The sequence below is a fragment of the Myotis lucifugus genome, unplaced genomic scaffold (assembly GCF_000147115.1).
Source record: "Myotis lucifugus unplaced genomic scaffold, Myoluc2.0 scaffold_102, whole genome shotgun sequence".
NCBI lineage: Eukaryota > Metazoa > Chordata > Mammalia > Chiroptera > Vespertilionidae > Myotis > Myotis lucifugus.
Window position 1 is genome coordinate 2802189 of NW_005871150.1, and position 53948 is coordinate 2856136.

Sequence of the window (53948 nt, forward strand, 5' to 3'; positions counted from 1 at the left end):
AGGCAGGGTCGATAGGGAAGTTGCGGTGCCACCCCCTGTCACTGCACAGAGCAGGGCCGATCAGGGGGTTGGGGCGCTGACACCTGTGAAGCACAGAGCAGGGCCCATCAGGGGGGGTGGGGCTCCATACCTTGTCTCACACAGAGCAGGGCCGATCAGGGGGTTGAGGAGCTCCCTGCTGTCACTCACAGAGTAGGGCCAATAGGGGAGTTGGGGCACTGCCCCCTGTCACACACAGAGCAGGGCGGATCAGGGGGTTGAGGAGCTCCCCCCTGTCACTCACAGAGTAGGGCCAATAGGGGAGTTGGGGCACCGCCCCATGTCACACACAGAGCAGGGCGGATCAGGGGGGTGGGGCACTTCCCCCTGTCATGCACAGAGCAGGGCCCATTAGGGGGGTTGGGGCTCCGTACCCTGTCACCCACAGAGCAGGGCCGATAGGGGAGTTGGGGCACTGCCCCCTGTCACACACAGAGCAGGGCGGATCAGGGGGTTGGGGCGCCGCCACTGTCACACTCAGGACAGGGCTGATGGGGAGGTTATGGCTCTACCCCGTCACACACAGAGCAGGGCCCATGGGGGGGGGGAGTTGGGGGCCCCGCACCCTGTCACACACAGAGCAGGGCCCTTGGGGGGGGGTTGGGGCGCCGCCCTCTATCACCCACAGAGCAGGGCGATCAGGGGGTTGGGGCGTTGACCCTGTCACACTCAGGGCAGGGCCGATGGGGAGGTTGTGGCCCCACCCCCTATCACACACAGAGTTGCAGGGCGATCGGGGGGTTGGGGAGCTCCCCCCTATCAGGCACAGAGCAGGGCTGATCAGGGGGTTGTGGCACCTTCCCCTGTCACAAACAGAGCAGGGTGGATAGGGAGGTTGCGGCCCCGGCCCCTGTCACACACAGAGCCGCAGGGCGATCAGGGGGTTTGGGCGCTGCCCCCTGTCACACTGATCCCAGTGCCGGGAGCCCTCGCGGCTCCGCTGATCCCGTTGCTGGGAGGCATATTACCCTTTTACTATGTAGGATAGAGGCCTGGTGCACGGGTGGGGGCCAGCTGGTTTGCCCTGAAGGGTGTCCTGGATCAGGGTGGGGGTCCTCACTGGGGTGCCTGGCCAGTCTGGCTGAGGGGCTGAGGGCCGTTTTCAGGCTGGCGGGTGACTGAAGCTCCCAACCGCTCCTTTTTTTCTTTGTTTTTATTCTGGGCCAGCTTTAGCTCTGAGGCTCGGCTCCAGTCTGAGGCCTCGGCTGCTGAAAGCGGGTTTCTGGCCTTTGTTTACCTTCTGTATTTGAAAAAAATGTTGCGGTCCTGCTGGCTGAAGCCTGGCTGACTAAAGCAGGTTTCTGGGGTTTGGTTTAGCTTCTATATTTGTTACAATGTTTCTTAGAGTTGCAGCTCAGAGGCCAGCAAGGCAGGTGGGGAAGCTTGGCTTCCTCCGTCACTGAAGCAAGCAAGCCTCCCTGTTCGCATCAGCTGCCTGGCTGCCGGCTGCCATCTTGGTTGGCAGTTAATTTGCATATCTCCCTGATTAGCCAATGGGAAGGGTAGCGGAGGTACGGCTAATTACCATGTTTCTCTTTTATTAGATAGGATAATAAAAGCCTTACATGTTGAGTGTCTCATCGTGCAGTTGGCCATTCAACCAATCAAAATTTAATATGCTAATGATATGCTACGGCCGCTCAACCACTTGCTATGACATGCACTGACCAACAGGGTCAGATACTCCAACCGGTACGTTAGCTTGCTGCTCGTGTCCGTCCAAATGGGACTGAGCAAGATGGGCCAGACATGCCCAGGAGCCCTCCTGGGGTCCCTTCCTGGCTGGCCAACATCCCGCATCTCTCCCTGGCCTCGATCATGCAGCGGTGGTGTCCCTTGGCCTGGCCTGTGCTGTCTTGCAATCTGGACAAGGGAACCACACCTCCCCCCCCAGGTGCACGAATTTCATGCACTGAGCCTCTAATAATTTAATATGTGTTAAAATTAAATGGGCAGTGGACTTAAAGACAGAATTCCTCAAATCAAACCCTGGCCCTGCCTTTAATACTTGAATAATCTCCAGCAATTTTTCAAAGTAAATATGATTATTTCAATTAAAAAATAATACATACTCAATGCAGAAAATATGGGAAAAAATAATTAATAACAACTGAAACAAGAAAGAGAAGCACATAACACAAAACAATAATCACAGCTAACATTCTGTAATGATATCTACAAGTTTTTTTAATGAAAAATTTTTTATACCTAGTGGTTATCATGCTAAAAATATTGTCTCTATCTTTATCTTATTAATAATCATCATAATGTAATTTCTCAATATATCATAAAATAATCATTTAAAATTATACCAGAGACTGGCTGTGCCATAATTTTTACAATAAATCCTCTACTGTTAAAATACATGCATATATACTTAGGTTTATTTTTAGTGCAATATTTCATTTTGAAACAATGAAAAAGGTACAAGACAAACCAAAATTTACTAGCAATATTTTTTAAAGCTTAAATCTGTAACAATTTTAAAAATAATTAGAAGGGCTCCATTTACCTATAAACTGCACGGACATACTCAGAATCATCAGTAGTCTGAGCATCAAGATTCTTGCCCATAGCTGTTTCTGCAAAATATGGGTGAGAAGCAACCATTCAATTCATGCACATACCTTGTGTTTATTTTCCAGTGGAAAACACTTCAAAAAAGACATAAATTCTTATATATTTTAGAATTGTTCCTTTCCCCTTTCACTCTTGCACCTTTTGTTTCTCCTACTCCCTATTCCTGCTCCTTCTTCCCTCCGACCTTCCTGGCAGGATCGCTCTGCTTGAAGCCCTGGCAGTGGGTAATGCTTTTCAGGAGCCTAATTTAGCAGAAGGACCACCCCAAAGAAGCCAATATCCTTTCTAACCCCTTCATTTGCCTTCCCAACGAAATGTTATTTTCTATTTGGGCCATTGTATGTTTACACCATAGTTCTAGAAACAAATCCATGAGATTTACCACAAATTATATCTAAGGCACAAAGAGTGATGTAAAAAAAGCAGTTAAATTTTTCTCCATCAACATGTTTTTCAAGCTTATTAACCAGTATGTTGGCTTGTTCATTCATGACATCTAAGAAGTCTTCCAGAATGGTAAAATGGAAAGTGGGTGTTAACATTTTTCTCCTGGAGCGCCATTTGTTTCCAGTACTAGAAATACAAGACATGGTTACAAAGAAGAGAAAAGCAACATCCAAAGCAAATAAAGCTTAGTCAAGACAACAAATTCTTCTTAATCTACAGATTCCCAAATGCTGTGGTCAAAATGTCAAGGGGAGATTCATATACAGTTACAGGATGGGCATATTTTAGATATCCTTCTATATTACTAATATTTAAAAGAGCACTCAACAAAATTGAAAATTTTTAAGAATTTTTCTAAATTTCTAAGTTCTGAGTTTCCAAAAATGAGAAATTTCCCCCCTTTATCCAACCTTAACCCTATGAAGATCAAGGAGCTCCATGAGTCTACTTTGATCTCTAACCTCTTCAAAGTCTCCAAAGATCCCACCGAAGTCCTGCTTTCTCTTTCTCAGTTGATGGGGTCCTGTTGCTGGATGACAGCTCAAGGACTGAGGTTACTGTGCTCAGCTTACTTCTCTGAGGATGACTGCCTGTTTCATTGAATTTTCAAGATTTCCCTGCTCAAAACTCCCCTGTGTCGTACTCCATTTCTACATTGGGACTTTCTAACTCTCCTTGGAACACTGGTGATCATCATTATTGAATACCATGGCTGGAGATTACTCTACACCCTGGGTTCCTGTCTCTCACAGGCCCATTACCACCCAACCTTTCAGCTTCTCCCTACTACCCGACAGCACATTCTTGCTACAGGAAAACTACCCCATGTCAATGCCTGACATAAGTTACGCACAAGACAGCTTTACCAATTTACACTGACTTACCTTGTAAGCAGTCCTAGGCCAAGCCATGGTTCTACAAACCTGTACAGATAAGATTTGTCAATTTGCTTTGAGCTACTCAAAATTACCTTAGAAAGAGAGAAAAGAAAAATGTGAAATACAGATATGAAAGCAACCTTAATTATGAGAATACTGGGCTAGACACAACTGCTTTCTAAAGTAACATTTCATAACAATTACTTCTTTGTGGTTCATTTTCATTACTATGACTCAAAGAAATGCAATTGGAGTTTGGAGCATAAAACTGTCTCTCACTCTTGGACACTAGCTAGAGTTGACTGAAAGGAAAATGTCCAAGATAATTCCCTGACTCCTGCCATGAATTAGGAGCCAAGTGGAGTTGTTTATTCTGAGGGTAGGAGTAAGGAAAGAGAGGTGGGTGAAGCAATGGATAAGCATATTTAGGAAGAAGGAAATCACAAGTTCATTATCAGGTATGTTGATTTGGAGGCATTCATGTTGACATAGTCTGAAAGCAGTTATGAAGCTCAGGATTAAGGCTTATACTAGGTACACATTTGAATGTCTCCAGGATATAAGGAGCATTGGGAACCATGGGTATAATTAGGTTGCCTGGAGTCAAAGTAAAGCAGAAGGGATGAGCTTATGCACACAATGCCTCTCAGGATCTTGCTGCAGTTCCCTACTTTGGACAGATCTCTATCTACATTCCTAAGCCCACTTATACTAGGCCAGCAATGGCTGAAATCCCACGTGTGGCCCTCTCGCTATCTCCTCAGGGCCAGTAGATTCAGCAGTATGGTACCAGAGACACTCTAAGAGTTTTACCACAATGAGTAAGAAAGATGTATCCAAACCCAACAACCCTAGGAAATTCTGCTGTTAATTTTTCTCCATGAAGAGAAGGTCTGTTTATTCCATTTTCACTTCCTGACCCAAATCCTTTGTCATCAAAGCATAAAATAATACCCCCAATGTCATGATAATAAGTAAAAGAAAGGTAAACAATTTTTAGGAGTGATTTCAATAGCGTGAATTAACAACATCTTCCCCATCAACATCAGATTAGTGTTCTCTTTTTAAAAATTAACTTGAAATAATAAAAGTATAATGGTTACTCTGAGCATTTTAAGGTAAACAAAAAATATTTTATTAGTCTTCTACTTTTGTAATCTTAAAAAGGTGCCTGGCAGATGATATGAGCTCACCATATAGAATAATCTATTTATAGTTCTGTTCAACTGAATACTTCCCAAAAAGGGAGGAAAAATACATTACCTGATACCAAATGTGTATAGACATATAGAAGCTGCTACTCTTCCCAGAACTCAGACTATATCTGGAAAGCATTAAATGGCACCTTCACAGCCTTAGAAATTTAATGGAATCCTCATTGTAATGAATTCAATTAAATATAAGGACATATATTTGCTGCTTATTCTAATGAGATTCTCACACCATCAAATATACAGTGAAGCATTAATCATAGTCACCATCGACTCACCTCTATACATTCGGCCTTATACATGGCTATTACTGGTACTGTGCCAAGCCAGATTTTTAGCATTGGCACATGTCTGTTGTTTTCGGTGTAGTAAATCACCTGCTGGAAAAACTCTAGGAGAAAATATTTAATTTTAAATAAGTTCTTTACTGTGTCTTTTTTGGGTTTTTTACTCTTTTTACTTTCGGCAACTAACTCAGTGTATCCCAGATCTTTCACGTCTTGAAGCTAACACACAGTGGTCCTTACTAAATATTTAATGAATGAATTATGAGGCTAATTTAATTATGAATGATATATATGCAACAACCTGGTTAACTGAGAAATGCCAAGCACTGTGGATGTTTGTGGTGACCTTATGACATGCCTTCCCCAAGAACACCGAGGTTGTTCAGTTTCTCCTGACCTGCTTCAGGCTAGTGTTCTATAGAAAGGGAAACCTGTCCCAACTCTCCAGCCCTGGTAGATAGATGCTTCCCTTTCACCCTCTCTAAAACAGTATTGCAGTTCCTCAACAAATTGAGATTAGAGCTATGATATGATCCAGCACTTCCTCTTCTGGGTATTTATCTGAAGAACATGAAAACACTAACTCAAAAAGATATATGCACACCAATGTTAATTACAGCATTACTTATAATAGCCAGGATATGGAAACAACCTCAGGTGTCCATCAATGGATGAATGGATAAAGAAGATGTGATAATATTGCATTGGCCTCTTCAGGACATATGCCCGGGTTGCAGGCCCAACACCCAGTGTGGTTCATGCAGAAGGCAGCCAATCAATGATTCTCTCTCATCACTGATATTTCTCTCTCTCTCCCCCTCCCTTGCACTCCGAAATCAATAAAGAATATAATTTTTTAAAAGATAAAACAGAGAAACCAAGATGGCGGCATAGGTAAACACCTGAAATTGCTGCCTCGCACAACCACTTCAAAAATACAACTAAAAGACAAAACGAACATCATCCAGAACCACAGGAAGGCTGGCTGAGTGGAAATTCTACAACTAGAAGGAAAGAGAAAAGCACACTGAGACTCAGAGGAGGTGCGGAAGTAAAGTGCAGAGGTATGGAGGCACACGTGGAAAGGGCTGGCAACTGAGGACACGGTTGTCTTTTTCAATCGGGAGGGAGTCTCAAGCTCAAGACTGCTCTGAACTCCAGTTCTGGTGAGTCTCTGGGGACCCAGACTCATACGGGGAGAAACTGGACTGTCTGGCATTGGTGCGAACTTGAGGGTGGCTTTCTCTCAGAGGTGCTTGCAGCGATTACCACGAGACACTGAGACTCGGAGCCTCTTAGGGTAGGACTGAGGATCAGCCATAGCTGCTTGCTCCATCCTGTTGATTCCCTGAGACCCTGCCCCACCCAAGCTGTGCACAGAGGTTTTTGCATATGAAAGGCCTGGCCCTTTGCAACCTGAAAATTACCTAACAAACTGCAGCTGGGTCAGACAGACCCAGAACTTCCAAAAGAAGGCCCAAGGCCCCAAAGCAGCTTGCATTGCTTCACAGCTTGGCCTCATCTGGGCACCTCCAAACCCCAAACAAAGAAGAGGAATCTGCAGATCTCTCCATAGCTCCTGCTGGGGAGCCTCAGGCAGAGGCTAAATTAGCACCTCCTTAAAGATCCAAGAGCCAGTGTACCCAGTGGTCAGAGTGGGACCATCCAGATTACAACTCCTCAGATCCATAAGGGACACACTCAGGGGGCAGACTCAGTGAGCACCAAAGCCCCACTGAAGCAAGCGGGGTGTCTCCAGCACAGAAGTTCTCCCACCATAGACACAGCTGATTCTCACAGCCAATTGGCCTGGAGGTCAATTTCTCCCAGTGATAGATGCATTCTTTTTCTTGCCTAAATGTTCTGACTGGCACCTATACTACTATGTTGAATAAAGAGGTGAGAGTGAGCATCCTTGTCTTCCTGATATAAGAGGGAAAGCTTTCAACATCACATATGGTGTTCTTGCCAAAACTGCATAACCTCAATGAAACTCTGATAAAACAACAGACAAATCCAAACTGAGAGTGATTCTACAAAATACATGTCTCAGAAAATGTGTCAAGGTCTTCTACTGTATGCCAGGCGAGATTTTGAATTGAGTCATGGATTCCATAGGAAGGAACATATCCATACTCTCAAGGAATTTATAGTCAGAGGAGATGGTCACTGTGGTACTAATCACAGTATCAGATTAGATGAAATGGGTGTTAAATTAGAAGTTTAAGTCTGAGGAGTTATTGATTTTCATTGAAACAACTGGAGAAATTCCAAGAAAGAGATGGCATTTGGGCAGAAAAAATGAGTTGGCTTTTTAAAGGAAGAAAGAGGAAGTTAGGGTAAACCAAGCAGCAGAAATAGTGAAACAGAGGCAGGGAGGTCTGAAAATTGCCTATAGGTTTAGCCAAAGCACAGTTTGGGGATGAAAATATTGATAGATGAGCTTGGAGTGTTGGACGGCTAAAGAAGTTGGATTTTCCTTTATAGTCTCTAGGCAATATCTGAAACTTCCTGATGAGTGCTAGAACCACAGAGTTATATTTTAGGACAATAACACTGAGGTGAGTGGGATCTGTGAAGAACTTGGTATTCCGAGGCCACAGGAAGCTTCTGGGGGTGGGAAAAAGACTGGGATTCCATGCAGCCAGTGTTAGCGGCCCTGGTCCTGCTTTATGGCTGGTCCTTATACTGGGTGTGGGGAAATGGTGACCAGTAATCCCAACAACACTGAAGTAGGGAGGAAAGTTTGGGAGTTAACACTTTCTGTATTGAAATCCTGGAGGCCCCATCTGGGGAATGCAGCCCAACATTCAGAAAGATCAAACATGACAAAACTCTGGGTCAGGTCAGGAAACACTAAATTGATGAGTGCAACCCAGAGGTGAGGGTTGGGTGGGGTGGGGGAATACGGTGACTAAAGGATTGGGGTACAGGGTCCAGCACTCAGAGAAAAGACCTGGCAATGGTTAGACAGAGCCCAAGTCAAACAACATGAGGTCAGGGAGGACTGGCTTTCTAATTAGGTTAGGAAATGAGGCACTCTTCTGAGATTGCTGGCAAAATCCAGGGAGGGAGGGATAAGGAGAGCTGACTAGCTGGGAGGTATGTGGTATCCAGGCTTCTTTTAGGCAAAGTGAATGCCCCCTTGACAGCAGCAGGACTAATGCCTACAGCACTGTGAGGCTACTAATATGGATGGCACCTGAGATTTTGACGGGTTGCTTTAACTTAGGAATTTGGGCCCCACGGACAGATTGACATGGCATAAAAAAACAACTATTAAACTTCTCAGCTCTTTTTTGAAAGGGCGAGGGCTATGCCCTCCATCTTGCCTGTATCCTCCATGTTGGGGCCAAGTGCGGCCTTCTTCCTGGAAGCCCAGGCCTCTGCTGGCCACGCCCGGGATTTTAAACTAACCAATGACAATCAAGGGAAGTGCGCGCCATAGAACAAGACCCGGCTTGCGCCTGGCCAATCGGCAAAGCACAGTCCTTTCTCCTCCCCTTACTCCAACCCCCCCTATATAACCGGACTCCAGGCGGGGTTCGCTCTCTCAGCCACTTGGTTTGCCGTTGTGTCGGTGAGTCTGGTGGACGGGAGCCGAGCTAGCTTGAAATACAGATTCTTATGCTTTTGCATCGATTGGCTGGCTCCCTGACGTGGTTTCTTGGGAATCTTGAAATCTGGGCATAACATTTTTCATGCCAATAAATGTTCAAATACTCACCTATCCCTGCTCCTTCTCCCATCCCTCAGCTTCCCCCACCCCTGGGCTTCAGGGCAAGCTGCTCAAAGTGCAGAGGGAGAGAGGCTAAAGCTAAGGGATGTCCATTGCATGTGATACTGAATAAACAGTAATAATTGTTTAAAGCATTTGCACATTTGGGCCTCTCAAAATCTAATAATAAGTCTTCTAAAATGGCTGATATTCATTTTGTCATACTTCTTTGCTGTTGAAGGTAATTAAATATCAGATCAACCGAAGGACTTGTATGCATGCATATAAGCATAACTAATGGACATAAGACACTGGGGGGTAAGGGAGGCCAGGGGATTGTCAAGGGCCGGGGGGGGGGGGAAGGACACATATGTAATACCCTTTGTAATACTTTTATCAATAAAAAAAATATGTCATTTGGGGCAAATCTTTTCAGTTCTGAGTATCTCAACTTATTCAGCCATGAAGATGAAGGGCTAAGATCTAACTCACCCTCCCTCATGGGGGATGCAAACATCAGGGACTTCTAGGAGCTTTCTAACTTAAAGTGACCCCTCTACCCCTATCATAACATAACATAAAATTATCTCTTCAAAAGATGATTTCAATAAAAAACAATAAACTCTTTAACAAATAAGATTTCTGAAACTTGCTGTATGACTCTTGGGGCAGGCCTTGGTGAATAACATCATAATTCATGTTGGTATGTAACCTCCTTAGAAGGGCCAAGGAGGAATGAAAGTTGTGGTCAAGTCTTGTGATTTCTGCAGGGAGAAGCTCTGGTCTCAAGTGCATTTCTTGCCCCTTATTTTGGAGAGAGAGAGAGGAGAGAGAGAGAGAGAGAGAGAGAGAGAGAGAGAGAGAGAAAGGCTGACTAAATTATAAGTTGTGTCTGCCTTTAGGACTTTAACAGTAAAGACAGAAGAAAAACCAGGCGGTGTTTTTGTTGTTGTTTTTCTTATTAAATATATTTTTATTGATTTCAGAGAGGAAGGGAGAGAGCTAGAAACATCAATGAGAGAGAATCATTGATGAACTGCCTCCTGCAGGCCACCCAGTGGGGATCCAGCCTGCAACCAAGCATATGCCCTTGACCTGAATCAAACCCACTAATCTTCAGTTCACAGGCCAAAGCTCTATCCACTGAGCCAAGCCAGCTAAGGTTACAGGCAGTGTTTTAATATAGCAGCAGCCGGGAGTTGTGAAAATGAGAAGAGAAAAGGCAGAAGGACGGGAGTTTAGAAACACTGCACTTATGTGTAATGACAACTGGAGGGAACTGGGAACCCATTATCCAGGGGGTGGTAGAGTCGCCCCTCACCCAGCAGCCTGCATCTCCAGTCCTGGTGCTCCAGGCGGGTAAGCGGGTGGTTCCCTGCAAGGGGCCCAACAGGTCTTGGTGGGGATGCGGCCAGCATAGGCGCGCAGTCCCTTACCTTCCCCTCCTTGTTTCAGGATCAGCGAGTGTCCCAGGAAGGGGTAGGCACCCGAAATGCTGGGGATGGGCCTCATTTGCAGCCAGTTATGCGCGTAGCTCGCCATCATCTGCAGGAATCTCATGGTGAGGGTGGCGCCCGCCAGGGAGATGGCGCTGAGCGCGCCCCAGAGCAGCAGCTTCTGCCCGACGTGCACCAGCCAGACGGCCACCATCGCGCCAGTGGTCGGCTCTGCAGGGGACTGAGACCCTGAACCTTGGGGCCCAGTGCTTGGTGCCAGGGCGTGGTCCAGCCCCTGCCTTTCAAGTGCGGGGGCCTGGGAGGAGTCTCTGGGGGCCGGAGGGAGGTCCAGGAGGGCGGGGGAAGAGGTGGCGCCAGGCCCAATCTCCTCTCCCTCCTCCTGCAACCTGTAGGCACCAGCCCAGGCGCCCAGAAGTGGGCCTTCCGGTGCAGGGACCGCCCTGCCCCCTTGGGACTGGGTTGGAGCCTCCGGGGCTCGGAGGAAAGCACCGCCGGGTTGTCGTGCAGACAAATGCCTAGTAACGCACAGGGGCCTCTGTTTGGTTCCAGCAGAAACGAAAGCCCGGAAGGCGGATTCTGAAGGCAGAGAGTGCTGAGAAGACACGGAGGCCCTTGAGTGGCGTGGGGAGGAGAATGGGTGCAATTAGGGGCAACTTCAGGATGGAGAGGCGCACTGGGGCTGGGGTGCGCTGACTTCCGTTACAGGAGTGAGCGGTACGTTTTAGAATGGAATTAAAGGGGCGCCGGGTTGGAGGTTCAGTTTGGGGGGTTAGTTTTTCCCTGGCTGGGCGCCTGGCCTCATGATGCTCCCTTGCGCAACCTGTAGTGTCTTCTGCTCTCCTGGGACTGGCTGCGCGCGGGAGGTGGGGTGCATCCTGGCTGAGCATCTGGGCCATTTCAGGACAGCTCCCTACTCTGACCTGGGACTCCAACCTGAGGGAACAGGTAAAGTTCGTCATCAGGTCACGGGAGAGCTGAATCATGTTCTTGTGATCCCAATGGTTTCCCAATTATCCTCGGGACCAAGAGAATATGGGGGCGGGTAGGAGAGGATGAAGGGCAAGGTCTCTGGAAGTGGGAGAGATAAGAGATGCTGGCAGAGCGGGGGTTGGATAAAGGAACAGTAATTATGAAGTAACTCTCAAAAGACAAATCACTGAGCCTATGGAAGGAAGGAAGGGAAAGGGAATGATGGTGAGAAGGATGCCCCAATTCTGCCCATGGCTGTGTTCACTGACTATGATTTTTCCTTTTTCAGGTAGCGGGACCCCAATCCTGACTCTGGTTCTCTTTTCTACAGGTGATCCTTCCCACAGAGGCGCTGGGCTAGGAGTGTCCCTCTCTAGGAGCAGGTCCATAGTGATCGGGAAGGTGCCAAGGAAGATGACCTATAGTGAGAAATGCCCTGGGTCCTACTTTGCTCAATTCCCTCCGTTTTACTGGCAGCTCTGGTCCAGGTGGCAGGGCCTCTTCTGGGCAGGGAAAAACATCCTTAAGACTTTTCTCCAACTGATTTTTTTTAAAGTCATCTATCTGTCCTGACATGGAAAAAGGTTCAAGAAATAGTAAGTGAAAGATAAACTTTTAAAGTTGCACAACAGAGTACATAATGTAATGCCATCTTTGGGGAGAAAAACTTTAGTTCTCTGCAGGTAGACTAATGTCTGGGAGGAAAAACACTGGTCTACCTTATGGGATGTCCACGGAGAAGAAGAATTTACATTCTTTATTTTATTCACTTTGATATTATTTCATCTGCTTAAGACTTTAAAATATACACTGAGTGGCCAGATTATTCTGACCACCCCATCAGTACTTCATTGACACTTCCAAAAATACTGAATATTGAAAACTTCCTAAGAAAATACTGTCAAGGTTTTATTATTATTACTAGAGGCCCATTGCATGAAGAGATTAGTGCAATAACCCTTCCTTCCCCTGGCTGCCGGCACCGGTTTTCCTCCGGTACCTGGGACCCAGGCCTTCACTCTGGCCATAGCGGAGAAGCCAAGCCTCTTCAGTCTTCCCTCAGCGCCTGCCTATGCAAATTAACCGGACATCTTTGTTGGGTTAATTTGCATACTCATTCTGATTGGCTGTTTGGTGTAGCGGAGTGAAAACCAATTTGCATGTTTCTCTTTTATTAGTGTAGATCAGAGGTCCTCAAACTTTTTAAACAGGGGGCCATTCACTGTCCCTCAGATCGTTGGAGGGCCAGACTATAGTTTAAAAAAAAGCTATGAACAAATTCCTATGCACACTGCAGCTGCAAAAACACCAGGTGGGCCGGATAAATGTTTTCGGCGGGCTGCATGTGGCCTGCGGGCCATAGTTTGAGGACCCCTGGTGTAGATTATTTGCATAAGTAATTCACTTCATAATAATCTGGCCACTCAGTGTATTTTCTTTAATATCTTTAAGTAGATCTCATCTCTCTAAAAGTCTATCACAGCTATGAAACTATGAGAGTTGTCTATATTTGACTCTCTGCTCATCTCTGTGGACAAAACAAGGAATATATAACCACGACCCTCAAGAAGTGGAGAAGGGGGAGGGCGGAGTGCTTCAGGCAGCAGCCAACATGAGCAGGAAGTGCTCCAAAGCAGAGAAGGGTATGATGGGTTCAAGAAAGTGTGCAGGGGACTCCTGCTTGGAGCACAGGGTGGCTCAGGGTGACCAGTACAAGACAATGTTAATGTCCACAAAGAGCATGGAGCCAGCTTGAATGGACCTTGACTCCCAGGCTTATAAATTGTATCTTTATTTTGAAGGCAATTTGTGGGTGAGAAAGAGCGCACTGAGGATTTTTTGAAAAGGGCCAATAAAACAAAGACTTGTCTCTTTGTTCCCTGAGTCATCGTTCTAATCCTATTTGTTCCCTGATAGGAGCCAATGCCCCGAAATTTCAGACTAAACTGGTCAGGTGGCCAAGCATGAGAGAAACCCATGGCGACACCCTTCTCTCCTGGCAACCAAGTTCACAGTGTTGTGCCTTTGAATGTCCACCTTGAAACATAATGAATCTCTGTGTAGGGAGCATGGCATTCCAAGGTGAAGACTTTCTACCTACACTTGTCACCGCTTAGTCAGCTTCATGGCACTCATCCCGCTGAGTAGGAAGTTGTCTCCTAACTTTGTCTCTTGAAAATTCTTTCTATATTAAAGAACAAACCACTTGGAAGATCTTTGCTACTCTCCCCTGCATGAAATACATGCCTTTGAAAGTTAAAGTCATAGGCCAGAATAGGTTATAAACCACAGCAAAGTTTTGTAAATGTTAACACCTTGCTTTCCTTAAAATTTCTGTCACTTGGAAGAATTCCTAGTATGGAAAAGATGTTTCATTTAGATTAAAAAAATAAATGCTGGCTAAATATAAAACTATATTTTTCACATGCTTATACATAGCAAATTATCAGGATAAAAGGACACTGCCATGAATTGTTGAATCACTAAGATCAGATAAAGTGCTCTTTACTTAAAAAGTACAGTTTTATGGACCAGCATCATCAGTTCTATGTGACTACCCCCTAGTTCATACAATAGAACATGAAATCATATTGTATGTACTCTTTTACATCTGTCTTCTTAAACTCAACATTATTCCTGTGAGAAGATTCTATATTGTGGTGTGTAGTATTTTTCATAACTGTGTATTATTCCATTGTTTGACTATACTTCAACTTATTAGCCATTTTGTGGCCAATGGTTGTTTCAGATGTCATATATACAGGGAATTTCAAAATAATGTATACACACTTTAACAGCTGATAGCCCAATTTTGAAAATGAAATGTATTTTAATAAACTCTGCCTTTACAATTATTGAAAGTGTGTGTATACACTGTACATTTTTGGAGACACCCTATATATACATACATATACATGTATATCTCATTAATTCTGTTTCTATGGAGAATACTAACTACTATAATCATCTTATTAAATGGATTCCTATTATTTGATGTTTTTGAGGCTATTATAAATAGTATTTTTATATTTTATTATCTAACTACTAGAGGCCCGTTGCACAAAAATTTGTGCACTCGCGGGGGAGAGGGGGTCCCTCAGCCTGACCTGTGCCCTCTCGCAGTCTGGGACCCCTCAGGATATAATGACCTGCTGGCTTAGGCCTGCTCCTGGGTGGCAGAGGGCAGGCCCAATCCCTAGGTGCAGCCCCTGGTCGGGCTCAGAGCAGGGCCGATTGGGGAGTTGGGGCGCTGCCCCCTGTCATGCACAGAGCAGGGCGGATCGGGAGATTGCGATGCCACCCCTAGTCACGCTCAGGGTACGGCTGACTGGGGGGTTGGGGCACCGCCCCCTGTCACACTCAAGGCAGGGTCGATAGGGAAGTTGTGGCATCACCCCCTGTCACGCACAGAGCAGGGCCGATCAGGGGGTTGTGGCGTCACCCCCTGTCACGCACAGAGCGGGGCCGATCAGGGGGTTGAGGAGCTCCCCCCTGTCAGTCACAGAGCAGGGCCGATAGGGGAGTTGGGGCACCGCCCCCTGTCACACACAGAGCAGGGCGGATCAGGGGGTTGGGGAGCTCCCCCCTATCAGGCACAGAGCAGGGCTGATCAGGGGGTTGGGGCACCTTCCCCTGTCACGAACAGAGCAGGGCAGATAGGGAGGTTGTGGCCCCGCCCCCTGTCACACACAGAGCCGCAGGGCGATCAGGGGGTTTGGCGCTGCCCCCTGTCATACTGATCCCAGTGCTCGGAGGCCTCGCGGCTCCGCTGATCCCGGTGCTGGGAGGCATATTACCCTTTTACGATATAGAATAGAGGCCTGGTGCACGGGTGGGGGCCGGCTGGTTTGCCCTGAAGGGTGTCCTGGATCAGGGTGGGGGTCCCCACTGGGGTGCCTGGCCAGTCTGGCTGAGGGGCTGAGGGCCGTTTTCAGGCTGGCAGGTGACTGAAGCTCCCAACAGCTCCTTTTTTTCTTTTTTCTTTTTTTATTCTGGGCCAGCTTTAGCTCTGAGGCCTCGGGTGCTGAAAGCAGTTTTCTGGCCTTTGTTTACCTTCTGTATTTGATACAATGTTGCGGTCCGGCTGGCTGAAGCCCTGCTGGCTAACGCAGGTTTCTGGGGTTTTGTTTAGCTTCTATATTGGCAACATAGTTGCTTAGAGTTGCAGCTGAGAGGCCGGCAAGTCAGGCGGGGAACGTTGGAGTCCGCAGTCACTGGAGCAAGCAAGCCTCCCTGTTCACTTCAGTGCATGGCTGCCGGCCACCATCTTGGCTGGCAGTTAATTTGCATATCGCCCTAATTAGCCAATGGGAAGGGTAGCGGATATATGGCTAATTACCATGTTTATCTTTTATTAGATAGGATTGTTAGGATGTAGAAATGCAAATGTATTTTATGTTGATTTGTATTCAATGAGCTTTCTAAAATCACATACTAATATTTAAGTATATCTGTAGACTATTTTGGATTTTCTACCTACACAATGATGTTTTTTGTGAAGAATGAATTTTTTCTTTTTTTCTCAATTTTTAAGACCCTCTATATTTTAATCTGGCCCTATCAAGCTGGCTAGGACATCCTGTATAGTGAGGAATAACTTTGGTGGCTAGCAGAAACTTTTTGCATTGCTTCTGGTCTCAGAGGGTATAGTTGAATATTTTACCTTCAAGTGTGAAGTTTGCTGTAGGGTTTTGTCCTCTAAATACCCATAAGCCAATGATAGTTGTTCCCTTCTATTCCTAGATTACTAGGAAATTTTATTATGAATGAATATTTTCAATGACTTTGCTTCTGTTTATTGAGAAAAGCATATGTTTGTTTTCTTTGACATCATTTGTTCATTGATTATTTTTCACATGGTAGACCAAACTTGAATGCCCTACATAGATATAATTTGGATGGTATTTATTACCCATTTCATACCTGCCTGATTCGATTTGCCACTAACTTGCTTAGGAGTGTGTCATCTGTGTTCAGAGATGAGATTGGCCTATAACATTCCTCTTTTTTTTTTTGTAGTACCCTTATCAGTTTTTATATAAAGGTGATGCTAGCCTTATAAAATAACTTCCTATTATCTTGAAAAAATTTTATATGGGAGTTATTGATGCTATATTTTCCTTAAATATTTGGAAGAATTAACCCTGGAAGTCATCAGGACTTGGACTTCTCTTTGAGAGAAGGATTTTAATTATAGATTTCAGTCTATAATGGATATAAACCTTTCCAGGTTTCTCATTTCTTCTTTGTCCGGTGATAAGTAATATTCTTCAAGGAGTTTAAACATTTCATCTAAATTATCGTATCAAATTAGTCATAGTATACAGGTTAAATTCTAACATCTATAAGATCGATAGTGATATGCCCATTTTTATTCTTTGAAAAACTTTTCCCTCTATTTGACTTCAAGGATTCTACATCCTCTTGATTTTGATTCTCCCTCACCAGTCATTTTTTCTGTCTGTTTCACTGCTTTCTTTCCACATCCTATACCTCTAGATGTTAAAGGGGGTCAGGACTCTTTCCCTGCATCTTTGTACTCACTCTCTTGGTTATCTCATCCATGTCAGTACCTAAATACCATCTCTCTGTTGAATTATACTTCCAGTCTATACCTTTTCTCTAAATCCCAGGCGTAGATACCCAAATACCTTAACATCTCCACTTAGAAATCCAATAGGCATCTCAAACATAACATGTCCCAGCCAAAGCCTTGAAGTCAATATTGATTCTTTCTTTAGTTACAATTCATATCTAATTCCACAGCAAATCCAGCTGACTTGACTTTCAAAACACATCCAAAGTCCATTGACTTCTGAGCAGCTACATCACTGTTATATGACTGAAACATTGTCTCGGGTCAGATTGCATTGCTCTGTCCTGAAAACTTTCCAGTTGCTCCTATTTCAGATAACTTTCCATTTCCAAGGTCAAAAAGGATCTTAATCACTCCACTCCTATCATCTACTGTTATTCACCCCCTGGCTAATTCCATTCTATGCCCAAAGGCCTCTTTGCTAGTCTTCAAACCCCTAGGTATGATCCTATTTTAGGCCTGTGTGTGTTTTTCCTATGTCTAGAATTCTCTTTTTCATATTTACATGGCTTATCTCATATTCTTTGCATCTTTGCTCAAATATTACCCCTACACTAAAGCCTTCCCTTTCTGAAATTGAAGCCCTATTTTAGGTTTCTTCAGATAGCACTTATTGCTATCTGATCTTGTATTATATTTTTGTTGCTTTTGTTATTGAAAACAATGACAACAAAAATATAGTATCCAAATGATTTATGATTAAGAAGAAAAACTGCCTCCTCCACTAGACTCGAAGTTCTATTAGGGCAAAGACTTCATCTTGTTCAGTCCAATGCTTAGCACAGAATCTTAATAAAAAGAAGGTGATTGATAAACATTTGATGAAATAATAAATCCATGATGATGACCACACAGAATTGTTATCTTCTGAAACAAATTTTAAATTGGAACTTTTTATAAACATATATTTTATTGATTTTTTAACAGAGAGGACGGGAGAAGGATAGAGAGTTAGAAACACCGATGAGAGAGAAATATCGATCAGCTGCCTCCTGCACACCCCACACCGGGGATGTGCCCGCAATCAAGGTACATGCCCTTGACCGGAATTGAACCTGGGACCCCTCAGTCCGCAGGCCGACGCTCTATCCACTAAGCCAAACCAGTTAGGGCTTAAATTGGAACTTCTATCAAAGAGGTAAAACCCTGAAAAACATAGATGGATATATATTTTGAATTCACGAAAGAATGTTTGCTATCTGGTTAGAAATATAAATGAGTGAATAACCTATGTATATGCAGAGGAGAGAGGTATTCACACAAATTACATAAAAATTGGGAACCTAAACAAGCTTTTATAAATGCAATAAATTTTTGAAAACTCTTTCAATACTTTATATTTTATTAAAAATTAAAGAATTAAAAATCTTGGACAATGATCTGTGGTCATAAGTAAACAATGACAATAAAAATATCATAACCAGCCGAAACCGGTTTGGCTCAGTGGATAGAGCGTCGGCCTGCGGACTGAAGAGTCCCAGGTTCGATTCCGGTCAAGGGCATGTACCTGGGTTGCGGGCACACCCCCCGGTGGGGGATGTGCAGGAGGCAGCTGATCGATGTTTCTGACTCTCTATCTCTCTCCCTTCCTCTCTGTAAAAAATCAATAAAATATATATTAAAAAAATATATCATAACCAAACGACTTACGATATTATAAAAATGGACCTCTTAATTGGTATAGCAATTACATTCTAGTTCAGAATAACAATATGGGTATTTCCTCTTATGTTATATTTTAAAAATCAAATTTGTTATGGTATTTTACATGTTTTTATATTATTTTTCAATTCCTTCATTCCTTCTTTGATTTTGGATAAATTAACAGACATTTAATTAATGTAGTCTCTAATCTTTATTTAAAAACTAGAGGTCTGGTGCACAAATTTGTGCACAGGAGGGATCCCTCGACCTGGTCAGTTATCGAGGCCTATCAGGGACCTGCTGGAGGGATGTTCTGGGAGGTTGGCTGGCCAGCTCCCTGATCCGGGCATATGTGAGGGCCAGTCAGCAGTAGGGAGGAGCCGTGGGAGGTTGTCCGGCTGGCCCCACATCTGATTGGGGTGAGGGGGCCAATCAGGGGTGGGGCTGGCAGGGGGAGATGCCGAGGGGGGTTGAGGGAAGCTGATCAGGTCCTGGATCAGGCTGGTTGGCCACTGCAGTGCATGTCATAGCAACTGGTCGTTCCAGTCGTTCCGCTGTTCCTGTCACTAGGCTTTTATATATGTAGATTGACCTCAGGAGTAATTCAGTTAGCCTTTTTCAATTTTTAACAAAAATTTTAAGATGATTCATTTATCAATGATTACTATGAAAACACTGTCCTAACTTTGACCTAACCAGTTCAAGAAGCACCATCCTTGGTATAAGGATTACTTACTAGCCTCTGAATTTCAATTAACCTGTAAATAAAACATTATCTTTAATACAGATGTGAAAACATGTGTGGAGAGGTTTTTTTAAAGTCAAGGACAGAGTCAAGTCTTTTTGTTATGTCTAAAATGGTACTTTATCTTCCAATTGAAAATATTTAGAAGATATGAAGCAAGATCATTGTGCTTGGTTCCATATTTTAAAGTACTTTTAATCAATATATGCAAATAATAGAATTTTTTAATTGTTGCACAACTCCAAAGCCAAATAAAATAAAGCTACCATTAAACCTTTTCAGTGGTTCTCTATGAAAAAATAATTCCTTTTGTATACCTAATGTTAGTGTACAATGCATATCAATCCTGTTTAAGAAGTCTGAGCTGATTAGGGAAAGACTTGGGTGGCTTTGGGAAACTGATATAAGATAGTGTGAATGGTTTTGAAGGCGCCAGGTAGCTAGAAATAATTACCACAGTTGGCAGTAATTAGGGACCAAAGAACACCTAACTCCAGACCACTTACATGTCTAGAAGTTCCTCACGTCTGATAACTGTAGAATTAGGACTGATACTCTATATTGAAAGCTTTTATAGCTAATATTTAGGGATAGTTAGAAAATTCTTTGTGTAGGTTACTGAGCATTGAGAATATGACCTAGAATTATGGAGCTGTGGCCAATCAGAAGGGCCATAGACACAGTGATCATTCTCATGTCAACTCCCTAACATGTTCCATGACTATAGAAATTGAAGTAGAGAATGTAAAGGAGAACGTACCAATTGGAGGCAAGACTCTGGACAACACTAATTCAAGTGCCAACACTCTTCTTAATTTCCAGGCGTTTATAAGTGGGCAATGATGCTCTCTTCTTAGAGCCAGAAATATGTCTGAAAATAACCTATTATACATTTATAGGAATAGATAGATAGATATAAGCTTCATTTTGGATTAATAAAAATTAAATCATTAAAATATAATTCTCTGATAGAAAAGAAGAATTACACAAGTTGAGATCTGAAAAGATCAAAACAAGTCTAAAAATTTAAATCATGATAAAGGAAAACAACGGGGCAGAGAGGAAAAGAGAAATGACCACATAGCCTTGCCTCCAACTGATTAAGCCTCATTTACATTCTCTATTCCTCTTTCCATATTAATGTCAGATAGGGTTACGCTCAGAGGAAAAATAAAGTGGAGCAAGAGGACAGAGAGCAGAGGGAGCTGCTGCTTTAGACAGAGGGATCGGGAAGGCTCCATGCCCCAAGATGACTTCTGGGAAGAGGAAGATGCTGCTGTGAAGCCTTCTGTCCAATGGAGGAACACTTCAGTTGTGAACAATAACGATGAAACCATATGAAAAATATTTTAATTATGTGTACCTTCATAATTAAAATCAATTACTTGATTTTAAAAATCAATAAACTGGGGATACTTCTGAAAAGACCACCTGAACTTGAACATGAAAACTAGTATAGCAAAATGGCCTTGGGAGACTTCACCACTGACGTCCCTCAAAGAGGTTCATGACTAAACGACTTTTTAAAAATATATTTTATTGATTTTTTACAGAGAGGAAGGGAGAGGGATAGAGAGTTAGAAACATCGATGAGAGAGAAACATCGATCAGCTGCCTCCTGCACACTCCCCACTGGGTATGTGCCTGCAACTAAGGTATATGCCCTGGACCAGAATCGAACCTGGGACCTTTCAGTCCGGAGGCCAACGATCTATCCACTGAGCCAAACTGGTCAGGATTAATCTACTTTTTAAAAGGGTATGAGAAACTCAGCACACTGACCAGAACAGCCCCAATCTTCGACTGGCACATGGTACCCAAGATGACTCTGCTATTTTCTCAAGAAGGAAATAATACCTATTCGTGATTAGGATTTTGATGGAATTAATCATGGAATGAGACACAAAAAGTATGTCAAGACACAAAGTTACAAAATGGCATATTACTATATATATTAAATAGTGTATGAGTACATACACTAATTTTGTGTGTGTGTATAGTTGATAAAAGAATGGATTATAAACACAGATTCCTCTGAGCAAAGCCAAAAGGTTCCATGTTGGAATGCTTCCAATGACGAAGACTGATAAGCTTGACTTGTATTGTGTTTACAATGCAAAGTTCACAATTCAGTTGTTTATTTGACTGCATTTCTCTCAGACAGTCCAATATCACAGACTGCTGTGCCAACAGACACATAATATAATACTTGTTCTTCTGTTTTTCAAGTGACAAGTGGTCGCAGAGGCGCTGGGTGGCCCAGCAAAGGCTGCAATTCTGGGGAAGCAACATCAAGATGCCACTTGGAATCTCTTTCTTAAAGTCAGAGTTGTCCTCTGAAAAGACTTGGTTGGATACTGCGAACCTGAAACACCAACCAAAAGTAATTCTCATTAAAATGTTAAAAATTCCAGCTCTTAAAAGCGTTGCTTTGTATAGTCCATGCCGATGATATTTTTTTAAAAACAAAAAAAGTATTTAATGTCACTTTCACACACACCAGGAAACAGTCACGTGCAAAAACTGCCATCTGGGGTTGAGAAGAAGGAAAGGGGTTCATCCCCACCAAGACTCGGTGCTGGCCATGTGTCCTTCCAGGCAGGTGGGGTGCAGGGACCTTCTCCCCAGAGGTGGGTCCCGAGGCCCAGGCAGTTGAGTAGGGAGCTCTGTCAGCCCCATGGGGGTAGAAGCGAGGTCACCCGCCTTCCCGCTATTGGGGACACCCCATCAGCTCCTCCTCTCTTTTTTTCCAGCCACAAAAACAATATGTTGGTAAGTTAATAGCTCCAGATGCTTTTTGACTTGGAAGCAAAGGTAAGAAAGAGACCACATGCTTGCTTGTCAGAGAAAAAATAAACTAAATCCTTAGAATTAGAGAAACATCTCTCTTGATGCACCCTCATTCCCTTCTACAGAAATGAAAAGGGACTCTGACCATCAGTAATAATTGTTGACACAAGTTTCTGAGAAGAGCCTACACTGACGAGTATTTGGTGGAACATCAAGAGCGTGGAGTTAAAGCAAATTCAGAGCCCAGTTCCATCTCCTAACCTCACTCCTGCGTGTCCAACAAACTAGCTGACATCTCCACTCAGCATGCTGTAGTCAACGTCTCCAAAACAATTCATCAAAACTCCTCGAGTTCCCTCTTTCAGCATCACCCACGGAATCATAGGTATCAGCCTTCACTCCTTTCTCTCTCACATACCACAGGGTGTTCCTCCCAATTTGGTGGCTCATGCCTCCTCCAGGAAGGTTCTCTGCCCCTTTGCCCACCTGCATATCCAGCCAGGTGGCCCTGCTGGCCACTCCCACAGCCCTTTCCATCTCCCCACTAGCCTGAATGTCCATTCAGGCTCAGACCAAAATATCCTTGGTGTTTGAATCTCTGCCTTTAGCGCAGAACCTGCCACAGAGTGAGCAGTTAGTACATTGTAATTTATTAATAAACAAACTTGGGTGTCTAATTCTGCTTGACCATCTATGATTCTGTTAAAAGCAATACTTGATAATGGAGCATGGCTGTCTCTTAGAGAAAGAACTATTGTCACTGATGATGATAGCGAATAGCGCCAGGGAATGTATAAGAAAAAAAAATGGAAAGGTACAGCAGCCTGGAGCTATTAAGCATTGGAGAAAAATCTCAAAGGGCTAAAGGATCTTTGACATCACTCTGCTACAGAACTATAGAAGGGTGAGGCAAGCACTGACAAACCTGTGTTGTTCCAATGCTTAAATTTTGCTAAATTTATTTTAAAATTAAAATATATGAAGTGTTTCCCTGAAAATAGCAATTATCCTTTATATGTCCAATGATCTGTAATACAAATGGTCATAATTTATATTATGAATATTTACAGCAAACAATATCTTTCTGGCATCTACGTAGGTCCTTTCCATACATTTTTCCAATAATTATTTTATCAGCCATCAGGTTATAAAAAAAAAGAAACTGAGGCCCAGAGAGAGATTGAGACAACCCAAAGATTGCTCGGCTGGTAGGGGGCAGAGCCAGAATGGAAACCAAGCATTTGAGCCCAGCGGGCGTGGCTCAGGAGGTCACGGTTTGATTACCAGTCAGAACATATTCCCAGGTTGTGGGCTCAATCCCCAGTGTGGGGCATGATCAGTGATTCTCTCATCATCGATGTTTCTCTCTCTCTCTCTCTCTCCTTCTCCCTTTTTCTATGAAATCAATAAAAAGGTCTTAAAAAAAGAAAAAGAAACCTTGACTCCAGGGTGGCACACCTCAAGACAATGCCATGTGGCCTCCCTGAATAAAAATGTTGGTCATAACGGAAGCACGTGTGTGACACAGGACAAGCACTACTTGGTTCCCTTAGGAGCCGCTGTCCACATATTTAGACTCCAGTAACGTTCTTTTCAAAATGTCATCTTGCCTATGATGATTTGACCATGTGCTTTATTTTTCATTACCCTTGACTGTGTTTGAATGATTTCACAAATTCAATATTATCCTGTCATACATATAAGCAGTAGCAATGGTGTGTTTGTGATCAGGGGCAGTTAGACATGAAAAAGTATTTTGCAACAATAAAAGTTCATTTTGATCAATCTTTTGTCTTTGGAAAAAAATATTGGTCATAGTTTGAAAATTAAAACATCATTGGCTTGAATTCTGATGAGAAAGTTTATTCTTCGAAGATCACACTCATCTGTAAAACTCTACATAAATAATTAGAATGTATGTATTAATTTTATTAAGCATTTTTATCATTAGATCTTCAAAGAGAATCTAAGATTAGGGTTTCATTTAGGAGAAAAGCATGAACCTCCACAGCTGAAGGAGACACTAATCTCCCTTAGGCCTAACAAGGCAGCTTTTCCCCTCTTTTTTTTTGAGGGTGAGATCTTAAGTTGATTAAAAAGCATTTGAGCATTTTCCTCTTTACAACTACAGCTTGCCTTTGCAGTTTCGCTCTTTATAGAGGTTTCTGAGGTCTGGTTGTAGACCACAAACCCTTGGTATTTCCTCTGACGGGGTCCACAACAGTCCCATCCAGGGAGCAATCTTCAACTTCTTTTCCAAAACTTACAATTTCACACATTACATCATTTTATTTATCCATGGAGAACACTGACCTGTCAGCAAACCTTGACCTGCCCAGGTGTGACCAGCAAACTCCATCAGAGTCAATGAACCTTTTCGAGGGGTGTCTGACTGTTAGAAGAAAAATAAAGGATGAGTTTTAGGATGAGTTAGAAGGATGAGTTAGAAGGATGAGTTTTATTGTTTCAGATACTTTTTTCCTTGTTTGACATTTAGTCAAAAGTATATATTTTTTACATTCAATATTATTTTGTATAGATTTCAGGTGTACAGCATAGTGGTCAGATAATCATATACTCTACAAAGTGTTTCCCTGATATTTCCAGTCCCCACCTGGCACCATCAACAGATGGTACAATATTATTGACTAGATTCCCTATGCAGTACTTACAACCCCATGACTATTCTGTAACTACCAATCTGTGCTTCTCAATCCCCCCTCCACTCTAGCAACCATCAATCTGTTCTCTGTACCTATGGGCCTGTTTCTATTTTGCTTATTTATTTTGTTCTTTAGATTCCACATGTAAGTGAAATTATATGGTATTTGTCCATCTCTGACTTATTTCCATGCTGAGACAAATGGTAAAATTTCATTCTTTTTTATGACGAATATTCCATTGTATGTATGTATGGGTACGTGGCACAAATTCTTTATCCACTTGTCTATTGATGGGCACTTGGGTTGGATATTTTTTTAAATATGTTTTTATTGTTTTTAGAGAGACAGGAAGGGAGAGGGAGAGAAGCATTGATCAGCTGCCTCCTGCACATCCCTTTCTGGGGATTGAGCCCAGTTATGTGTCCTGACCAGGAATTGAACTAGTGACCTTTTGGTACATGGGACAAGACTCAATCAACTGAGCCACTCTGGCCAGGGCATGGGGTGGATATTTTTAAAAACCAAAGTATAGTTAACACAATGCAGTATACAGATCATGCATATGGAAGTGTACACTCGAAACCTGTATGATCCTATTAGCCAATGTCACCCAAACATTTTAATTAAAACAAAAATAAAAGCAAAGTATAGTTAACAGAGAACCTACCCGGAACGTATGGGTTGTGCTGGGCCTTGAAAACTGTTCCACAGTCAGAGATCTTTCTCGAAGAGGTGATCGTTCTACACTATCGGGTATTGCACTTAAAACATGGTTTTGTGCATGCCTTCCTCTGTACTAAATGGGAGATAATATGTTATTGTTTAAATAAAATTCAAACCTTAAAAAAAAACAAAAAATAATCTATATATGCTTCACTCCTTTAGTCATTCATTTATTCACTTACTTGAAAACTTATTTATATGTTGGTAAACATAAGATCTAGTAAGCATAAATATAAAAATATTTTAATTATGGAATTGTGTTATTTAACCTAATAAAATAGCAATGTCCTAATTGGTAAATATGGGGTAAAAACCTTTACTACATGCAATTCTTAGTATTAAACTATAATACAAATGTAGTTCTGCAGTTGTGAAGCATCTGACTTTTTTTCAGGTGATATTTACCTTCTTTTGTGATTTCACGCCCATCCTCAATATTCTAAGATTAAATATTAAAGCTTTGCCGCTCTGACCTCCTGGGAATGGGTCCATGGCTATGCTCAGGGAGGCACAGGGAATGCAAGAGAAAACATTGCCTCAGCGTTTGTTCTCTCCCTAAGCTTTATGTTGCCACAACCTGGTGCTTCTGTGTTCTATAAAATAGACACAAGCCACTTGTGTCATAGCAAAGCATGTGGTCATTATAAAATGTTTGTGCCTGTTATCAGCAGCACAGCTTCACCAGACCTTTTCCATTTGCAGGGCTGAGTTGAGCTTGGCTGAAGAAGGGATTGCTTCTACACTGCAGTAAACATAGTAAAGTTAGCAGGAAAAATGAGAGCTGATAAAAATGGCAGGGGTATGTGATTGAGCTCCTCATTTATGCCAGTCGTTATTTAACATCTTTACATTCATTGAATCTGTATACAAGTAACAATTTTTTGAGGTAGCAATTATTATTGCCCTTTGATAGATGACAAAATTGAGGCTCAGAGAGATTCATTTATACCAAATCACACAGAGACTGGGTGGCAGGACTTCAACACAGTCTGCCTGTCTCCTGACCTCACCTTCATGCTATTTTCTGCACATCATCCTGGCCATCAGGTATGTCCTGGACACCTAATCTCCCTCATTTAGCATAAGCCATGTTTTTATTTCACAAAATAGTGAACAAACCCTGCCAGCCCCTGTAAATTCTCACAAGCCACTTATTTTCAGGAAGCAGATTATGGAGACATTTTGTGTTAATGATTTCACTGCAAAGTACCAAGATTATATGTTGTTTGTTTGAACGGTGCACTTTAATATAATGGAATGTGTCTTACAGAGACAGGCCGAGATCCAGGAACTGCCACCTTCTGCTCAGCAGGCTCGGGGCCTATGGGGGGTAACCTGCTCCGTGCGGTGTGGACTGGTGGGGAGGACATGTGGTCCATGCCAGTTTGCCTGTGAACACAACAACACGTAACTGAGCATCTAGGAGTCAAGACAGAGGACACACCTTACACAGCTCCTGATGTGAGCTCTTCATCACAGTCCGCCTTCCAAGAGAAATGAGCTGAGTTCAGGAAGACAAATGTGGGGAGGGGCCTGGCACCAGCTAGCTCTGTCACCTTCTCCTGAGCAATCGCCATCAGCCTGTATTCACTGAGTGACCAGCTATTCTGCCACAGGGCAGAACAGAGAGGTAATGGAACATCTAGTTCTGACCCTTATGGAATTTACAAGTTATTGAAAACACATAAATAATTAGAGTACAATGCAATGCAATTTATATAACAACATGTTATGGCACATGGTTCTGAATAGAAGCACTGTAGAAATTTAGGGAATAGAGTGATCAATAAAAGAACAAAATTAAGCCCACCTGGCAGGGCTCGGTGGTTGAGCGTCCACCTATGAACCAGGAGGTCACAGTTCGATTCCCAGTCAGAGCATATGCCCAGGTTGCGGGCTGGATCCCCAGTGGGGGGCACGCAGGAGGCAGCCCATCAATGATTATCTCTCATCATTGATGTTTCTCTCTCTCTCCCTTTCCCTTCCTCTTTGAAATCAATAAAAAAATATTTTTTAAAAGAAGAACAAAATTAATTATAAATGTGCAGGGGCTAGATTCAGAAAACCACCAAACTTTATGAATCATCATAAAAATGGGGAGGTAAATATGTTCTTTAATGGGCAACCTAAATATCGTAAAAATGTCAGTTATTCCTACATTTTCAACAAATTTAATGCTATGAAGTCCAATGTGAAGCTTTTAAAAAAATTTGACAATATTGTATAGTTATTTGTCAGTATAGGAGAGTAAATTTTCATAAAAAACAAAAGAGTAATGATGATAGGATGCTTCCCATATCAGATATTAAAATGAAAAATAAAATTGCCTGGCTCATGCACAAGACTACAGATGGCTATTCTAGAAACAGATTACAATTCCTTTATTCATGATAATAAAGTTGTGAAAATTAAAATAGGACCATTTTTGACCTATCAAGTTTTAAAATACACATACTACCCAAAGTTTTGCAGCTGAATGAAAAAGTTAGTCTCCTGTATTATCAGTGAACCTATCAATTGGTAGAACCATTCTGGGACAAACTTTGAAAAAATGTTCAAGGGCCTTAAAAATATCCACAACATTTGACCTGGTGTCTTTAGCTCTAGAACTACATCACCAGGAAGCAATTTGAAGACATCCTTATTTAGATTTACATAAAATGACACTTCCTGCACATTACAATAATGAACATATAGACCAAAAAAACCCCTCAATAATAAAGAAATAATAAATTACACATACCCACATGATTATATTCTAGTCATTAAAATTATGATTTTGAAAATATCTAACAATATGGAAAATATAAATAATATTAAGTAAGAAAATTATGTAAAAAGTACTACATTCTACCATAGTAAGATAATGTTAGTATTAGAAAAAAAGACAAACATTTGTTTTTGACAGGACAAAAATAATCTTACTCTTTTAATGTGTAAATCACAGATATAAAAAAGGTACATAAGTTGCACAGTATATTTTTGGAATATTAAGATTCCATAGGTTTGGAATAGTTGGAAATAGAGTATAAAAGGGCCTTGAGCATGGCAATATGGAAAACACATGTCTACAGAAAGGGAGGGGCTGAAGTAAAAGGGAATGTACAGTTGGAAGTGTCCAAACTCACTTTAATAGGAAATAGGAAAGGTTTTGATGGTGGAGCCCAGTCAGGCTGGGAGGAAGAGGAGTGAACCAGTCACGTGCTCTTGGTTCGGGTGTGGGTGAGGAATGGGTCCCAGGCAGCCACAGTGATAACGCAGGAGGGAGAAGGGTCCTGAAAGAATTAACAGGACAGACCCACCTAGAACTGGGAATTTCAGCTCCAAACTGTGCAACACACACTGACCTGTGAAAAAGCTGGAAGTGGCGCTATGAACCCATCTTGAAAGAGTCCAATTACTGGCTAAGCACTGGCCAGTGCTTCCACCATCCACCTCCCGCAGGGGGACCTTTATTTTTTATTTTTTAAAAATATGTTTTTATTGATTTGTAGAGATAGAGGAAGGGAGGGAGAGAGCAAAACATCGATGCATCAACAACGATCTGCTGCCTCCTGCAGGCCTCCCCGCTGGGGATCAGCCTGAAATAAGAGCATGTGCCCTGACTGGGAATCAAACCTGCGACCTCTTGGTATATGGGTCGATGCTCAACCACTGAGTCACACTGGCCAGGTGCAGGGGGACCTTTAATAACTCCCTCCCTTGCTGCAGAAAGCCTGTGGCATGACGGTCCAGGTAGTGCCCCCAAAGCGAGACAACACAATGGGGGTGCCAATAAGTTATAAATGCAGCTAAGAACTGCTGTAAATACTGGTGAAACAAAATTCATGCCAAATATTCAAATGTTAAATATGCAATTCATGTCAATATTCAAATGCATAAACAACTTAGAAAAGTGTCCACATAAGTTTGACAGAGGATGCTTTGTCTAGAATAATCCAGGAGCCCTAAGTGACAAGGGCCTCTGTCCTCTGTGACTTTTGTTTACCATGAGAGAAGCAGGACGTACAGTCTAGTTCCCGTAAGCACCTCCTCACTGTCCACATTGGGGGTTTTCATTCTCTGTGAGTCCAAAGTGAGAGAAGGCAGCCTCGTGTGTACCGGTGTCTTCTTTGCAGGAGTCTGTAGTCGGCAGGAGTCTGAGATTCGTCCCAGACGGTGGCGGGCCGCAGAAAGGCTACTAGCCCCCACACTCAGTGATTTGTCCTCTTGTTCATTCCTGGGGAAGGGAAATCAAGTTAATTACTGGGATGCAAGCTCTGTGAGAATAGGGAACATTTGCCCATGACCAGACACCGTCAAGAACAGTGCCTGGCTCCTAGGCGATACTCCTATTTGTTGAAAGGATAAACAGATTATTATTTCCAAATCCGTTTCAATTTCAATGAAGAATTCATCAATAGAGAGAAAAGATCTAAGTTTCTTATTGTTTATGATCAAACATTATAGCCCACAAAATTAAGAATTCACTGCTGCATTCCCTTTTTCTTTTTTAAAATATATTTTTATTGATTTCAGAGAGGAAGGGAGATGGAGAGAGAGAGAGAAACATCAATGATGAGAGAGAATCATTGATCAACTGCCTCCTGCACGTTCCCTACTGGGAATCGAGCCCACAACCCGGGCAATGTGCCTTGACTGGGAATCAAACTGTCACCTTTGGTTCATAGGTCAACAATCAATCACTGAACCATGCTGTCTGGGCCCCTTTTTCTTATCTGCCCCAATCTAACAGTAATCCTTCTGTGGTCGATATTTGAATAGCGTGTTTTTATCCTCAAACACTGGCCGTGACCTGCCCTGAGTGTGATTCTCATTCTCTCACGCCCTCCACAGTCCGGGTGTTCACGTGTGCGCAGCACAGGGAGGAGGCTGGGTGGTTATTTCTCATACGTACTGCATCCTGTATGCAAAATAGGTCGGTCTCTGCTGAAGTGGTTTTGCTTGAATTGTCATCACACCATTCAAATCACTATAAAAATTGTTGGAGAAGCGATGGATCTGAGGAAAGTAAAAACAATAAAAATTAAAAAGCATCCATAGCCATTGCCACCATGACTGCCTGCTGGAATCCACCGGAAGCAACGGCACATTCAGACTGGCTAATGGGAGGAACATTCAATAAAGGAGCTAGAGTTTATACAGAGGTGGGGAGCAAAATTAACAAGGAACAGCTTAATTCCCCAAGGCTTATTACAGTAGGGACACATGCCCACACTTGGGCCTGGAGCAACAAGGGTTGCTGCCTGGAGAAATGCCACCAATACACTGTGACCTGGTGGCCGGGAGAAAAGCAACACCACACCTCATGTTCTCTAATCTCTGAGCGCCCACAGGGGACAGCTGCTGGGCAAGACAGCCAGGGAACGCAGCCTCTAGGGCACCCCAGGGGGAGGCAGGTGCAGAGAGCACCAGGAGAAGCAGAGCAAAGGTGTCCCAGCTCCTGACCGGTCAGCTTGCTCTGGACCTCTCCTCCCTTGTCTTTCACAGCTTCCCCCTCTGCTTCCTGGCAACAGCATGGTACCTGGAAAACTCCAACCACCAGATCCAAAGGCTTAAATTTTTTTTAAATTTTATTAAATCTTTATTGTTCAGATTATTACATTTGTTCCTCTTTTTTTCCCCATAACTCCCCTCCTCCCAGTTCCCGCCCCACCCTCCGCCCTCACTCCCCACCCACTGTCCTCATCCATAGGTGCACGATTTTTGTCCAGTCTCTTCCCGCATCTCCCATTCCCCTTTCCCCCCCAAGAATAGTCAGTCCATTCCCTTTCTATGTCCCTGATTCATTGTAATCACCAGTTCATTCTGTACATCAGATTATTTATTCACTTGATTCTTAGATTCACTTGTTGATAGATGCATGTTTGTTGTTCACAATTTGTATCTTTACCTTTTTCTTCTTCCTCTTCTTAAAGGATACCTTTCAGCATTTCGTATAATACTGGTTTAGTGGTGATGAAGTCCTTTAGCTTTTCCTTATCTGTGAAGCTCTTTATCTGACCTTCAATTCTGAATGATAGCTTTGCTGGATAAAGTACTCTTGGTTGTAGGTTCTTGGTATTCAGTACTTTGAATATTTCTTGCCATTCCCTTCTGGCCTGCAAAGTTTCTGTTGAGAAATCAGCTGACAGTCGTATGGGTATTCCCTTGTAGGTAATTGAGTCTCTTTCTCTTGCTGCTTTTAAGATTCTCTCTTTGTCTTTTGCTCTTGGCATTTTAATGATGATGTGTCTTGGTGTGGTCCTCTTTGGATTCCTTTTGTTTGGGGTTCTCTGCGCTTCTTGGACCTGTAAGTCCATTTCTTTCACCAGGTGGGGGAAGTTTTCTGCCATTATTTCTTCAAATAGGTTTTCAATATCTTGCTGTCTCTCATCTTCTGGCACCCCTATTATTCTGATATTAGTGCGCTTGAAGGTGTCCCAGAGGCTCCTTACACTATCTTCGTATTTTCGGATTCTTTTTTCATTTTGCTTTACCGGTTGGGTGTTTTTTGCTTCTTCGCATTTCAAATCTTTGACTTGATTCTTGCGCTCCTCTGGTCTGCTATTGGGTATAATATTCTTTATTTCAGTCCGTGTATGCTTAATTTCTAGTTTCTTTATCGTAGCATCGAGGGTCTCATTAGTTTTCGTGAGGCTCTCAACAAGTTTATTGCAAGCCCTCAAAATTGCGTTTTTTAGCTCCATATCCTCCATTTCTGTCATGTTTTTTTGTCTCCGCATATTTTATGCTTTCTTGGTGCACCCCCTTGTGGTCTTTGTGCGCAGTCTTGTTCTAGTTAAGCCTTGATTGTTGTAGTTAATACTAGAGGGATTTGCCCACCAGGCTGACTGGCTGTGAGAATCACCTGTGTCTGCCCGGGAAAACTTCTGTCCTCTGTGGAGGTGCTAGTCTAGCCTTTGCCTGAGGCGATCTGGCAAATGGCTCTGCGCAGGGCTTGGGCGGGGCGGGTCGCATGGGATCAGCAGGGCGGGCGGAGGGAGCAGTTATGGCTGCTCTCAGTCCCGTTCCCAGAGGCTCTGCTTCACAGAACCCCGGCAGCCGCAGCAAACTTCGGAGAGAAAGCTACCCTTAGTTTCCAACTGATGCCGGACAATCCCGCTTCTCCCGTCTGAGTCTGAGTCCCTAGAGACTCGCCCGGATCTTGAGCCCAAAGTCTGAGACTCACTCCCGACAGAAAACAACAACCGCGCCCTCAGCCACCAGCCCGCTTTTCGCGCGCACCTCCGCACCTTTAAATTTTCCACACTGCGCCTCCTCTGAGCCTCTGGACGCTGCTGTCTTTCCTTCTAGTTGAAGAGTCTCTCCTCAGCAAAGGCTTAAATTTAAATTCCAGTTCTAACTGCTTCCTGGTTGGTGATCATGGGAAGATTACTGTGGAGCAGTGGTTCCCAAACTTATTTGGCCTACCGCCCCCTTTCCAGAAAAAATATTACTCAGCGCCCCCTGGAAATTAATTTTTTTTAAATTTTAATAGCAATTAAACAGAAAGATATATGTATTAATGTTTCTACCTTTTTCGTAAAATATAGTAAAGAAAGGTTTAAATTAGAAACATTGAAGTTTGAAATTATGAAATTATTTATTGAACTCAGAATAGAAAGGTAATACAAAAAAAGTTAAAACAAATGCACCTGTGGCCATCACTGCCCCCCTGGATCGCTGCAGCGCCCACCAGGGGGCGGTAGCGCCCACTTTGGGAATCACTGCTGTGGAGTTTTAATTTCCTGATCTCTAAATTGGGAATAATGACACTTACTTCATAGAATTATTATGGGAATGAAATTAGACAACATTGGTAAAAGCATGAATTAAGGGTTCAATCATCAATTCTTTATTCCAATTCCTTAATATGTCCAACTAGGATTCAAAATATTATTTAGACCTAGAGGAACCGGGTATCTGAGACTAGAATTCTATTCTGGGTCAAGAATAGAACTAGCAACTACAATCACATTTTCCTCATGTTGGATAAATGTACAAAGAAATGTTAGAGGAATAAATGAAGACCTATTGCAATTACCACTAGAATACTTTGACTATTTCAAAATAACTTCTCTTAGTATTTATTGGCACTTTTGCCTGTGTTGTCCATGTATTTTCTTTCAGCATTTATCCAAAAAAGAACATCAAAATAGATGTAGAAAACATTTCTTAATACTACTAAAAACCACCAAATATCTGTAAATAATTGCTTAGATATCGTCAGGCAAAATAAATAAACTTGAGAAATGGGAACATTTGCGCAATGTTCCTATTTCTCAAGTTTATTTCTTCTGCCTAATGTTTAACGGTTCCATGTTGTTATCAACTGTTCATTTCTATGTAATCCATGCTGCATATTTTACTATGCAAAGTGGGAGATGATGTTGAACCTGTCAGAGCAGTTTCAAGAGACCAAAACTTACAACAAACTCAGAGCAACTCCAACAACAAAAGCAAATAGGACTTATTGTAAAGCCTGCACACTGGAGAATAAAGCAATCCTGTTAGGTATTCCTGTTTAAACCACTACTCACCGAACTGCATGCCCTGTTCAGGCCTGTGTCCTTTCAATCTCACAAAGGCATTCTGTAGACTTGCTCCTGTGCTAGGGCATATTTTTGCCTCTGCCTTGAGTACCCTCCCCTTTCTTTTCAGCTTACCAAATCTTGCCTATTGTTTAAGATTCAGTTAAGGCCTTACTCTACTTCAAGCATGTCAAACTCAAAGGCTAACATGGGCCAAATAAACAAGGTTTAAGTTTATGTGGGCTGCAAAAAAAAAAAAAAGCTTCCATTTTCATGGAAACGTAGGCTTATGTTGATAAAGACATGCTGAATACCAAGGGCTGAAATAAATGAGTAATCATTAACATAAAATAATAGAACATTTATTAAAATTTAATATTTTTTCTTGAACATTAACTTACCAGACACTGAATAACTGCACAAATTAATAAGTGTAACGCAAATAAACCTATTTTTCTTGTTCTCCGAAAGCAAAATATTTCCTGTTGCGCACACCAAACAAGTCAGTACAAGACTAAAGATGTGGCAATTGGCTGCTATAATATTCGCTGCTAGTATTAGTGGAGAGAAATGGTGAGCCTGCTCATAAGGAGAGTAAGGGAAATGAATGCACAATTATAGTAATCAGTCATTAGCGAACGTTGTAGTTCATTATTAATAATTACGTATAACAGAATATTGTAAAAATTAAATTATGAAATTTTTAGTAAAATGTTTCTTAGATACCATTATATTGTCTGGGCTGCAAAAATATTCGTTGCAGGCAGCATGCGGCCCATGGGCCATGAGTTTGACATACTTGCTCTACTTTGTGAAGGGTATGCTGTTTTTCCTTTGAACCCTACATCATTTATGAGCTAAAGGACATGTAATTATTATGATATAATGAAATGTAAATAACATAATATGATATGATATAATACATATAATTAGCATCGGATTACAATAATAAAACTAACACTTATTGAGTGCCTACTCTATGCCACACAATGTCTTGTCTCCTTTAATTCTCATAGATAACAAAACCAGTTTTGAAAGAAAGGGGCTGATTCAAGATCACAAAGCTAATAAATCATGATGTCAGGCTCCAAACTTGTAGTCTATACCCAAAGCTCAACCTCTCATTCTACTCTACTACCTACTAGATTGCCTCATCTTGTATGTGTGCATGTGTGTGTGGCATGGCTGCACTCCCACCAACTAAATTACATGTAGCTTGAGACCAGGAACTCTCTCAAACCCCTTTTCCCTGCTCTCCTCTACACAAGATGGGCTGTGCGACACATAAAATCCCACTTCCTTAGTACTACCGAAGGTCTCCCATGAATAAGCTTTGCTTTCCACTAGGTCTTTGAGTAAGAATGCAATTCAACAAAAATTTACTAAGATAGTTAGTTGCTAGGTTCTGTGTTAGTGTTTGTCATATATTGACATGATATTGCCCTCACCACAATCCCTTGGACAACATATTACTATCCTCATTCTACAGATTAGGAACCCTAAAGTTTAGAAAAAGTTCAATCAAAACGTCCAATATAATTCCCCCTAGAGGTCTCTTGATTCCCAAATGCTCTGGTCTTGCCACAATGCCTCTGCAGGTCCCAGTATCCCATCCTCTAACCCGAAGTCCAATCACTGTTCTCTAAACATGCCCCATCTTACATTCCTCCATGCCTTTGATGGGCCTGAAATGACCCATGCAGACTTCCTACTCCTTTATTCTCCTAAAATACATTGCTTTTGCACATCATCCGCAGAATGTATTGCATCTGACTTGTTTTATACTGTTTGTTTTACTAGGTCAGGGACTATGCTTTCTTCATCTACATATCTCTTCAAAACACCTAATACAGTTCACTTCACACAAACTCAATAAATGTTGGATGAACCCATGTATACTCACTGACTGATTCTTTTATCACTTTGGTGGGAGGAGATGAGAACATTTGTAACCTGCAAATTGGCTAGAAATATTGGGGCAAACATTTTTTCTCCTCAAAAATATGGAAACAGTGCTACAGCTCAAAGCTGATGGAAAGTTTCAAATCGGAGTGTCCCCACTCTATTAAAGAATGTGATGATTCTATTAAACTCCATGAAATAAGTATTTTAAAAATTAGTCTTATTAACAAACAGACCCGAATATCTTGATAATAAAGTTTAATAGAATAGTAACCTTTTTTAAAAAATATATATATTTTATTGATTTTTTTACAGAGAGGAAGGGAGAGGGATAGAGAGCTAGAAACATCGATGAGAGAGAAACATTGATCAGCTGCCTCCTACACACCTCCCACTGGGGATGTGCCCGCAACCAAGGTACATGCCCTTGACCGGAATCGAACCTGGGACCCTTCAGTCCACAGGCCGACGCTCTATCCACGGAGCCAAACCGGTTAGGGCAGAATAGTAATCTTGACAAACTAAAGCCAAAGGTATAAAAACTGAAGGAAAGAGAGAGAGATTAGGGAGAAAACATTACCTGGTGGGTATTATGATGAAAAGCCAGGGAGATGCTTTGAGTTTCAGAACTTCTGGACGGGGGAACACTCATTAGATCAGTGTTAATACGGGAAATGAGTCCTGCGGAGATTTAGCCTCAGCAACTTTCAGTTTTTCTTTCTGTTTTCTTCTTCCTGTGTCAATAGAAAATACAATATTATTAATAACGTTATCTAATATAGGTACTTAAAAGTCACTGTTTAAAGAAAATATTTGTTCTTGAGTTACCATGAGTTTGCTATGGCCTTGGACCTTGCTAGAGAGAGCAGACACCCCATGGAGCAATTGGCTGACATGATACTTCTCCACATGTACATAATGAATGCCTATCATTTCAGTATTAGGCAGAAAAGTAGAGATTATATACGGAAACAAGAAAAATTCTCGGAATTTTATATCAGAATTAATCCCTTTGGTTAGAAAAATAATATTATTTAAATTAGCATGATTATTACTCCATTGTATAAATTGATCACATAGCACCGTCCACCACTAACATTTCTATGACTAGAGGCCCAGTGCATGAAATTCGTGCATGCGGGAGGGTCCCTCAGCCCAGCCTGCACCCTCCTGCAATCCAGGACCCCTCGGGGGATGTCCAACTGCTGGTTTAGGCCTGATCCCTGTGGAATCCCTGGCACCTAACCGCTCACCTGCCTGCCTGCCTGATCACCCCTACGCACTTTGCCTGCCTGCCTCATCTGCCCTAACCACTCTGCCTGCCTGCTTGATCACCCCTAACCCCTCTGCCTCCCTGATCGCCCCTAACTGCTCACCTGCCTGCCTGATGCCCCCTAACCACTCGTCTGCCTGCCTGATCACCCCTAACCACTCTGCCTGCCTGCTTGATCATCCCTAACCACTCTGCCTGCCTGCCTGATCACCCCTAACTGCTCTGCCTGCCTGCCTGATCTCCCCTAACTGCTTGCCTGCCTGCCTGATTGCCCCCAACCGCCTCTGCCTCAGCCCCCGCCAGCGTGGCTTAGTCTGGAAGGACATCTGAAAAGATATCCGGAAGTTCGTTCAACTGTCCAGTCTAATTAGCATATTACACTTTTATTAATACAGATTTGCTTCTGCTCAGTTTCACGTAATTTAGAAAACATTTTATAAAGCTAAATGCAATCATTATTAAATGATCTATGTTTACATTTTACTTTACATATAACATCATCTATACAAATAATAGAGGAATATGCAAATTGCCTGGGACACCATCACAGTAACAGTAACAACCGAACAATAGGCTGCGTGGGGCAACAAGGCTGGCAGGGGGTTTAGTGAGGAAAGACCAAACGACTGAACAGCAGGCTGCATGGGGTGACCAGGCCGGTGGTGGGGGGCAGTTGGGGGTGACCAGGCTGGCAGGGGGGACAGTTAGGGGTGATCAGGCAGGCAGGCAGGTGAGCAGTTAGGAGCCAGAGGTCCTGGATTGTGAGAGGGATGTCCGATCCTGGATCAGGCCTAAACCGGCAGTCAGACATCTCCTGAGGGGTCCCAGATTGGAGAGGGTGCAAGCTGGGCTGAGGGGACCTGCCCCATGCATGAATTTTGTGCACCAGGCCCCTAGTAAACAATAAAAAGCCAATATTCTATTATTAGAGATGAGTTAGGTAAGGTTTTTGTTTGATTTTTTTACCATAATACATTTTTAAAAATATGACTTCTAGCTTCTTTCTTGTGTATTTCTGTGGGTTTTTCCCCCAGAGTACATGTATATCATTTTTACAACTCAAAAAGGATAATGACCTTTTTGAAGAGATTAAAGATCACTTGTGAATGAAGGCAGAAAATGCCTGTCCCTCTAACCCCAATCATGCCCTACGTACGGCCAGGCTGGGGTGGGCACAGCGCTGACAAAGAAGGCCTCTTTTTCTTTCTTTTTTTTTCTTTAATATATTTTTATTGATTTCAAAGAGGAAAAGAGAGGGAGAGAGAGATAGAAACATCAATAATGGGAGAGAATCATTGATCGGCTGCCTCCTGCACGCCCCCTACTGGGGATCGAGCATGTAACACAGGCATGTGCCCTTGACCAGAATTGACCCTTCAGTTGGCAGGCTGACGCTCTATCCACTGAGCCAAACCATCTAGGGCAAGGGTCTTTTTTTTCTTTTCATTAGGTCAAGTTCACCAAATAAGTACCTGTGAGTGTAACTTCCCAGTTTTTTCTAATCAGCTCTTCCAGTATTTCTACCACATTTGTCCAGATGTGATCGAACACTTCTGCGGCCACAGCGTCTTTGATACAGTCATGAGGGGAAATGGGAGGAAGTCCATGCTTGCGCCACATCCCACAGTGGTGAGCTGATTTCTGTTCAAGGTGTTCATTGTCACTAAGGACAAAATCCATTCTAATTAATAAAAGAATCAAGGGTTAAAAGTAAATAATGCTACCTATCTACCTAACATGCACTCATAGATGTATATTAAACACATAGTAGAGGCCTGGTGCATGAAAATTCATGCACTGGAGGGGGGTCCCTCAGCCATGCCTGCCTGCTCACAGTCCAGGAGCCCTCAGGGGTGGGAGGCAACCCAGCCATCAGGGGAAGGCGACACCCCCATCACACCTCTGTTGCTGCCACTGCCGGCAGCGCAAGCCTTAGCCAGCCCTGGTTGCCTGAGCCTCGGGGGGCCCTGGGTGGCTGGGCAGCCGACATCCGAGGCTTGCCTGCGCCTCGGGCTGGCCCTGGGTGGCTGGGGGGCTGAGGGTGGGTCCAGCCGCACCGTGTGCCTGCCACTCCCCGGGCTGGGCTGAAAGGACTGTGGGACTCCGGCAGGGCTGAGGGGATTGGGCGCCGCCATCTTGTGGCTATGGGCGCCGCCACCTTTGTGACGGAGTGATGGTCAATTTGCATATTATGTCTTTATTAGATAGGATAAATAAACATCACATTCTTTTTTTAAATAGTGCATTATTTTTTAATGTATCAATTTTCCATTACAAGGCAAATTTTTAGTATATTATATGTGTAGCTTTTGTTTAAGAACCAAATATGCATTTAGTGCTGAAATTGGACCGTCCCCTTTGCCCTCTATACAGCCAGGTATAGGATACCAGGAGCTCCTGGGCACCAAGTCATGTTCACCATTATGCTAAACACAACTCTTGTTTTCTATCTGTACCATATTGTCATAAACAGCCTGGCTGGCATGGCTCAGTGGTTGAGCATCTACTTGTGAACCTGGAGGTCACGGTTCAATTCCTGGTCAGGGCACATGCCCGGGTTGCGGGCTCGATCCCCAGTGTGGGGCATGCAGGAGGCAGTCAATCAATGATTCTTTCCCATCATTACTGTTTCTATCTCTCTCTCCCTCTCCCTTCCTCTCTGAAATCAATAAAAATATATTTTTAAAATGACAAGAAAGGGAAGCAGTCTTTTAGCGTAGACATTTCCTGCCAGGAACTGGAAAGCTTTTGAGAGCACAATACTATCCAAAGAATGGAAAATCTTTTGGAAAGTGAAATATACACAAAGCACTAAATGAGCATGTAATCAAACTTATATACCAAATAAATTAATATTACTAAACCATTAAGTCAGTGCCAAATAAAATTCTACTCACTCTTCTTTTCTGTCGAAAGCGAAATATTCTTCGATTTTTCCATCCACATCGTAGACCTCTTCCTGCAGGGATGAACATGCCGCTATGTCAGCTACTTCTGTGCAGTCGGGACCTAGCAGGGCCGGGGCTGCAAGTGCTGCTGGGATTATTTGCGAGCCGGAGATGCACAACCTACGGGGAAAGCAGATTCTCCATGGGAGCTTGTAGAACGCCAAGAATACAATGTGTGCATGGTTATGGTAGGTCCTTAAATTATCCAGAAAGTACAGAGTCCCAAATTTGAAAGTCACTAAATATTACATTTAACAAAAGTCATGTCCTTAGAAGCAACATTTTTAACACGGGCATCATTAAACATTGTAAGGGCTTCTGGGAAGCCTACATTACTCTATGAATTTGCATCCTCTTTGCTACAATGAAAGGATGTCATGGCACCGTCCCAAGTACATGTGACTGGCATGGAGGCATTCACTGAAATCTGTTAGTGAGCACAAGAAAATGGCTGGAGCTGTAGTTCTTCTGCTGCTACTGCCTTGGGGCTTAGGATCCAGTAGTTTTGATTTTGTATCTAGCTCACCTTTCAGAGATTCTTTGAAACAAAGGTTGAAAAGTTAACTCCCTTGCCCAGCCAATGTGGCTCAGTGGTTGAGTGCCGACCTATGAACTAAGAAATCACAGTTCGATTCCCAGTCAGGGCACATGCCCAAGTTGTGGGCTCAGTCTCTAATGCGGGGTGTGCAGGAAGCAGCTGATCAATGGCTCTCTCATCATTGATGTTTCTATCTCTCTCTCCCTCTCCATTCCTCTCTGAAATCAATAAAAATATTTTTTACTCCCTTGATATCAGTATTATACACACACACACATTGTCGTCTTTGTCGTCATCATCATCATCATCATCAATTTAGAATCAGAAGCATCTTATAAAAATAATGCTTTGTACCTTCCCTTCAATGAAATCTAAACTTGCAAAGTGGTGGAGCCGAGGCTCACGGCTGAGACAGACATGAAAAAGTATAACTAAAATGCCATTAAAACTACCTTTTGGAAGCAGTTTGTAGGAACTTACTGCCTGATGTTGCTGCTGCGTTGACAGGCATCCGGGGAGGATTCGTGACCTGCAGAGCGAGGCTCGCTGCCCTGGAAGTGGCGGACCCCTTCATCGGTTGGCAGGATGACCTGTCTTCCTAATACTCTGCAAGATTTAAAAAAATAGAAAACTATTCATATTTTTATTGGATAAGGTAAAGTGTTTTGCAGTTTTAAAAGTCATATAAAATACTATTTTGAAGGAACGTGTACGAAGCAATAAGGAACATACTGGCACATGGGAAGTATCCTGGCATCACCGAAAACCACAGGCTTTAAGGGAGAGGCCAGACTCTTCTTGCCACTGACAGACTTGAGGCCAAGTTCTCAGGCGTCTAAGCCACTCACTCAATATGTTTGATTGTGTAGGCAAGATAGAATGATAACAGTCACCTGGAGATAAAGTCTATCAGATCCTTACATCTAGGGCACTGGTTTTCAACAGTTTTTGTCTCCTGGCACATGTAAACTAATTACTAAAATTCCCCGGCACATCAAAAAAATACATATATTTTTTGCCACATGAATTTTTAAAACATGTCATACCTGCCTGTTTAGCCAGGGCACTGACTTTTTCCCCCTTAGATTGTCAAATAAAAAAATGACAATAGCCAGCACAACAATAGCCATTGGTTGTGAATGATTCAAAATTACTTATTTTTATTGTCATATCAGCAAAAAATATATTTTTGGTGTGCTGCAGAATTTTAGTAATTAGTTTACATGTGCCATGAGATGGAAAAGATTGAAAACACTGATGGAGTGTAATGCAAGCACACAGAAATTCTCTATAAATGTTAACTAAGATCTACGTAATGAATAGGAATCTATAAATATGTATACTTGGCTTATGTTCCTTGCAATAGTTTCTTCTTCTATCCTCCCTCCTTCATTTTTTATCTTAACTATGTGAGTTAACAGTGACAGGAGCAGGTCTCAGTTCCTGACATATTGGCAGGCTCCCCAGGCCTAGAAAAGTCAGCGCCCACAAGTAATAGCTAAGGGACCTATTGCATTCTCTGAGGCGGGAGGCTTATAGAGGACTAAAAAGAAAAGATAAAAACCTACCTAGTCAAGAATTTTTTAAAGGTACCTAGTGGATGTCACCAGAAGATCTGCTGATACCTGTATGAATATCCTCATTTACCTCCCTGGGCACAATACAGAGGACCTTCGGAGAACCTATATGGATTGCCCCCTAAGTAGTTTGGCTGAGTAATTGAAAGAAGAAAAAACTTCCCTTTATATCCAATCTATAGTCTCCATCTTTGATATAAAACAACAAGTGATCCCTCCTACATAAGGAATCTTGGTGCAATGGTAAGGTTCATCTTTCTAATCATTCAGCAAATAATTACTTTGTCCCTCTTCCACCCCCAAGCTGTGTCCTACTTTCAGTACTGAGGACACACACGTGTTGCTCACATACTAGTGAACACGGAGGTAAAGGGTGACCTACCATTCTCGTATTTGTTCTGAGGATGAGCTAACTGCTTCTCAGAAATTAAAATGCACTTGAGTATAGGGATGTCTCAGTAGTTCCTCAGCTGCCATCCCAAAAGATGCAACATCTCAGTAAAGGGCACGTGTTCTAGATACATATTTTGACCAGGCAAGTGTTTCAGTCAAAATGTACTCATTGTGTTAAACAAGTCTGGAGTGGGCGGTTCCAAAACCCATTGTGGTGAATTACTATGAATTACCCCCCTACCTCAGATGGATGGATCGTCTCGCCCACTCGCTGCATTCAGCCATGAGGTTCTGGGTCTGTGGGCTCACTTTCCCTTCGAATAACATTTCCTCGACCTCCCAGAATAACTGCTGTACTTTCTGTGCACTGGCTTTGTCAAACTCCTAAAACAGAAATGCACATTTAGTTGCATGACTAAAAGTTGTAGACATAACGGCTTCGTAATCCATGATGCTAACATATTTAAAGCACCCATTATGACAAGGTAGAAATAAGTGGATTTTGTGGTCAGACACACCAGTGTTGCAATTTTCAGTCTTCTGATAAATTGCATCCCACTCTGACGCACAGTTTCTGTAACTACTACATGAGTTATGAGACATATTTGAGATTTTACATAGATATAGTGATAGATATAGGTATACATAATGACACAGATCTTAATATAGATCTTAATATAGATACTTACATATATATATATATACTAGAGGCCCAGTGCACAGATTTGTACACAAGCGGGGTCCCTCAGCCTGGCCTGTGCCCTGTCACAATCCGGGACCCCTCAGGGGATTTTGGACTGCCTGTGGGGATGGGGCCTAAACCAGCAGTCTGACATCCCCTGAGGGATGTAGTAGTGCGGAAGCGGCATGCAGCCAGGGAGGAGCCCGAGCCCACTGCTCCCACTCATCCTGGCCCTGCTGCATCTGCTGCCACCTCCGCTAGGTAGCGCTGCTGCAGAGGCGGGAGAGGCTCAAGCCACTGCAGCTGCGCTCACCAGCCATGAGCCCAGCATCTGGTGCCCATCAGCTGAGCAGCGCTCCCGCTGTGGGAGTGCACTGACCACCAGGGGGCAGCTCCTGCATTGAGCATCTGCCTTCTGGGGGTCATTGTGCATCATAGCAACCAGTCAAACGGTTGACTGGTGAAACGGTTGACTGGTCACTTAGGGTTTTATATATATATAGACGCACACACATACACATACACACACACGTGTATAAATATGCAGACATATGTCTCTCATATGGTTGGGTGAGACCGCATCTAAGCACATCTGCAAAGTTCAAACTATTTCTTTCTCTGATGATACCACTGAAAAGGAAAATGGCTTTTATAGAAAGGGCCATTCACATTCTTTCCATCAATGAAAAAAATCCTGAGGCACGATTATTAGGGTGAGGCCAGAGTATTAATTTTTCCTGCTTGACCTAAAGAGGTTCTTGGACTGTGGCTACAGTGAAATGTGGATAAGAACACTTTTCAGGCTTTCTACGTGTTCTCGATGGTTGGGAGGCAACAGTCCTACAGCCCTCAGGTCCAAGGAGGAGAATGTGAACATTACCAGAATTAGGAGAACCAACACTGACCAGGCAGCCTCCAGAGTAAACGCCTGGTTATCTTTTCTTCCAGGGATGTGTGAACCTGAAATCTAATCCACAGCTCAGGGCAACGAAGTGCATATTCAGTCTGACATACCTGATCCAAATGGTTTACTCAGCTTGATTTTCATAGAATGCTAGTCAATATTTTCTGTGTTACTTCTTCCCTCCAATTGATAATAAACTAGATTCCCAGGTTGCAAGGGAGTTGAATTCTCTTTTAAAATGCAAATAAGGAGAAAATCAATATTAACATATGTCTCTTAGGAGGAAATTGCTTGGGTACAGCCTGCGAGAGGGCTTACTTTCCATTTTCTCTTCATTGCATTTGGCTGCTTTTGCAAATATTCTCTATCAAAAAGTAAATAAAAGTGTTTAAAAGCAACTGTACGTTCTGGAGTAATGTGCATTCTACAAATGAAAGCCATAAGAGTCTCTCTGGATAATTACATGAAAATCCAGAATTTGGACAGTGTGAAGCCATGACTCACAGCCTTCTTCCCACCTGTACACTCATGAGCAGAGTGCGAGTGGGGGTGGCAGGGAGTGGGCGTGAGGTGGGGGCTGCTTATCAGAAGTGAGAGCACATCTCTGAAGAGGTCCTGAGTGACTCAGAGCTGACTCCCTCCCAGCGTCCCCTCCCACACTTTGCAAATCGCTGCTGTAAGATGGTAGGAGGAAGAGGGGCAAGTGGAGAACTGCTTTTAAAGAGAGCAAAGAAAAACAGAAAACAAGAAAGTGCAGGAGACAGAACACCCACGGGCTACAGCGGAGGCTCCCAGGCACAAGGGCTTCACAAAAGGCCTCGACCGGGATGCTCAGGGGCACTTCAGGGGCTACGGGGGCAGGAGGCTGTGCAATCGGCAGAGCACCCAACAGAGCTGTGACTAAAAGCTTGCCTGGCTCAAACCCCACTCCCGAAAATGACAAAGATAAGGTCAAAGTTAACAGTTTCCACAACACTTAGAAGGTGAAAGTAAAACATCTGCTTAGAAATCCTCTAACCAGGGCGATTTTTTAGTTTTTACTTCACCCAAGTTTTCCTCTTGAGTTCCTACTGTCAGCGTCTGTCCTGAATTTCCCGCCATAGATTTCATATAAGAAACTAAATGTAACACACCGAGAGGGAGGGGAAGGAAGTAGAAAAAAACAAAACTATTAATAGCTGAGACTTTGAGATATGGAAATATAAGTGATTTTTGTTTTTCCTTATTTGTTTTGTATTTTTAAGATTTTACATGTGACATAGAAATGATTTTATATGTATGGTGATGTATGTATATAATAGGTAATGCTTTTAAAATTTGTAAAAAGATATTTTTAAAAATAAGAAAGCAGCCCTAGCTGGTTTGGCTCAGTGGACTGAAGGGTCCCTCGGTTTGATTCTTGTCAAGTGTACATACCTGGATTGTGCCCCAGTAGGGGGCGTGCTGGAGGCAGCTGATCAATGATTCTCTCTCTCATCATTGATGTTTCTATCTCCCTCTCCCTCTCCCTTCCTCTCTGAAATCCATAAAAATGTATTTAAAATATAAAAATAATTAAAAAATAAGAAAGCAACTCTTCTTTACACATTGTAACCATACAATTATCCAAAGTATTCTGACACATACTTCATCTCTCCATGAGCAAATGGAGCTCCTTTCGGTAGATAAACCTGTGGTTGAGGTCGAACTCTGCGTCGCAGACCCGGACCAAGAGCTGTGGGCTTCTGTGGGTGTGGGGCTTCCACTGGATGAAAATGATGACACAGACTCACTGCAGGAACAAACGGAGGCAACATAAATAATATTTCCTGGGAAGAGGTGGGGCTGGAAACTGGCTTTACCTCTCTGAGCCACTTCCTCGTTCTTTCTTTAAATACATTTGTCAAGTTCACAGCACACAGAATTTTAAAATACTGATGCAATGTAACATTTCACTAATTTTAGTTTTATCTGAAAATAAAACTGCTTGTTTACTTTTAGAAATTCACAGCCAATCTCCGATTTTGTTTGCCATATTCATTATGGGCATGTTTTGTTTTGCAATCAGAAGTGTTTCATAGGTTAATACTTACCAGGTATATTTATCAATGGCTTTCTGCACATTTCTTGTAAAATGTGTAGGTAAAGGATCTTTGTTTTTTACAGGAAAATTGTGTTCCCCAGATCCTTCTGATAGTCCTCTTCTGAAAAATAAAATATTAAAAGTATTTTTAACATAATAATATAATTTTATTCATTAAGACTTTTAAATTTTCCTTTTGTATAAAGTTGCTCCCTCCCTCCTGCCATGTCCCCCTACACATGTGCACACACATGCTACATAGCCATCCAATGTGAAGGAATCAACATTAAATTTATTTTTTGTCAGATCAGCAAAAAACTATTTTTTGTTGTGCTGCAGAATTTCAGTAATTAGTTTATGTGCCATCAGATGAAAAAGGTTGAAAATTGCTGCACTTTATAGATAGATCAGGTTGATCTTGCTCACTGCTATTAGCAAATGCTACCTTAGGAAAACTGTTCTTGTTAACTTGCACCTCCCAGCACATGTCTTAGTATGCCTCTCTTTGTTTGTTTTTATTTCTTTAAACTTTTTAAATTTTTCAATTACAGTTGACTGTCAGTATTATATTAGTTTCAGGTGTACAGCATAGTGGTTAGACATTTATATACCTTACGAAGGGATCCCCTGACATTTCAAGTACCCACCTGGCACCATACCTACTTATTACAATATTATTGACTATATTCCCTGTGCTGTACCTAACACCCATGAATTTGTACTTCTTAATCCCTTCACCTTCCTCACCCAGCCCTGCAACCCACCTCCCATCTGGCAACCATCAGCTTGTTCTCTGCATCTGTAAGTCTGTTTCTCTTTTGTTTGTTTACTTTGCTCTTTAGATTAAACATATAAGTGAAATCATATGTTATTTGTCCTTTTCTCTTTGACTTATTTCACTTAGCATAATACCCTCTAGGGCCATCCATGTTTTTGTAAATGGTAAGATTTCTCTTTTTTTATGGCCAAGTAATCTATATATATAAAAACCCAGCGACCTGAATGGCGGAACAACCAGAATGATCGGAACGAACGGTGGCTATGACACACACAGTTGCAGCCAACCAGCCTGATCTGGGCCCCGATTGGCACCCCCCCACCCCCCAGCTAGCTAGGCCACCCATCGCACCCAATACCCTGATCAGGAGCAGGGCTGGCTGGCCAACCACCCATGGCCCCTCCCCACTGCCGGTCCAACAGGCCTCCATTGGGGCGGGCCGGCCGGACCCCACCCGTGCATGAATTCATGCACCAGGCCTCTAGTATTTTATATATATACTAGAGGCCCGGTGCACAAAAATTTGTGCACTCGGGGGTAGGGGGTCCCTCAGCCTGGCCTGTGTCCTCTTGCAGTCTGGGACCTCTTGGGGGTGACCACTTGCTGGCTTAGGCCTGCTCCCCAGGGGATTGGGCCTAAGCTGGCAATCAGACATCCCTCTGGCAGCCCAGCAACCCTCGGGGGATGCCCACTTGCCAGCAGGGAGCAGACCTAAGCTGCAGTCGGACATCCTTAGCACTGCTGAGGAGGCAGGAGAGGCTCCCACCACCACCACTGTATTGGCAGCCATCAGCCTGGCTTGTGGCTGAGCAGAGCTCCCCGATGTGAGAGCACACTGACCACCAGAGGGAAGCTCTTGCATTGAGCGTCTGCCCCCTGGTGGTCAGTGTGTGTCATAGTGACCAGTCATTCCCAGTCTTTCTGCTGTTAGGGTCAGTTTGCATATTACTCATTTACTATATAGGATAGAGGCCTGGTGCACAGGTGGGGGCCGGCTGGTTTGCCCTGAACGGTGATCCGGATCAGGGTGGGGGTCTCGCTTGGGTGCCTGGCCAGCCTGGATGAGGGGATGATGGCTGTTTGCAGCTGGTCACACCCCGTTCAGGGTGGGGGTCCCCACTGGGGTGCCTGGCCAGTCTGGGTGAGGGGCTGAGGGCCGTTTTCAGGCTGGCGGGTGACTGAAGCTCCCAGCCTCTTTTTTTTTCTTTTTTTTATTCTGGGATTTATTTACCTTCTATAGCTGTCACTGGAGCTGAGAGCCGGCTCCAGCTCTGAGGCTGTGGCTGGCTGAAAGCAGGTATCTGGGTTTGTTTAGCTTCTATAATTGAAACTCTGTTGCCATCACTGGCGGTCTAAGCTCTGAGCCCGCTGACGGCTGAAAGCAGGTTTCTGGGTTTGTTTAGCTTCTATAATTGCAACATTGTTGCATCTGGAGCTCAGAGCTGGGCTGCAGCAGGCGGGGAACCTTGGCTTCCTCCGTCACTGGAGCAAGCAAGCCTCCCTGTTCGAGTCAGCTGCCTGGCTGCCGGCCGCCATCTTTGTTGGCAGTTAATTTGCATATCTCGCTGATTAGCCAATGGGAAGGGTAGCAAAGTTACAGTTAATTACCATGTTTCTCTATTATTAGATAGGATAAAATAGTTTATAGATAGATAGATAGATAGATAGATAGATAGATAGATAAATAGATAGATATTAGTAGCCCGGTGCACAAAATTCGTGCACATTAAAAGGGAATTAATTAGCGGAGATATTTTAATATTGCTATTTGCCCTTTCTCTATAATAGAAGTGTGAGAGATGAAAGGAAATTAGTAAAACATATATGAAAATAATATATAAATTCATTAATAAATAAAAAGTAACAAAAGGATATAACAACAACAGAGGCATGATATAAAAATGACAAAAACATTATATAAAACAATAGTGATGCAAACAATGACTGATAAAGTGATTAAACTTATTCTAATATCTCCCTGGACACCTCATTAAGAGTGAAAACACTTTCAGAGTGCTTGACTAATTTCCCTTGTGATGAACTATTTAGAACTTTAACTGTAACGTCACATGCTCTTCAAACTTGAGAGAAAGCAACATATAACTGACCATGTGAGAAAAATGTTTCAGGTAGGAATATGCCTACTTTGTCTAGAGTTTGTCTTTGTGATTTATTAATAAGCATCACAAATGCTGGCATCACAGGAAACCATAATCGAATCAATTTAAATGGGAGGCCAGTGTCAGATGGGGACAAATTAATTCTTGGAATCAGAACAACCTCTCCCTCTGCAGATCCTGTTAATACTTTAGCTTCGATAATGTTAGGTCGTAATCTTTTGATAATAAATATGGTACCATTACAAAGACCTCATTTACTATTGAGATTTCTCAATAGCATGATGATTGCACCCACTTTCAATTTTAATTTATGACACGGCATTCCCGAAGGAGTAATACTATTAAGAAATTTGATGGGAAAATTTTCCTTTTCAGCATCATCTGTGGAATCAATGGAATCATCACTCAAATATGTGTGAAAATCTCCACTGAGTATATCCAAAATTTCTTCATTTAATTTTTGAACATGCTCATTTTTTGGACAAAGAATTGCACGTTTAGATATATTTTTAATATTACCTATAGAGATAGTATTTCCAAAGGTAGCTTCAATAATAGATCTATTACAAATCATTTCACAAGGGATTTCAATAATATCCATTCCTAAATGAAAACTGCTATCAAGTTTGACATCTCCAAGTTTTACTAACCATTCACTATAAGCAGAATCCTCTGATCTCATATTTGTTGTAAGAGACAACTTTCTGAAACATCCCTAAACATTGCAGTACTTTAAACTCGTTTGTACTATGGCCGATCGCATAGCATGTGGTACAATATTGAGACATTGTCGAAAATCACCTCCAAGAAGGAGAACTTTTCCACCAAATACAACATTCAGACTCATAATTTCTCTTAGTAATCTGTCTATGGTGTTTATAGCATGACTGGATGCCATGGTGCATTAATCAATAATGAGAAGTTGGGCCTTTTTAATAGTTTTAGCAACTTCATTCTTTATATTGAGTCTAGAAATTGAAGTTTCATTTAATGGAATCGGTAATTTATATTGGGAATGAAAGGTGCTTCCACAGAGAAGTAAATTTGCAGCAATTCCTATAGACGCTGTGGGTAAAACAGTACCACCACGACCTCTAATATAATGTATTAATACTTTATACAGATATGCAGGTGAATAGGATTTCTAGCTGGCAGGCCCCTGACAGCAAGCTGGCCACCTGTCGATTCCGTGAGGAATGGGGCTCCCTCCTCCCTCCTGTCAGGGTCCGGGGTGCAGGTGAATGGGGTTCCTGGCTGGCAGGCCACTGACAGCAAGCTATCCAACAGCAGATTCTGTGAGGAATGGGGCTGCCTCCTCCCTACTGTCAGGGTCTGGTTTGAAGGCCAGCCACGCCCCCTGTAGGGTTAGACCCAGAGTTCTACCATGCTGTGGCCTCTGCCTCATCAACTCAGGACTGACTGCTGCTGGGCGCTCCTGGCGCTCCGAGGGTGGGTTCTTCCCTCAGGCCTCTCGGTAAACAGCTTGGGGAGGGTGCAGCCCTTGGCAAGGCAACCCAGGACTCAGTACTTCCACGCTCCGCTCCTTGCAGGTTCCTGCCTGAAACCTCACCGCTCCTTGCAGGTTCCTGCCTGAAACCTCACCCTCTAGGAAACAGCTGGGGGAGGGCGCAGCCATTTCCAAGACCCTGCAGGACTGACTTCCTTCTGGTTGGTGGAGCTTCGGGCTGTGATGTTACACCCAGGGATATATATATATATTCCACACCATCACACCATCTTTATCCACTCCTCTATGGCTGGGCACTTATGTTGCTTAAGCTCTCTTTCAATACTTGGCTTTTTATTATGATGATCTTGACACTTTGTTAGCTTTCTTTACCTATAGCACCTAAACCAATGCCTGTCAGGTAAAGATTTCCTGTTTCTTGAAAAACAAATCAATAGGCAGAGATTCAATCAGCGCTTCTAAAGAATATGTTTTTGCTCTCTGATTACTCTGAATGTTCATGCTTAAATCAAAAGATTACACTATGACCAGACTCAAAAATATTCTCCAAATTAAAGACATTTCTGGAACTTATTTAACCTTTATAAAGAAAGAAAATTCACAGTAGCTGATATCTACAAAACATGGAGATTACAACCGAATGGAGTCCCTCCTGCACTCATTTAGCTTCTCTTGCTCCTACTTAGCACCTCCTCTCCTGTTGTGCAACTTGAAAACGCATACCCATTTGTTTCTGTTTCCAGTTAAATAATTTCTTCTTCCAGAATATTCACCCTTTTTCTGAGGTCATGGGGTGGAGTGAGAGGAGTGGGAAGGAAGTAGTTCAAACTAAGAAGAAAATGATTTACAAAATGGAAGAACTAGTTTCTCTCTTCACATTACACCATATCCTTGCCAAGAGGAACACTCCTGCTCACTTCAAAGTGTAGTGAGACCAGGAGTGCTGGAAACCAATTCCAGCATGACAGCAGGGCTGAATCTGGGAATGGCTGATGGCATTTCCCCAAACCTGAAAAGGGATGATTGCTTGCTGCCAGGCACCTCAGGGCATCTTAATCTACATGTTATTGCCTCCTACTGGCCAAACACCTGAACAGCTGTAGGCTAATTCCCCCAAATCTGACAATGCCTCTGTATAGGAAACCCTGACCCTTTGAAGTGTATATCTCTGCCTCGCCTCAGGACAAATTGTGTTTATAAAAAGCATGGGGTCCTGGGACAAGGAGATCTTAGTTTCCTTTAAACTAGGCTCCTCTGCCCCCCAAATGCCTTTCAAAATTATATTTCGTCTCTGGACTCCTATTTAATCTACGCACAGCCTTCTCCAGATTTCCCGAACCCTTCTTAGAGGTCAGAACAAGAACCTGGCACACGAGGTCTCCAAGACAGGGGTGCTGGCCAGGTATGGGGGTGGGGATTACAAGAAAATGGATGCCTTGAAACGACTTTCAGACCATTTCTCCAACTTTTTCTCCTCTGCTCTTCCCCATGTCTTCAAAGTCTCTGGACTTCTGTGGAACTTCTTGAACTTCCAGGTTCAGTGTAATGGCTTATACATTTGACCACAGAATTCAGGAGAATTCTGAAGAGGCACTTGAGCCCGTCCACTCAATGACTGCCCAAGGTCACAAGGACAACAGGGATGGAGCTGGTCTTTCCACAAAACACAGGTAACATTTACCTTCTGTTTTTCTTTTTATGTCTTGTTTTGCTTCGTTGGTTTCTCTGTCTTCCGGTCATGCATTATTGTGCTGTTCTTTCATGCAATATACGGAACATCTTTAATTCCCTGCGAACTATCAACTCCTACATCAGCCCTACAGTCTAGGACCGTGGTCGGCAAACTGCGGCTCTCGAGCCACATTTGGCTTTTTGGCCCCTTGAGTGTGGCTCTTCCACAAAATACCACGTGCCGGCGCATGTACAGTGCTATTGAAACTTCGTGGCCCATGCGCAGAAGTTGGTTTTCGGCCTGGGCGAGTCTATTTTGAAAAAGTACTGTTGATATTTGGCTCTGTTGACTAATGAGTTTGCCGACCACTGGAGAATGTACACAACCTACAGGATGTGTCCTACAAACCTTAAAACTTGATGTGGTGGAACGTTTAAGCTTTAATTACAAACCACGTAGCCATAGAACAGCTCTATGGTAGTTCCTTATATATAGAGATGAAAAAATTCCGCTCAGTGGGTACATTTAGGGCTGTTCATTTGCAGACAGGACCTACTTTTTGGTGTAAACGGAAGTGCAACAACTGAACCACAGTGGATTAATTTGTTGATGTATCAAAGTTAAGGCCGAGTCCCAGTCTCCGTGAGTCACTCCATTCTAGTTGTCAAGGAAATGACTGGATCATCTACTTTTACTTTGAAAAAGCTGCCTCCTGATCGCCCATAAACCAGTGCCTGTAGAAATTCAAGTATTCAACAGCCATCGCAGCTTCAATTGTGTATTCCTGTTAAGAAGGGTTGTCTGAAATGAGCCCTGTATGCTGCATGGGCTGAAATGCAGGGTGATTTTCTGGAATGAACTGGCCTTCGCGAACCTGCCCCTCCCGAACCTGCCCCTCCCTATAAAACACCCAGGCTGTCCTGACTTAACACAGGACCTGCTAGAAGCAACCTGGGCTGGGGATTGCAGAAGTCAAATCAGATGTCATGGATGCTTCTGAGAGCCAGTGAGCGACTTCACCTGGGCGGCCCGCGTGCTGTGAGCACGAGAATGCCATGAATGGATGCAAGGGAACAGAAGAGATGGATTCCAGGTTTGCAGGCAGAAAACAAATCACGGACACTGCACAAACATCACCCGCCAGAGTTCAGCCACTTCCCGTCCCAGATCAGGACTCACCCAATCACGATCAGCCCCAGGCCTTGCGCTCGCGTCTCCTGGCCCCGGCCCCGCGCCTCCCAGGCCTGGGCGCCCCGGGCGCGCCCCCACCCACGGGCGGGAACCCTTGCAGGCGGCGGTCCCCGGACCGTGGCGCCGCGGGAACAGGGGGCGGCAAGCCGGACTGGTGTTTGGCTAGGAGAGGTGGTTTCC

At 43.0% G+C, this 53948-nt stretch overlaps 1 protein-coding gene across 1 annotated transcript; it reads right to left on the reverse strand.

Moving 5' to 3' along the window:
- Positions 1-21673: 21673 nt before the first annotated feature.
- Positions 21674-52708, reverse strand: FAM149A (family with sequence similarity 149 member A). Its single transcript, XM_023757163.1, is given in 15 exon segments — positions 21674-21936; positions 24675-24753; positions 25692-25820; positions 27016-27136; positions 29757-29966; positions 30645-30748; positions 36743-36843; positions 36846-36896; positions 38908-39098; positions 40333-40503; positions 41402-41527; positions 43133-43275; positions 46104-46248; positions 46550-46660; positions 52587-52708. Coding segments are annotated over 15 exon segments (1815 nt in total). The 5' UTR covers positions 52646-52708; the 3' UTR covers positions 21674-21862.
- Between the last annotated feature and the right edge of the window lie 1240 nt (positions 52709-53948).